Here is a 72,089-nt window from a genome sequence, read left to right as displayed (position 1 = left end):
TACGATGCCAGCTTAACCTAGCAGAGCTTCCGGATACGCTTGCAGGGTATTTTCTTTCTGAAGATAATTTTCTCTATGTATATGTTCTCTAGCAAACTCTAAAAACGTTACTCATGCTCACAAACTATCAATCCATTGTTCTGAGAATAGACCCAGCTCAATAACCCAACAGAAAAAGGAAAATCCAATAAAGACACTGGTAGAAAAATGAAAAGGGTTGATGTTACTTGGTGTGAGAAAAAAAAAAAAAGGTCTGACAATGATTTGTAGCACCAGGAAAACATATTTCATCAATTGCTCTGCTGACGTCAACAGACTCTGAATTTTCTCTTGGACCTAGAGCAGTCCCAACTGCCTCCTAGCTTACCTGTCCTGTTAAGTTGCCATGGAAAGCTATTCTTTTTTTTTTTTTTTTTCACTATGTTGCTTCTGTCTCTTCTTCTTCCCGTTTACCTGGTAAATTCTCCCTTTATTCCTATTTTAATGATAAACAACTTCCATTTTTCTGGGAAAAGAATATTTGCTTGGGAAATATTAACATTTTGTAATTCAATATGCTAACCTCCTTAAGCTGGAAAGGAGCAGAAATTCTGTGTGTTTTCTTCCTGGCGAGGGGGAATTTTCTCCTTATCGTTATCCAAATAAAACATTAATTTGAAGGGTTTGATTTGCTTAATGAGAAAATGAGTCCTGGTTTATTCCATCACCCAACATTCTGACAAACACAATAAAGACCATTTATGCTGACGCACGCTTCGTTTCCAAGTCATTTTGTCTTTTCTGAGGCTTGTTTCCATAATGCTGAAACAAGATATTGCATTGAAAAGAGCCGAGGCATTGCTAATAAAAATACAGTTCATAGACCAACCACACCTACTGACATAAGGTGTGGGCATGGTGGAAGACACCCAGAGGCCCAGGCACTACTAAGATGAGCAAATAAATGGTGGAGAAATTTGAGAAAGAGAATCAGAACAGCGTATGCACAATTGAAGACAGGGTAGTGAGGAACAGCCTTTTGTGAGTAGCTTGTGATGCCATCCGAGGCTATGGTGAGGTCCTGGCCCAATGTGCCACTGAGGGACAGGGACACGCCTGACATGTCTGGGTCCATGGCCCTGTATCAGCAGGTGCCTGCACTGATGTCTATGGCCCATATTACCACCAAAGGCCAAGCATACATCCCTGGTCTGGGCTGTTGCCTGGGGCCATGTTAATGTCCAAGATCCATGCAGAACTGGCCCTACCCCTCACTAGCTGTAGCACTCATGAGAATTAGCCCTGTGCAGTGAGGGAGAGCTGGTCCTGGTGGTGGGGACACCAGTGAGCCAGCCCTGAAGGTGGGGGTGGGTAGGAGAGCTGTCCCTGCCTCTTACCTGTGTAGCATGGGAGAGAAGGCTCAAGGTGTGGGCGTGGGAGGTATGGCCTCAGCTCCCATCTGGGCAGGGTGAGAGCTGGCCCAGCCCCTCACTGAGGTAGTATGGAAGAACTTGTGGGCTTACTAACCCAGTTACCACCCAGACCCAGATCTAGGACTTTGAGTTCCCTCCCACCCACAACATCTACCCTATCTATGAACTGCTGGAGCATGTGAAGATCCTGGTCTGACAGATCCAAAGCTGCAGGATCTCCATAACACAGGGCAACAACCAGATATTCAAGAGGAGTCCCCATGAGGAACCAGGATTGCTAGAGTAGCCAAAGCCAGAGGCTTCAATCCAGACCAATGGCTCATTGCAATGAACGTTTGCAAATAAAGACGTGTGAACAAGAAAGTATACTGTGACACAACACTAATTCCATGACGCTGTTATCAGGGGTGGGGGTCGAGGTTGCAAGGGTGGAGGGTGGATTAGAGGGGACAGGGAGATGAGTTGGACTGGTGTGTGTGATGTGAAACTCACAAAGAATCAATAAAAAGTTTAAAACTACTGTTCATATTTAGGTAGGGTTTTTTTTTACCCTAAAGTTAGCAAATCAGATGGTATTATTTTATCATTTCTAAAGTAACATGCATTTATGTGAGGGCGTGGGATGTACCACAGGATACCTGTGGAGGTCAGGTCCTCAGTCGGTTCTCACCTGCTATTTAAGATCCCGGACTCGGACTCAGGTCATCTCTCTTGGCAACAAGCACTGTTGCTGTTCGCTGGCCCAATCAATTTATTTTCAAGAGAAAATAAGTTTAGAGATTAATATATTTGCTTGCTTAGGTAATATAATGCTAGTCTACAACAGTGAGTTTAGGTGTTTGTGAGCCATTGGTTTGTACTTAAGTTTTCCATTGACTTTTTGTTGTTGTTGTTTTAGTATTTCATCCTTTATTCTAACTCCATATTACTTTTACTAATTTCTAGATAGAATGATAAAGAGGTCAAGACAGCTAGAAGGAAATTCCAGTCATGGTGATATTTGCCATCTATATTTAAGAGAAAAGACTGTATAAGACCATAGAGAAGTATGGTCAAGTGACAAGTGTTTTTTTTTGTTGTTGTTGTTGTTTGTTTTGTTTTGTTTATTTTTATAAATGGGAATGAGTCAAAAGTTAATGCCATCAGCATGAAAGGCATTCATATAGAACAGAAAGTAATATGTTACAGAGAGTTCCATATAGTGTCACTGATCCTGGTGGAGTCAACAGAACTTATGTCAGCTTGAGCCCCAGCTGAAACAGAGAAATCAGTAAGAACCAATGGCCCTGCTTTCCTTCCCCCTCAGGCTTGCTGCCGCTCACAGCCCAGCCTGGGCATCTACCACACATTCCCAGAGCCTCATCCTCGACAGTGAGAGAGGAGACTTTCACTTCTTTCCACTGACATGATTCATAAGTGAGGAGATTCTTGCGCAGAATGAACCTGCTATCTGAGCCACGAGCCATGAAGGCTGGCAAGAAATCAGCAGAGAAGTGATGTTCAAATCCACGGCATCGGGCTCATCGTTTTTCTATTTCCTCCGTCAGTAATTCTGGTGAGGACAAAAATACTACCCTAAAGTTAGGAGGAATTTGTTGGGACTGAAGTCATCAGCAACTGTTAAGATGATCTGGGATTTCCTCAAGAAATTGCTGCTTTGTTGGAAAAGTGTTAAATGCTTGAAAAATAGGATCTTGGGTAATTATTGTCCCCTTGATGTTATTGCCATTACCTCCCCGTTATAGAAGTTAAAACTGAGGTCCAGAAAAACAAACAAACAAATAAACCCTTCCTGAGTGAGTTCAGAGGCCAAAGGATAGGTGTAGTCAGGGTCAGATGGTGATCTCTTGGAAAAGAGAGCAGTACATATCCTCAAGGGAAAATTCAGTGTGTTTCAATGATGCAGAGAGTTTTAAACTGGGCATGACTCAAAAGAGAGAGTAAACAAAAAGACATAGGGAAGGGGATGGGGCCTATCAATGGGCATTAGGAGGTGAGGGTCAGCGTCCAGTTCTCAGTGAAAGAGTGACCGAGCAGACATCTGTGGGCCCTAGGAGATGAGCCCTGGCTTTGTGAGTTCAAAGAAGACTTGGCCAAAGACCTGAGTCAGTTCCATTCAAAGCATTGACTCACATTGATAGAATTCACATAAGGCTTGTGTTGATAAAGAAATGGCAGTGGGTATCTGCATTGGACTGATTAAAGCACTCTTCTCCTGTGAAAATTAAAGATAAAAAACTGTCCTGAAACCCAGATAGCAATTTAAGTCTATTACCTGCACACAGTTCTTGTGGATTTTAATGGGTTACCGCTCATAGCCAGTTCTGTCTAGTGCTTTGTAACAGCTTACATGCTTTTGCAGTTCTTTTTTCTCCTTCCACAAACCAGCCAGAATTGACCCTTTGTTCTTAAATTACATACTCTCTCTCTCTCTCTCACAACCACACACACACACACACACAGGTGGAGGAAAGAAAAGGATAGAGAAAGGAGGTGGAGGAAGGAGAGAGGGAGGAGGAAGAGGAGAGAGAAGTGGGGGGAAGGAGAAAGAGAGAGTCAGAGAGACAGAGAGGAGGGAGAGAAAGAACGTAAAAGCAACACACTATAAAACTGAGAATTCCACATTAAATGTCCTCATTCTTAAAACAACTTTAGTCCCTCTACCAAAGTACCAAATAACACCCTCTATTTTTCTTTCTTCCATTATTTCTCTGGTATCCACAATTTACTTCTCTCTGTGTTTTTGTTAGTACTGATTTTTTTAAATTATATATGAGATTCACTAATATACTGAAAAATGTAATGTCATAGAACATGGGCAATAAAGGCCACTTTTGATCCAAAATACTTTGTTCTTTATTTCTCCAGCAAAAAACTTACATCATTTTCCTTGTTTGTGTTGACTCATATTTGGAAAGTTTCGTCTCCAAACTTGACTTTGTCAAGGTATTTTTCTAACAATCACAGATCCTTTCCAACCAGGCGGTCATGGGCTAGAATTCAGGAGAAGTTTTAAACCATGTGATGAAGTTTGATGGTGATCACAGAGCTCTTGATATTCTCAAGAGCCAGTTAGGCTTTGCGTTGGAGGCCCTGATGTGACGCAGCTCTGCCTACCCGGCTGTTGCTGAGAGCACTGTTTGCATCAGTCTCTAGCCCTGTAACTCTATGTAGACTTCTACCAGGCTGATGTGATTATCCCAAATGAGTTTAAGTTTCCATATTCAAGAAAATTGTATCCTGATAATAACAAACCAGAATTATAGTCGATGATATCAAAACTTCAAATCGAATGAATATTCTCTAATCTTTACATTATTTAAATGATGGGGAAATCCATGCAGGAGTCTAACAAGCTCCGGAAAATTAAAGATGTTCATGAAAAAAAAAAATTGTTTTGAAGGCCAGGCGACTAAGAGTGCCTTGCTGTTGCTGGAGGAAAGCAAGGAAGCATCATGAACAAGTTACACAACAGGTCCTGTTCTTTATTGGAAGATGCAACAGAGAATGTCAAAGACTTATATTTGTGTTTAAGCAGAATGGCCACTATTATACTTTAAAATGTCTTTGGATGTCAAATGCAAAAAAAAACCAGTGAGATGAGCAATATGATAACATGATAACACATACGTTATTAATAACAGTATCAGAAAACGGAATAGTTGAACAAAAAGCAGAACTGAGGGGGGGCGAGCCAGGTGAACAACTGGCAGGAAGACAAAAGTAAGTGAAAGGACAGCAGGTGCCGAAGCTTAGAGGAAAAGGATGTGTGGGCCACTTCCCTGAAAGACGGTGTGAAAGGACCGGCATGCGGGAGCCGAGCTTCACCTGCGGATCGTGGCAGGTGCTTCGAGTATAATTCTAAGTATCATGAGAAGGAATCAGGAAGGTCTAAGCTAATTTATGTCTTGAAAGTTTTTAATTAAGATTTTTAATTTAGTGTGTGTGTGTGTATCTGTGTGCTTGTGAGGTGGTATGTGGTTGTGTATGTCTATATGTATGGTGTACATATGTATGTGATATATGTGTATGTATGTATGTATGTATGTATGCATGTGCACATGTGGGAAATATGCATGTGTGTACGTTTGTGGGTGTGTATGTATGTAGTATGTGGTGTGTGTATGGATGTGCTGTGTGTGTGCATGTGTGTGTGTCTGTCTATGTATGCTGCGTGTGTGTAATGTATGTGAGTACATAGTGGTATGTGTGTATGTGTTTGTGATTAAGATCACTTAGGCCACAGTCTAATGGCTGGATGGGAGAAATGGAGTACAGGAATCAGGGAAGAAGCTGTTTCAGAAGCTCGGAGGAACATCTTTTTTAAACAGATAACGTCAATGTTTTCTGCTGGAAATAGTTTTTTTCAGGCAACATAGTCTGATCATGTTTTCCCCTCCCCCACTGCCTCCCAGATTTTCCTTACTCCCTTCCCACACAAACATCTTTCCCTGTCTCAAAGCAACACTTTGATGGCTTGAGCAGAGGTATCTGAGGAGGAGTTAAAACGTGGACAGATAGAATGTGATTTTGAAAGTGACACAACAATATTTCTATAGGGAAGGGGTGCAGTGTGCAGAGAAAAAAAGAGTGGAGATGGGTAGAGACTCTGGTCAAGTTACTTTAAGGGGAGATAGTGCCGTGGAAAGAGCTGATAGAGAACCAGAGGAGCACTGAATCTGAGGACAAAATGTTTGGCCAATAGGAGTTATATCCATTTTAAGACACCAATTTTGCTTTTAACAAAATACAGCATCTCAAATCAGCCAGAAAAGGCTGATTATTAAGTAAATAGTTTGGAGAGAAATGGAGAGCCATATGGTAAAAAAAAAAAAAAAAAAAAAGTCTAGCATGGACCTTATATGAGGCACATGCCAAGTGAGTCAGTGGTAATAGCAAAGGAAGCGAAGCCATAAAAAAAAAAAAATCACTGGAAAATTAAATCATTGCCTTAATTTAGAAGACAGTCTAATTATGACATAATTTTCCTTTATAAACACTTCAGCTTTAGCAGATTCAAGGTACATTGCTGTGGGTTTTTTAACACCCATTCTCAGAACCTACCAACAACCTCTGGAAAATTATATTCATATTTTGGGGTTTATTTCTCTACTTCTTTCTTCCCTTTCAGTGCTGCTGGCTTAGCTAATTCTGCCTGGCTCCAGTCCCTTCTCTCAGTTTAGTGATCAGGCTGTGAAACTCTAGGATGCCTTCTCCCCTTTTCGGAATGGAAGCTATAAAAGAAATCCAAATGTTCTCTAAGGGAAAAATGCAAAGGAGGGATGTGGACTTCTACACCCCCAGCCCCATACACACACACACTCTGGTGACTTGTTTTTCTCCCTGCGATGCTGTTTGATTCTTTCCTCCCTATTTTTCATTTTGCTCACATCACGTAGTCACTCTCTGTGGGTGGCCTGTCATACAAGTTTCTCAGCGGGTGACTGTCCCTTCTCTTGGTAATTCTTTGGTCCCACAATGATCTGAAGAAGATTTATGTGACTTAGGAGCCCACACTCGCCCCTCTATAACCTTAAAACCAAAGCCATGCTGGGCAATAGCTTTTCTTTTTAAGCTGTCTTATAAAATCTACAATGAATTGCCGTATGCCAGAGCCGTGGTTCTCAGCCTAGGGGTGGGTGTCACAGGGGTCCCATATCAGCTACCCTACATATCAGATATTTGCATTATGATTCATAACAGCAAAATCATAGTCATGAAGTGGCAACAGAAACAATTTTATCGTTGGAGTCACCACAATATGAGGAACTGTATTAAAGGGTCACAGCGTTAGGAAGCTTGAGAACCATTGTGCTAGAATATAAAAGCGAACCTCAATAAATCTCCATGACTAATTTTTGTAAAGGTGGCCCACAATTAAACAATATATCCAAGATAAAAGTAGACAGAAATAAAGAGCAAGAAAAAAAAAAAGAGAGAAAAAAAAAACAAAAAACACATGGTAACTAGGACACACACTGCCAAACAACCTAGCAAAGGAAAACTGTAATGGAAAGTAAATCTACTTAGATTAAATAGCAATAAAATCATTATTACCAAAATTTACATAATGGCATTAAAGAGTACTTTGCAGAGTTATCATTAAAAAAGCTACAGTAAAAAAAAAAATAGAAAAAAATTAGTGAGATAAACGTCCAACTTCAGATGTTACAAAAGAGAGAACCAAACAGAGCATAACAAGAAAGTAGTCATTTAGCTATCGCAGAGACAAATGGAAGAGAATAATTAAGTTATAAAGACAATTAGCCAAGCCAATAAACTGTTTTTTTTTAAGGCTAATAAAAAGAAACCCAATTCACGCATGATTGAAGACCAGAAGAAAGCATAAGTCGGTGATTTCAGGAAAAAGTGTTTTTGTGTTTGTAACAACCACAGTCAGTAATTACTAAGATGTGACAAGAAACATTTAAAATCACGATGTAATATTCCAGAACAGATGTTATGCCTAACAGAAAACACAGAAGACTAGCTCATGAGAAATTAAGACCCTAAGGAGTCTAAGCCACTAACCAAACTGAAGCATTCTTGGGTGGTTTCCTATGCTAAATTCTGTTAAAGGAATTGACAATTCCTATTATACATGATTTCACCTCAAATACATAAGAATTAAGAACATTTATAAGCACAGTTTACAGTTACCATAATTTTGACATCAAAATTATTACAGGAACATACAACAGTGAAAACTTGATGGTAAATATACATGCTAACAGAGGAAAAATGCTTAAAAAAATAAACCTCACAAGAAAAAAGATCAGCATCTCATTCCAGATACATTATTCTAAGATTTGAGGTGATTTAGTAGCATAAAATCTATATGCTTTATTACTAAATTAATGAGGAAATGTGTCAATATACCAGAAACATTTGAAATAAATTCACCCCTCAGCCATCATGATATCTTTAAACAAGCTAAAATTTAATACTATTTTCTTTACCTTACAAACAACAAGGAGTATGGTGACACATGTTTATAATCCTAGCACTTGGGAGGAAGCAGAGGGAGGAGAAGTGTGAGTCTGAGGCTAGTCTGGGCTACAGAGTTCATTCTAGGTGAGGCAAGGCAATCTAGTGAGATCTTGCCTCAAACAACCAATAAGAAATAAAGAAGAAAAAGGCATTGACAAAAATCTACAAAAATCAATTCTACTATGTCTATCTCATGGTGTTTGGTTCCATTTTATATTTTAATATAAATATAAATATTGAGATTGGACACCTTTGAATATTCCTTCATATATCTGTGCACTATTATTAGGTAAGTAAACGATAGTATTTTTATAGTAATACATTACAGGCCAGTAAAATTAACAAACCAGTACAGCATGCATCATCTTGGTTTCCAAAGCGTCATTTAAGTGGCAGAAAATCAGATCGTAATAACAAAACACATTCGTTTCTCTTCGTGTAGTGGCCAACCACAGAAAAAGCTGAAGTATTTTATTTACAGACACATAAATGATCATCTGAAAAGAAAACAAAACATTAACAAAACCTGATCAATAGGAAAGCGGAATATGCCATGGCAGGTTGGTGAAGACAAGGATTCTGGGTGTTCGTTGTCTCACTCTTTAGCTATATATATAGTTTGCATATCTATCTCTAAGCCATTTTCTAACCAATCCCAGGGAAAATCAGACAGAAGACAGGTGAAAGAAAAATGGACCATATTAGATATTAGTGGATCAACTCTAAAAACTGTCACTAAACTTAATAAGAAAAGCAACTTTTAAGTAGAATGGATATGAATGTATCACACCACTTGTAGAATTGTGGAGTTGGGAGGGGGGTTCACCTGCTGCTCTCTTTTAAGGATGAGAAGAAAGCCTACAAAGCCCTGTAAAAAGGTAAAGCAGAAAATAGAATATGGAAGTTTAAAAATGTATGGAGAAGAGTTGAGCCTGGAGGAATGACAATGGGAGGAAAGAAGAAAGTGGCCACGGGATAGGGGTTCTGTGGAATACTGAGCACACTGACTTTCTGAACATGCCACTGAGAGGGAAGTGCTAAGAACACCAAGGGGGGCAATCAGCAAGAAAAAATACTCAGAAGCACAAGTAGACAGATTTGGGCTAATTTAAAAATGTGATGTGGGATGGAGAGATAGCTCAGCAGGTAAGAGAACTGTTCTTGCAGAGGACCAGAGTTGGTTCCCTGCACACATGTCAGGGGTGCCTGTAACTCCAGCTCCATGGGAGTACAATGCCTCTGGCTTCCGAGGGTAGCTGCACCCATGTGCACGTATCCCACGCAGGAACACACACACACACACACACACACACACACACACACACACTAAATAGATAAGTGAATTCAGTAGCAGCAGCGATCTGCTAAATCACAATCAAAACCACAACACATAGACTCAAATGACCAAAATATAAAAGTCATAGCGATCCTCAGTAAGTAAGAATTTGGAGCAACTCATTCCTGCATATCCTACTGATGATAAAATAGAAGTATTCTTGAAAGCCATTTAGGAGTCTCTTACGGAGTCACCGTGTACTAAAGCGGCTTTTAATATGTCAGCTTAACCAAGGTGACCTTCACTTCTCCAAAGTCTTCTCATGGTGGGTGGGTCACCAGTTAGAGCAGAACACCAGAAAAGACACTTGTGAGAGATAAGAGGTGAAAATGAAGCTCCAGCCATTCCTTAAAACCCTCACATCATTTATCTGCTGATTTCATCCCTTTAGCTTGAGGTGGCGTCTGGGCCTGCAGTTGCTCTGCCCTCCTCTGTCTCCTCCTGCTCTCCTATCACAGAGAGAGACTGAGAGACCAGAAGAACCTACATTAGCTTCAGCCCTTCTCCTACCTCCAGCTTGGATACTTGTTCTTTATTATTATTATTATTACTATTATTATTATTAATTACAGTTTATTTACTTTGTTTCTCAGCTGTAGCCCCCTCCCTTATTCCCTCCCAATCCCACTTTCCCTCCCTCATCTCCTCTCATACCCCTCTTCCTCTGCGGCCTGGTAAGGCTGCTCTTTTTTTTCTCTCTCTTATTTTACATCTGCCTTTCTTCCTCTATGGATGTCAAGCTCCTGCATCAGACACGCTGATTAGCGACTTACAGAGATTGTGTAGTCTGTTTCCATAATTGCATATTGGACAATTCTTCTCTTGCATTTGGTTCTAAAAAATAATTAAATTTATATAATGCATTTTGACCACAGTTATTGTTTTCTCTTTCTCCTCCAGCTTCCACTGAATGCCTTCTTGTTCATGTCTTTCTCTGTGTTTTTACTTAGGGTTACTTGGGTGAGCATGGGTGCAGACTTTTTTTTATTGAGTGTTATCTTCTTCTAGTTGAGTTGACTATCCTTCTCTAATAACTGTCCTTTGCAAAATAGACATCACATCTTTGTGATCACACGCTTAATCACAAATGTGTTGAATATCACTTTGCCTTTCACTGATGAGTATAATCCCTTTATAATTAAATTCATGCTATCACAGAAGCTCGAGCTCACTGAACATGTGGAGATGCTAAAAGAGTGCTGAACTTGAGGATGTGGCAGCTCCCTGTCCCACCCCTGTGTCTTTACCTTCCCCCCTCCCTTTCCTGAATGACCGTGGGATTCCTTGTAGAACCCATAAGTCAGTAAATGCGCTATCCTGTGTTCTCTGAGCCAAACAAACAACTGAGCCAAATCCAAGGAGGGTGTGAGGAAAACACGACTTACAGCAAGCTTTTAATGCTGTGCATGATGACTGCGCATCAAGCTTACTAACGCTGTGCATGATGACTGCGCGTAAAAGAACTGAACTTGGGATGACAGTGGGACAGAACCTTCAGCCTGTGGGATTTGATGCCGCCAGCTTGCTATAATTGATTTAAAGGACACAACCTGGTGTCTGCTGGAGAACTGATGGAGATATGCAGAAAAATCCCCACGTCAAGCCACAGATGCGCTCTGTTTTTAATTTTGAAAGCAGAGAGAGAAAAGGTTTGGTTTTTTTCCTTCACATGTGTGTTTGTTTGGTGACATGCCTTGTCTGCTGCAGGACACTCATGACGCCAAGAACAGAAGTGAGGCCATCAGGCTGCCTCGTGGTCTTCAGTACATGCCGAGGAACACACTGAGGGACTGTTTGCTATTGCTGTCCTCCACTTGGCATTTATTTCCTACCAATCACAGCAAGAAATCCCCATGCCCCTCCACATATCCTTCCTCATTATAATTAAAAATAACAACTTAACAGAATCTGCTAACCTCTGAGAATGACTGGCACACTTTACTCCTGAACAGTAAAATACTTTTTTTTTTCTCCAGGTACTTTTTTTTTTATGATGAAATTAAATTGTCTAGTTGATTAACATTGCTTTGCATTTCAAGAATAACTTTTAAGAAATGCAAGATAAATTTAGTAAACAAAGCAAATTGTTCCAGTACCAATTGACAATTATTAATACCTTTTTACCCCTGTTGGTACAATGTTCTTTTGGAATGTATACAATTTACCCTTGTTCATTTAAATGCTGATTTCTCTCCCTCATTATCTGGTTTCAATCTGGACATTCCATTGTGATGCTTATTCTAAGTTTGAAAGCAGTTTGTGTAAACATGCCACCATTTGTTCTCTATATTGTCAGTTAAAACAACCAGCCACAATGCTGAGCAATGGAGAGGATAGGGCTGGACATCCTGGTCTGGAGTAGGAGGAAGAAGAAGGAAGCAGGAGGAGAGGAGAGGAGGAGAATCTGTAGGAGAGATCTTGGAACCACATGGAGAAATGAACCAGACCTAAGATATGACTAAAAGCAAGTATAATGGGTGAATCTGAATGATAGGAAACTATGTGGGCTTGGAGGTTTAGGATGGAGTAACTATTGCCAAGCACTGTGCTCTAGGTTAATTAAATTAATCCTAGTCTCTGTGTGGTAATTTGGTTATACAGCTGTTTAGGAATAAGGGCTGCTTACCTAAAAGATTAAAAAAAAGAGTAAATATTAATAACCACAACAAACCCTCATGTCCTACCTCATTATAATTAAAAATAACAGTTTAACAGACTCTGCTTAACAATATGCTAATCTTTTTCAAGGGAACCTAACTTGGTGGTGACTTAGTGCCAACGAACTCAGGACAAACCCAAAGGTGTTTTGATCAGATGCCTGAACCAGAGAAACACTTCACGTCTAGAGTTGTTTTAAGATAGCCTGGGATTGAGGATAAGGCGCGACTATAGATTATTGATGGTTAATGAATACAGCGTTCAGTGTTCTGTGTGTAGAAGACTACGGCTAGAGCAGTCACAGAACTCAGTTTGACATTCGGCATTGATGACTAAAACCATCACTGTAGACCCGGATGTGAGAGGCCAAGGGACAGGCATCAGAGACCTGCTACTTTAACAGAGTGGGACATGGGAATGAACAAGCCTTAGGCTAGGAATCGTGACATACACAGATACCAACTCTTTTCTGCTAATGCAATCGACATAGAGAGATTATTTACTGTACTCAAGTTCTTCAAGTTGAGTGGGGAAAATCATATCTGCTTTAGCTACCTTACAAGTTCAGTGGAGTGGCACTTGTGCCTGGCTCTCTATCGTTGACTCACTAAACAAATACACTTTAAACATGCAATTTACCCCAGGCTCAGTCCTTACCCATTTCTTTGGAGTATACTATCAAATTAGACATGAGGTCACAGTCTAGACAGTTAGAGAAACACTGTGGCCTTGGTAAGTTACTAAACCTCTTTTTTCACTTTCAAAAAGGAATACAAATAGCACCTCATATTTGTTCCTTGAAGCTATGGTGACGATAGGCTGAAATACCTAGCATATAAACAATGATTTCGTTCTTATTCATTTTGCCATTTTTGAGAGACAGCACTGAATAAAGGGAGTCGATCTTTGGAGGAGGTGTGGTCAGAATTTCTACATATATGTGTGACCCTGTGGTTGTGTCTTTAAAAAGTGGATGAGGAAGGAAAGAGAGAGGTCCTGCACCCAATGGGAAGGAAAACCCTGGGAGTGAGGAGAGCAAGTGTGGTTGTCTGCACTGCTGCTCCTCTCTGATACCTATAAATGAGAAGTAAACAGTAGCGACAATGTGATATTGGAAACACATTGGCATTTACTCCCTGGGCTGATGACACAGAGTGGGTCAACCTGAGGCTTCCTTCTCTAGGATCCCCACACTGTGAGCATCACCATATCCTCATTTTCCCACTCCATCTGTACCTAGTCCCTAGAGAGATGAGACTGAGATTTCCTCATGTCTGTATCCCCAGCTAGCAGAGAGCCTGCTCTACAGTCAGGACTCAGTTCATGTATCCATGGGGAGGGGGAGGGGGGTGGAAATAGCTGAGTTTAGAGAAAAGCTTGGAGCTCTGGGATTTTCTCCTCCAACACTCAGACTCAACTTGGGATCATAGTATTTCTTCTTCTAGACTGCCCTGCCCTGAGAGAGGTTTTGATTCCCTTCTTTATTTCTCCATGTGACTTGTTCCAGTAATCATTCATGATCCAGAAAATCAAGCTGTTTGTCTTTCGGAGCTTAGGAATGTGTTCTTCTACAGCTGCTGATAGATTGCCACTGATTCCGTTATACAAACACGGTGCCGGGTGAAGTCAGAAGGCAGCTGCGAGAAAGATTTCCTAAACTCACGGCAGGAACACGGAGTCTGACCAGTGCACTGAGGAGGAAAAGGAGAGCATTTTGACATGGCAGCTCTCATGGAAAATCTCTGTCACTCCTTGGAGCGCTGAGCATAGCTCGTACTTCCTCATGCTTGGGGAATGCATGAGTTCCTCGGAGTCTTGTAGGTGACATTCCGTGAGGCGGATGATGATCTTCCTCAGAGGAGTGAGGTACCGACCAAGTGTAGTTGTTCTGGTGGAGAAAGCAGGAGAAGCATTCTGAACACAGAGCACTGGGCCGCTGGATGTCTAAAAATCCTAAGCCTCCTTCATAATAAAATTGTCTGGTTTGAAGTTTAACTTGGTTCTTCTCCAGCTGTGGGTGTGGGGTCATTGCTGACTTTCCTTGAGTCTCAGTTCCTCATGAGAACAAGGGAGTAAAGATCCTTCAGGTTGTGGCGTCTGGAGAGACGACTAGCAGTTAAGAGCATTTGCTGCTCTTGCAAGGGACCTGAGTTCGATTCTACAGCCCCAGGGCATCTGACACCTCCAGCATCTGCAATCACCTGCACTCATGTACATACACTCACATCTAGGCACACACCTAGACATTATTAAAAAAACATAAACACAAATCTTTAAAAAATCTTGTTGTGAAGCACCTGACATAGTATCCACCAAGAATATAGACTATTAAATTCTGAGTAAGAAAGGGGCTCTCTCATAGAAGTTAAGGCTAAGCAATGGAAAAAAAGTCAAAGGTGACAAACGATGAGGAAGTGCAGAGACAGAAAGAAAAAAAAAATTAGTCCTGAGACCAAATAATGTAAGCGTAACTCTGAGCAGGAGTATGGGACTTCAAAGCCAGAGGAGCCACGAAAGTCTTCTTAAACCAAAGTAATCACATATAGAGAAATAACCTGGCAATTTAAGATGTCAAGAGCTCCAGAAAGTAGAGTGACAGCTGATCTCTTGTTAGCTGCAATCAGGAATGAAACACCTTCTAAAACAAGAAACCAATCATGGGCTTTGTGTGTGAGCCTGAGAGCAGAGCTAAGGCAAGCTCCTCCATGGGCCTCTGTAGGCTTTCTCTCTCCTTAACCATTTAGATGAAACATGCGTCTTCTAGTTAATGATACTCTCTAGGGAGAACTACTGCTTACTTATTTATGTATTTGGTGTGTGTGTGATGTGTATGTGTGTGTGCATGAGTGTGTGAATCTTTGTGTCTGTGTGTATGAGTGGGCGGTTCAAACTTAGAACCTCATACTTGAGCTGTCTCCTTGCTGCAGTAAGAAAAGTTTTATTCTTACACACACACACACACACACACACACACACACATTTATCTGATGATGGTGGGGATGTGCCAAGGTGATCTGTGAAGGTCAGAGGACCGTTTTTGGTGTTGGGTCTCTCCTTCCATCATGTGGATTCCAGGAATAAGACTCAGGTTGTCAAGTTTAGTATCAAAGGCCTTTCTCCACTGAGCCATCTCTGTGGTCGCCTAAATAAGAAATACATTTAAATAAATTAAAAAAAAATAACAATTGTATCATTATACCTGCATTTACCATGGATCTTCAATACATACATATCACCCAGTCATCATTCAGGAGCTGCCACTCGGTATAACCAGCCTGAAAAGCTGTAAATAATAAATTTGTTGATAGCTCTCCATGGGATCTGACATAAGAAATGAGCTCCACAGCCGAGAAAGAAGTGAATAATCCCAGCACTTGTGAAGTAGAAGCAGGAGACTGCGAGTTTGAGGACAGCTTGAGCTGCGTAGCAAGGACCTGCCTAAAAAACGTAAAGAAAAACAAGAGAGAGGTAGGAAAGGAAGGAAGGTGAGAGGGAGAGAGAGAGAGAGAGAGAGAGCCTCCAGCCACAGGGCCCATCCTCCATTCCTCTGTGCCCTCCTTTGTTAATTCTGCTACTATTAACAGTGTGACTTTACAAAATCTTTAATTTTCCAAGCTTCAGATTTATTACGTGTAAACTAATCATCTTGAGTCTTACCTACCCGCATCACCAAGTTACAGTGGCAACCAAGTGAAATACAGTAAGAGAAAACTGCATGGATAGTAGTTACAATGACATTATAGGATAGCTGTACCTGAAGAGGCAAGGCATCTCCAGCCAGCAGACATCTGGTAGACCAGTTAACTGCTCACAGTTCTGTGTAACCTGTTGAGATTCTGTTCTTAGGACACAATGAATGAAAGATAGCTCTAGGCTTATTGTAGCCCTCAGTTAGGAACTAGCACTAGGATGGAAATGGTGACCTGTTATATTTGCTCTCTCTCTCTCTTCTAATCATAACTAATAATGTACCTTTTTCTCTGAATATGCCTTAATAATTTGAACCAGTAGGATAGTGCACTGTGAGAGTCACCTGAGAAGGGAGTCTAAACTAAGGAACTGCCCAAATTGTGTTGGCCCATAGGCATGTTGTGGGAGGTTGTCTTGATTGGTGATTGATATAGGAGGCCTCAGAATATTGCAGGTAACAGCATTTTCTGTGTGGGTGATTTTTGGCTATAGAAGAAAGTTAGCTAAACTGGGGCCTATGGATGAGGCAACAAGCAATGTTGCTACATGGTTTCTGCCTCAAGAACTGCCTGAGCTGCTGCCCTGATTTCCCTTAAAAATGGACTTTGACCTGTGACCATAAAGCAAATAATCCCTTCCCTCCCCTTGGTTGCTTTTGGTCTCAGTGTTTTATCCCAGCAACCAAAAGGAAACTAGCACAATCAGTGAGAGAAGCAAACTGGCCTACTTAGGGAGCACAGAAGCAGCTTTATTTCACAAGTTACAAACCTTTCATATATTTAATTAATTCCATTTACTCTGGATCAGTTTTCTGTGCTACAAAATACCCTTTTGGCTGCAGAGTGAAATGATTCAGCCCATGAATTGTTTGTGCTGTTAAAGGTCCTGGAGAAGAAAACTATAGCCTACAACTCAAATTATGGGAGTCTAAGCCACAGGAGACTGTCAAACCAGACGGAGATGATGGACACTGGTCACAAGAAAGACAATCTTCCAGTCCTAAGGTCATCTTCTGATGCCTGCACTTACAGTTCAAAGAGCCACGGATTCAATGTTTATCAATTCATGCCTTTTGGATCTCTGAGGTCTCCTCTTAGTCTGTTGTGTGGTTTGAGGCGTTAAGATGTAAATAAATGCTTTCATTTGTTTTCAACTGTCTTCATCCTCATATGCAGACACTTTATTGAGTGCTGATTAATAAGATGGAAGACCCCTCACACAAGCTTTATTTTTAAATATAGTCTGTTTCACTGCCTTCACTTCCAGCTAGTCATTCTAAGAGAGTAGACCAGGAAGCCACAAATCCCCAACACTGTTAAACCTTTTTGGAGGAAGCAAGAACGGTTTCAAATGAGTGATATTAACCTTCTCTCCATGCTTACCCCCCGCTGTGAGGCAGACCTGATATCAGAATGAAAAGTCACGCAGTAGTTACCTGCCAGGGAAAATAAGCCAGACAATTCATTTACTTTTCTCCCATTCCAGTTTCTGCTTTAGGAAATTGGCTGGAGACGCGTGGAAACAAAGAACGTGATAGATGCCTGACCTACTTATTTAGAAAAGGTTCCTGTGTCAGGGCCCAGGGAATGTAGTGCAGACATCTGGAAGGAGACAAAGTAGGGGGGCTGGACCCAGAGGAGTCTGTGCCTTTTGATGCTCCCACAGTCGCCCATCTGCTTTAATCCTAGCCTTCACTGCCCCTCTTCAAATTGGTATTTATTGCTGTAGATGCCAATGTATGTGTTTCCTGAGTGTAGAGCTAGAAGCTATACTAATTTTAATTTCCTCCATTTGTCTGTCTTCCTGGGAAATTAGGAGGAAGTGGTATCTGCACATTTTCATGCATGACTTTTTCATAAGTTAAAACCTTTGTTTTGCTGACATTCTTTCCAAGACAATTTCCTGACTGTTTTGGAGGGACGTTATCCATTGTTGTTAGATGTGGTCTGGAGGGTGATTTAAGACAGTATCACCGGAGAAGGTGACATTTGTTTGCAAAATTTTCTGAAACTGTCCACGGGTTAATTGGGTGAAGGCAGTGGAGCAGAATGAAAGGCAGGAGAGACTGGCATGGCGGGAGCTTTGAGAAGTAGCATGTGACCTGCCAGCTTAGAAAACCATGTGAAACAGCTGACCACTGGATTGACAGTGGTCAAAATTTTAGTCAGAATAACCCTTTCAAAGAACAAGGAGTTTTTTTAGGGAATCCACATAGACACCTGTAACATCGTTGCATAATGATTTAAATTATTCAAAATGGCAGGCAACCAATACTTAGGAATCTTTTAAGTGAATTTGTATTTTGCTGCTAACAGCAATGCCTGGGATGATTTCACTGGGCAGGTGAGTCCATGTCAGACTCTCTTTATGCTCTCAGCTGCTCAACTGAAGTGAACCTTAGCAGGGAGACAAGAAGTGAGTCTCCATCCTGTCTGGGCACATGAAAGGGACAAGATTTTCTGAACCTTGATTTTAAAAATTTTTATTATGCCCCTTACTCATTCTCAGTTGATTTCTAGAGAAACTTGAGTAGGTTGGGGTTTAGTAGGTAAATTAAGAAGTCCAAGTAAATGTTCAGTTAAGGAAAATAAAGATGCATCAATATTTACTCATCACTATTCATTAAAAACCCTGCTTGTGTGCTAATATTTTAAGTGTCCTTTATGTTTTCCAAGAATTCTCCTTGGGCATTTAGCATAATTCAAGACAGACATCCTTTTCTTACATATCATAGTTATTTCAATTGCATGAGGCAGCGTTTCTCTGAGCATGGTTGCAGTCATGCCAACCCATTTGATATGCATATGGTGAAGACAACTTGGAGACATGGTCTCAGTGACAGATACCTGGCTACTGGACTAGGAAACCTGTCTTCCAAACAAGGAGCAAGGATGCATAGCTTGTCTTTTAGTAAAATTATCATCCATGTCTTATTGTTTCAACATGTCAAATCATTAAAAGGATAGGATTTGACCAAAACAAGAACTGGCCTAATCAGACTCATTCAGATGGCACCAGAGGTCATGAAGAGAAGCCATAAGGGAAACTGCTGTATTTGGGAAACTGAAAGGCACTGATTGTGGTGGTTTGAATAAGAAACATGATAAATGGTGAGAACTGGAAAAGATCATCCTGAGTGAGGTATCCTAGAAGCAGAAAGACACACAGAGTATATACTCATTCATAAGTGAATAGTAGACATATAATATAGGATAAACATACTAAAATCTGTACACCTAAGGAAACTAATCAAGAAGGAGGACTCTTGTTAAGATGCTCAATCCCCATTCAGAAAGGCAAAGAGGATAGACATCAGAGGAGGGAGAAAACAGGGAACAGGACAGGAGCCTACCACAGAGGGCCTCTGAAAGGCTCTATTCTGCAGGGTAGCGAGGCAGATGTTGAGACTCATAGCCAACCTTTGGGGAGAGTGCAGAGAATCTTATGAAAGAAATGGGAGATAGTAAGACCTAAAGAGGACAGGAGCACCATAAGGAGAGCAACAGATCCAAAAATTCTGGGCACAGGGGTCTTTTCTGAGACTGATACTCCAGCCAAGGACCCATGCATGGAGATAACCTAGAACCCCTGCACAGAGGTAGCCTATGGTAGTTCAGTATCCAAGTGGCCTCCATAGTAATGGGGACAAGGACTGTCTGACAGGAACTGATTGGCCTGCTCCTTGATCAACTCCTCCTGAGGGGGGAGCAGCCTTACCAGGCCACAGAGGAAGACAATGCAGCCACTCCTGATGAGATCTGATAGACTAGGATCAGAGGGAAGGGGAGGAGGACCTCCCTTATCAGTGGACTGGGGGAGGGGTACGGACGGGGAAGAGGGAGGGAAGGTGGGATTGGGAGGGGCAGAGGGAGGGAGGCACGGGGGGATACAAAGTGAATAAACTGTAATTAATAAAAATAAAAATAATTAAGACTAAAATAAAAAAAGAAACGTGACCCCATAGTCTCAGTAATTTGAATACTTAGTCCCCAGTTGGTGATGCTGTGTGAGAAGTTTTAGGAGGTCCTTTGCTCAAGGAAGTATGGGGTGAACCTTGAGAGTTTATAGCATTGCCCTTCGGGTGGTTTGCTCTCACTGTTGTACTGTGGTTCTAGACATGAGCTTTCAACTTCCTGATCCAGCCGCCATGCCTCTGCTTGGTCATCAAAGTCTCTCATCTCTCTGAAACCATAAGCTAAAATAAATTCTCTCTGTCCATTAACTTTCTTCTACTCATGGTGATCTATCTCACTAAAGTAACATATACACTAGCAATTCAGAAAATGTAAGTGTAGCAAAAAAATTAAACAAACAAACCTAGATCTAAACTTAGAGATTTTCTCTTACCTGGGTTTACCTAGTTTTGACACACAATAGGACTGGGTTTCATTTGGACATTGGTATGTTTGGCTTGCTTTTCTCAAGTTAAAGCCAATAATCCCCAGGTCTCAAGGGGTTCTATATAGTTTCTATTATTCAGGTGACCAAGCAGGAATCTGAGAGATGACCAGATGTCTAAACTGCTCTGCCTTCTGGGAACTGGAAATGACAGCTCACTTTAGCTGCTTTTTTAGGTCTTTCACCCTCTTTCTCTTTTCCAAATTCTTACGTTTGCTTCTCCTTAGTAAATCTGATATTATTTATTCCCTCTTTCTTCCTAGTTCATTTTTCACACAAGCTCTTCCCTTCTATCCAGTCCCAATTCCACTAGCTGTGACCTTCACACTTCCCCTAAATGATCTTAGTATCAAATTCAGAATCATAGGATATGAACTGTTGGCAGTAGCACTGGAATTTATGCCTCTCCAATATGTGGAAAGAAGAGAATGTGAATGGAATAGCATAGGCTCCCAATGATACTACACTACCACATGCTCAACCTGTTTCTAACAGTGATAAAGCTGGGCCAATAGGTGATTGCCACCATTACCCAAGAAGAGGTGGTCACTAGAGGATTCACTACTTCGCATTTTCTGTTTTCTAAGTTTTGTTTAGCAGCCTCCGTTGGGACTGAATCTTGGTGAGGAGCCCTTCCACCAACCAAGAATTCACATGTTATAAGCACTGTAGGGGCAAAATGCTCCTTTCCTGTGGCGGGGAGGGGATGCTTCCTGAAAGAAGCTTGAAAGTCAAGAAGAACTCAAGAGATTGTTACGTAGGTATATATTTAATATAAACTGTGGTTTCTGTTATAGGCTAATATTTATTTTATTAGCAGTAAGAGTGAATTACATGCTACACAAAGTATTGGATACAATAAGCAGGAAACAAACACAACTGGTTCAGAATTTAAAACTTAGGAGAAAAGTGCTGGCACAGGACTTAATAAACCTCTCATTTCCATTCCATTCTACCCTAAAAAAAAAAAACAAAAACAAAAACAAAAAAATGACTTCCCAAGTTGCAGAATTAAAAAACAAAAAACAAAGCTGTAAATCCCTTGAATCAACAATGACTTCATGACGTAGGATGTTTGGCAAACATTATTCGCCTCCTGTGCCATGTTTCTCGGCATTTCCCTTTATCTTGTCTATGCTTTTTGCCTGTACCTCTTCTTGGGTAGGAACTTAAGTGCTCTTAAACATATTTGTTATTAGCTAAGTATGGTGAGACATTGTGTTTCAGAGAGAGAGGAGAGCAGGGGAAGTGAGGGAAGATGAAAAAAGCATATCTAAAGAGGGAACAGGTAACTTGCAGGAAGCATGTTAAACTGGATTATGAGGAAGATGGTTACATAGCTTCTCTGTTTGATGCACGTGGTTATTGAACAGTGAACGGAGGATAAAACTCCAAAGCTTTTGCCTGTGTGCCGTATTCATCATTCTCTGCTGTAATCATTCATTTAGAGCCCAGGTATCTCCTCAGTGGGGAGAGCCAAACTTTTCAGTTCCAGCATGGCTTACTGAAGCTACAGAAAGCTTTATTACTATTATTATTGTAGATTGCTTTCATTAGCCACAGGACTTATTTCACAGGAAACGTGTTAAACACTAGAAGTAGCTCTTAAGTTGTTGACCACAGGGCTTTGGGCTGAGAATGTTAAACGGATGCTAGAATGCACATAGAATGGAGACTCGACGCTGGAGAGCCTGTACACCAAGACCTTATATCCCAAACCTGTCCAGAGTTCGCTAGCCCTGGGGTTTGGCTGCTTGGATGCTCCAAACTGAACCCTCCACTCCCTGCTTTCTGGCACCCACAGTCTAATGGGAAAGAAGCCCTCCATAGTTGCCCTTTTCTGTAGTCCATTTCCTGTAGGATCTTAAGATGAACTTCCTTGTCCTGCCTCACTGTGAGTCATGAAAAGCCTCTCTGCAACCTCACAGGAGGACAGCAAGATGCAGTTTGATTGTCTTTCATGCTGGACGTTCCTCCATGTTTTACAGCCAGTGAGCTAATCCTAGGACTGAGGACTTACTTCTTTGCTATTTCCCCTTTCTGCTTTATTCCCTTTTTCCTGTGTCCCATTATCTTCTAAATCTGCTAAATTCCCAGGAAGCAAAGGAAATTCCTGCTAGAAGATACAATTTCAGGAGTGAAAGTCATTCCTCCAAATTGAATGGCCTCTTAAAAAATTCTCAAACCATCACTTGTATGATGGCATAGTTTGGCAAATCCCTGGAAGGGGGTGCTTATTACTTGATCAATTGATTTGTTAATGGATACCTATTGCATTTCAGGAAATAATCAAATTCTTCTCGTTGAAATGGATTTTATGCAATGAAAACATATCAGTTAAGCAAAGTCCATGTCTTTAAATGAGATAAAAGAAAAAAAAAACATTTTCATTAAATTTGCCTCTCTTAAAGTTCAGTGTATACAGTAAAGTATGGTGGTGGATAGAATATGAGAAAAGAATATAAAATATTTCCATACATTTGGTTCTGCCTTTTGAAATGTGCCTTCTATATAGGCCATAGTGTGTGTTTGTGTGTGTATACATGTGTATGTATGTACCTGTTTCTATGAACAATCCTGCTCTAACAGACACACATGAGACACAGCCTCCTGAGGTACTCTGGGTTTGATGGTCTTTCTTTTTGCTGATTTGATTTAAAGATTAATTTGACCCCCAACCCAGAACTATATCAAACTCAGACAGAAGCCCGGATTATGGGTCATTTCCTAGGTGAATCATAGGCTTCCTTCAAGAACAAGAAGCAAATACTCCTGTCCATTGACCACAATTTTTTCCCAACACTTTCCTACATCCCAGATCCACTTTCAGGCATTGCTATGTTCTCCTAGAAGAGGGAGACACAAGAACCCCTGGGCTCACACTTCATACTTTCTCAGGCAATTTACTCCAGGGAAACTGGAGAGCGGTGGGGGAGGAGGTGGAAGGAATGCCAAACAAACACTACATATTCTTTTCCTGGAAAGGTCATCCCACTTTTTCTAATTCCTCAGATCTAAAAGAATGTATTTTCTTCTTGTTGCCATAGAAACTACTACTAACATAGATTGTGTGTGTGTGTGTGTGTGTGTGTGTGTGTATGTATGTGTTTTTCTCTCCAAAATGTTTTTTTTGGCCAATTTTTTGGCTTCTCCTTTGGAGACAGAATACTTACCTCCCATTTACTGTCTTATATGTTAGAAGAATATATATGTTTATATATGCTTTAAACTTAAAGTAATATAGATAAGGATGATATGTGGATATCTAATGCAGACAGAATACTTACCTCCCATTTACTGTCTTATATGTTAGAAGAATATATATGTTTATATATGCTTTAAACTTAAAGTAATATAGATAAGGATGATATGTGGATATCTAATGCAGCCAGCAGACTGCAGAAGCACGACTTCCTGCAATCTTTTGTTGCCTCACAGCCCTGCCCTTGAGGCACCCTTCCCACCCTCCTCACCCTCCAGAACAGACTCCATCTGGGTGTGTAACAGCTAGTTCATTCTTTGGGCATTTCCAAACATTTAGATGTTTCAAGTGATGTGAGTAAAGTATTTAAATTATAAATTATTATTTTTTTCATTGTTCAAGAAACAGCTCAACACAATTTTGGGGTATTTCTCATTTCTAATTGTTTGAGAGAGGGTCAAGGCTGATTTCTCTCCGTCGTGATTGGGAGGCGTCGTAAGGGCTGGACTTAAATGAATTCTGTTCAGACTGATTTTGTAAAGCACAAAGTATGCATTGTATCTCTTACTGAGAATGCCCGACTAACACAATGGTACTGTAGAAAGAAGTCAGTGATGTTAAATGATGTATTTGCTTAAAAACTCAAAGGTGGCTGCCTTATAAACAGCTTACTGCTTTTTAACTAACAAAATCCTGAAATCATTAGAGGATGAGAATTAAAACAATAAACAAGACCAGCGAAATCCCTGTGAAAGGAGACCCTTGCCTCTGTCTTTCTTTTCAGCGCAGTTAAAAGAACAAATCTATCACCCATTCTTTTTGCAGATAGCTTTATGTTAAACAGGATTTTTTTTTTCTGTGACTTAGACTGACCCAAATCTGGTATACCTGCAATACAAAGCAGTCAGAAAGAAGAAATGGAAGTGAAGGGCCTTAGAGGACAGATTCGCACACCCAAACCACCATGAGCAAAAGAGTCAGCAACACAGCTTGGGGTTTGCCTTTGTTTGGGTATCTTAGAGCAAAGCTGCTATGGAGAAAGCTAAGGAGAAAGCCCGGGGGATGCTGTGTTGCTGCAGAAGATGTAACTCCACTCAAGGGGTGACTTCTGGAGCCTGACCAGATTACTACTTGATTAACTCCGCGTAAAACCCAGAGCGCACAAAGCGGGGCAGCGAATCCTTCTCCATCAGGGCATGGATTCTTTTCTGGGCCAGGTCAAAGCTTCTCGGGGAAGGTTTCACCAGGTTGTTCACGGTGATGGTCTTAGTGAAGTGGTCGATGTTCACCTGTGGGCCAAGAAACAGGGTCACTGAGTCAGCTCAGACTTCAGGGTACCAGAAGTGCAGATGAGGTGCAGAATTGTCACCAGCAAGAGGAAAGATAGGAGGGATGCCGTGCAGAGAAATACCATTGCTCTTTCTGAAGCAGGGGGAGGGGGCGAGTCAGGCAACCGATGCTGCAGCAAACGTGTGGCTCAGATTCAGATCCAACTGGCACTAGACACCTATGGGGTGTCCTTCACTAGTAGCCAATCTAGGCATATGCTATTTCATCCTTCAACAACTTAAGAATGTATATGTGACGTTAAGTGGCTCAAGGTCATCTCTTTGATGAGTGTTTTGAAATCTGGAGAAAGAGACTTGAGTGCAGGCGAGCTGATGCTTGGTTTCATGTTCCTATCCTATGAAGTTTCCTGCTCTCTGATGACAGTGGCAAAAAACAAACAGTTCTTGGCCAGGGACCCATGAACTTTTGCAGAGCTTTAGAATCATTGTTTCCTGACAACAATGAAGAAGCAACCGTTTTGATGAGGTCACAACTATAGCCATGAACCATCCGTTTTTCTGCTGAGTGGTTAGTCTGTGACAGGGATTGAACCCAGGACCTTCTGCATGCTAGAAAGTGCTCTGCCACTGAGCTATATCTTCATACCCACTCTTAAGAGAGCCAGATAAGGATACTACACAGCCGAAGAAATAAACATCTCATGGTGTAGCTATAAGATGTATCACATATGTAAAAGATGAAAGATTATAGGAATATTTTCCCTTACAAATATCATCTATAACAGATCACTGACTACAAAAAAGTCTCACTCAATCACCTATGTGCTTGACTCCAAACCTTGATGACAATTTAATGCATGCATTGGATGCACGAGAACCATGTGGGATTATAGAACTAGACAGACAGTTCTGGCTGTGGCCATTCTGGATTTTTCAATGAGCTTTCCAGTTTGGTTTCATTGATAGCAAAGATGACAGCAGACAAGCTTCCCAAAAGCCTTCTTGAAACGTCAACATAGCTGGTCTACAGCAGTGAATTAGAGGTATACTGGCTTTAAATACCTTTTGCATTATTATCTTGCATTATTTTGGTTTTCATGAATGGAAGTCCTGTTGCCTCAGCCAAGGACAAATGTCAAAGGCTAGAAACAGGACTCACTGGCATCAATTCGTTCGAGCACTCATGTGTGTTTTCACATCTACCACTTGTTCAATTTAATTCTCATAACTTTACAAAACAGTTGCAGTCATTCTTACTTTTCACAGGGAAGAAACTATACCCTACATTTTACCCCAAATCTTACATTGGCTTCCATCTTGCTTAAGTTAGTTACATGGCACTGAAGTGAGATTTCAACAGCCACTGGTTGCACAGTTGTCTGTGCACCATTTAAGTCTAGCACTTGACACTATCACACTGCCTTTGTATTCAGTAGGTGCTTACTAAGCACTCTAATCACAAGTACAAGTAGGCTTTGGCTCCAAATGTCATGCCTGAAGCTCATGAAGCCATGCCCGATAATGCGTTCACCTGGCTCTAAAATGCCTGCACTCAGCCACCTGCTCACCAGGACCCACCTCTTTAGGGGCCTCTGTCTGGATGAATTCTTCATAAATTTGCTTTGCCTTCTCGGCCCTTTTGACTGGGGACTTGATCTTCTTGTAATTCTCACAGGCAATCCAGAACTCAAGGTTTTCCTCGCTGAACTCAGACTTCAGGAAGCTTTTGAAGGTGGCAAGTCCATCTAGCAAGTAAAAAGTCAGCAGGAGAAATTCACTAATTGATTTCACAAGCTCTATATCTGGATAGACAGCCCAAACTTCCTTCCAGCACATTCCCCCACTGAGGTAAATATTTTACAAATGGAAACATCTAATTCTCATTATATACCCAAAGAGCAGGTATTTTAAGAGACCTAGTTCGTAAATAAGGTCACAGAAGTCTTGGGAACTGCCCTGAAATATTCAGCAAGTAAGTACAGGCCCAGGACTTAAAACCAGGCTATTTGATTCTGCAGTCTCACACATTTGTCTATTATCCTGAGCCACTTTTCAAGAGATGTGTGATTCTTTTTCTCAGAACTGGAAAATGTCCTTAGGAGCTGTCTACTCTCTCCTGAACTTAAACTGGGAGAAAAACATAAGACTGGAGAAAAGATGCTAGAGATGACATGGAAAGGCTCAATGATGCTGTCCCATGCATTGACTTTTAATTCATCATCATCTGCCCTTATCCCTTTGTTCAGATGGAGGCAGGCTGAGACGGAATCAGACAGGCTGAGACAACAGAAAAGTGCTTGTCATACCCTCTGACCCTGGACAGAGGGCTTTGCCTCACTGTCTTTTACGCAGTGTGCATTCAGGTGACACCGAGGATGCTCATCAATATTGTTGACACTCAGGACACATATCAATTCCAAAGAACGTTTTCTTTTTCAGCAGTGAAAATTGAATCAAGACCCTCATGTATACTACACAAGAACTCTATCACAAAGAGCTATGCTTCTGGCCCCCCAAAGACTATATTTAAAGCTTGACTGATCAAAATAAATAAAATTTATAATGATCGCCAGAAACTTTTATCTTGTTTCTTCTTTCTACAGGTGAATCTTTGAGTAAGTACCACATGCCACGATGGTAAATGAAATAAGCTTGGCTCCCCAGCAAAGTAGAGAGATTCCAAGGAAAGTTAAAAAAGGATGAAGAGGCATGCTGCACATCTATGCAGTGAAAGAAAACCGTTAAAGAGCAGCAATGGGGTCACAGCGGGAAACTAACTCCAGTTCATATTGAAGAAAAGTGAAATAGCAATGTTGAAATTGATATCTTGACAAAGAGGCCAGGAGAAGTTGTCACATAGAGGTAGTTATTATGTCCATGGGTTAACTTTACGTCAGTGCTTAGAATAGAGAGAACATAATTTAGTGACTGTGAGGCTGTATATAGGTGGAGAAGCTTATCTGTGTACAAATGATAGTTCCTGGACCTTATCCTTTCCTGTCTCCTGACCTTCTAATACTAACCTTCCAAATGATAGATGGGGGGAGTTCATGAAGAGGATATAACAACGTATTGGAGATGAGAAAAGGGGGAAAATCTAAATTTATACTGTTTCCCTTCTCTTAGTAGAGAATGCGCATGTGAATACCTAAATACCTAAATACCGTTCAAACCTAAATCCCAACAACTAGACCTGTCAGAAGACAATCATGACATTCCAAAGGAAAATGGAGGTTTCTAAAGAAGGAGGAAAAAACCTAGCTTCCACAGGCTATGTCAAAGCCACAGTCTTGGTGCTTGTCCTGGTATGCTGTTTGCCTCCGGAGACAGAAGATAGAAAGGTAGACTGCCATCAACTTCAGGAAACATCCTTCCCTTACTTGTCCCAACAAGGACATGTCTACAAATCATTATTTCTGTTTAGGTCACATAGTCACATTCTAGATTCTATTTGTTGTTGTTTTTTGTTTTTTGTTTTTTTTTTTATCCAATTTCAATCCATTTCTCTTTTTCTCAAACACTTGTTGCTTTCTCGTTTGCAGACTAAATTTTCATTTATTGATCATTGACTATTATATGAATTGCACGAAATATATGTGATGATAAAAGCAGAGATACAGGGCCGGTTTTTAAAGTGTGTGAGTTGGGGGGGTGGTATGCATGTGACATGTATTTGTATGTGTGTGTTATCATGTGTGTGGGTACACATGTTGTTCTTGGATCCTGATGCACACGTGTGTGCGTACATGTGGAGGCTCAGGCTTGATGTCTGGAATCTTCATTGCTCTTCCACCTTCATCTCTGAGATAGGAACTCTCAGTCATACCTGTAGCTTGCTGATATGGCTGGTCTCACTGAGCGGCTTGCCCAGCCATCCCCTGACCCTGCCTTCTGAGGTTGGAATTACAGATGGCTCATCACTCCCACTGGGTAGGTACATGAGTTCTGGACTTTCAAACTCCTGTCCTTTTACTTCCATTACAAGGCAACTCTTAACCACTGACCCATCTTCCCAGCACATTTTCATTCCTCCTGCGCTGCCCACGTTGTTCCCTGCAGCCAAACTCAATTCTGAAGAAAAATAATGGCCAGGTTGGAAATTAACTGGGATTAGGTTCAGTATTGATTCCAGGGACCCAAGCAAGGCGCTTAGCAATTTAATCCTTCCTCTGCACTTCTAGGACACCATCATTGATCGATACCAGAGGCATCTGGGAATGTAAGGAGGCCTGAACAACAGTTTTCTCTAGGAACCTGCCTGGCTAGTTGTATTACTTTCAACCATTTTGATAAAGTCAGGCATGTTGCTTCTTCCTATCTGCACTGCAGTTTCTGCTGCACTCTTAGTCAGAATTTAGTGATAACTGCTCGGCATACATCGTGAAATAACTAAGACCCAGGTTTATCCATGTCGTGACTAATTTTTTTTTTTTATAGCAAAAGCGTTGGATGCTCTTTATGGAAATGGAAAAACTCTCAAGTCACTTTTTAGCTACCAGGAAATAAGCTCTCATGAGCATCCATGTAAACAGATCTCAGATTTCGGAGACAAAGTAATTCCATAATTCCATAGAATACAGCTGTGGCAAACTCTTAGTCCCCCCCCCATAGCCCCAAAGCCCCACATATTATCAGACTCTCTGAGTCACCTATTCCACTTCTTTGTAAAAACTTGAGGATAGAGATCAGTCCTCCTAACCACTGATGTCTCAGAACTGAGAACTCACATCAGGACCTTAGCATTCACTTCACAGCAGGAAATGAACTAGCGGAGCAGCTTTCCAGTGCAGAGATACACATTCTGAGTGCTGGTTCTCTCTCTCTCTCTCTCTCTCTCTCTCTCTCTCTCTCTCTCTCTCTGATGAATTTCATAATACTATTTCAAGGCTTTTTTTTTTCAATGTATGCACTTTAAACTAAGAAACATAGAATAGTCTTATGCCCTACTGGTCTGGGAGCCTCTTAAAGCTACTCCTTTTCTCACGTGCCTTCTGAGCACTCTCCAGAGATTCCCTTAGCAGACTCAGTTCCCATCTTCCTACTTCTTAGACTGGTTTTCTATTGGTCCTTTCCTCAGAGACTTTTTCTATTGAATTCCCATCACCCCTGAATGTATGTTTTTTTTTTTAAATCAAAGTTGAAAAGAATCCAGCCCAAATATCTCTATTCTACAAGGTATGCATATTTTTTTATTACTCCACTACTTTTACCTGAGGAACCACAAAACTCTAAGAAAGCATTAGCACACAACCCTAAGAAAGCATTACGGGGCCTGCATGAGCCAGCACAGGGCCTCAGAATGCCTCTTAGCACACCCGGGCATCACCCACCAGCCAGAACTCTGAAGAAGTCCATAGATGACTGGCCATAAGCATTTTGTGAGTAGGGTGCCCATACGTCATATGGCACCCATACACTGTAATCTCAGAGCTGGCCCTAATAAGTGATAGAAATCTTTGCCATTACGCAAATCAGAGTACTGGCCATATATGGGGTGAGGGTTAGCCTGTAAAACCACTCTGAGGATAAAAGGAGCATTAAACAAATCCAAGAATCCAAGTCAGATTGTCATAAAATATTGAAAACGAGATTAACTCAAATACTTCAGTGGCGGTGGCATTGGTAACTTATAAGAACCATGACATGGCTTACTGGATCAAAGCTTGGGCTTCAGAATCAAGATTGCCAAGTGGTGAATCCTGGCACACCTTATTATGAAATAACACAGACAGTTAGTTAGCCTTTTGGAGCCTCTACCAGTTTGTATGCTAAATGAACATAATAATGAAACCTACATGGCAGGGCTATGGTAAGGACTAAATAATTCACATGTCGCTTTTATATGGGGCCAAGCATAATTTTCATGCAGTTCAGTTCACACTCTTTCTTTATCATTATTGGTAACAAATTAAAAATTACTGTTTGTCATCATTACAAGCCCCACACAAATGTTACCTCATCTGTGACATCATCTTACCCCCACTGCCACCTGCTCCCTCTTGAGGGTTTTTGTCAATGGAGGGAAGACATTATCTTTTCTTCCGCATTGGGACTGTCTGCTTGTTCAGCCATCTTTTCCATGAGGTTTTTAACTGTTTGCATTTTTCTTATCTTCACTTCCCCTTTCGTTCCTCCCTCCTTGGATATATGCACCTAATACTTAATAGTGGATCTTAATGAACGATGAAATTAGTATATCTCTCCAACACACAGGACCAAAGAACAAGAACTTTTTTTTTCCTTGAGACGGGGCTTCTCTGTGTAGTTTTAGATGTCCTGGAACGCTCTCTGTAGACCTGGCTGGCCTCAGACTCAGAGACCTGCCTGCTTTTGCCTCCTAAGAGCTGAGATTAAAGGTGTGTACCATTCATGCCTGTCAGACCATGAACTTTCAAGAAATGTAAATACCCAATTTTGTTACTGTTGTATTTTACGTCGTAGGCAAGCTACCTAGCTCTCCGGATAAATGGATTTTTTTTTTCTGAAAAATACAGATGGTTGTTGTACGTACATCTCAAGATCATCTCGCCCACTGAATAGAATAATATATGAAAATTGTTTAGAATAATGTATAGCATGTGTGAATAAAGAATATCTCTTTTGTATCACTCATTTTATTATCATTCTCATAAATGAAATTTGCGGCTGTCAATCAATGAGCTGATAAGAATGGGGACCATGACATAGAAAGGAGAAAACCAGAAAGCAAAGAAAGAAAAGCCAAAGGAGACTGTGAAGACAGAAACCAAAGGATGAGCCTGAAGCCAGCTGCTCTGTGCCTCGAGGGACTGTCTGAGGAAATTCTCTGACCTTTTACAACTCTTGGGAAAAGAGAACCCAAATAAAAACTGTCCTGCCACAGACTGGGCTTTGTCCCTCTTTGCTCTTTAAAATGCTGGTGTGGGAGAATCAGTGTCCCTAAGGATGCTAGGATGCAGTTATGTAAGCTCCCGTGTGGGATCTATTTTTGTTCTTAAGGGTCAACATACTTGATATGCGCCCTGTAGACCTAACCGATGAAAACAGATGGCTCCTGTTTGACAACCGAAGGGAAAGCTTGTAAGAATTTGATGTATTTTTAAAAACAAAGTCAAGGACACCCCCCTTAAATGATTATAAATCATTTTTAGGGGCAGCGAGATGGCTCAGCTGGTAAAGGCATTTGGTGTGCAAACCTGATGCCCTGAATTCTGTTCCAGAACACCCAGTGAAAAGGGGAACCTTTGCTTTGCAGAAGCTTTTCAGTTTCATGAGGTTCCATTTATTGATTGTTGCTCTTAGAGCCTGTGCTGTTGGTGTTCTGTTTAGGAAGTTGTCTCCTGTGCCAATGAGTTCTAGGCTCTTCCCCACTTTTTCTTCTAAGAGGTTTAGTGTGTCTGGTTTTATATTCAGGTCTTTGATCCACTTGGACTTTAGTTTTGTGCAGGGTGATAAGTATGGATCTATTTGCATTTTTCTACATGTAGACATCCAGTTAGACCAGCACCACTTGTTGAAGACTGTCTACAGATTGGGAAAGGATCTTCACCAAACCTATATCTGACAGAGGACTAATATCCAGTATATATAAAAAACTCAAGAAGTTAAACAGCAACAAATCAAGTAATCCAATTAAAAAAATGGGGTACAGAGATAAACAGAATTCTCAATAGAGGAATATCGAATGGCAGAGAAACACTTAAAGAAATGCTTAATGTCCTTAGTCATCAGGGAAATGCAAATCAAAACAACCCTGAGATTTCACCTTACACCCATCAGAACCACTAAGATCAAAAGCTCAAGTGACAACACATGCTGGAGAGCTTGTGGAGAAAGGGGAACCCTCCTCCACTGCTGGTGGGACTATAAACTTGTACAACCACTCTGGAAATCAATCTGGCGCTTTCTCAGACAACTAGGAATAGCGCTTCCTCAAGATCCAGCTATACCACTCCTAGGCATATACCCAAAAGAGGCTCAAGTACACAATAAGGACATCTGCTCAACCATGTTTGTAGCAGCTTCATTTGTAATAGCCAGAAGCTGGAAACAACCCAGATGTCCCTCAGTTGAGGAATGGATACAAAATTATGGCACATTTACACAATGGAATATTACTCAGCAATAAAAAGCAAGGAAATCATGAAATTTGCAGGTAAGTGGTGGGAACTGGAAAAGATCATACTGAGTGAGGTATCCCAGAAGCAAAAAGACACAAAGGGTATATACTCACTCATAAGTGGATAGTAGACATATAATATAGGATAAACCTACTAAAATCTGTACACCTAAAGAAACTAATCAAGACAGAGGATGCCAGCTAAAATGCTCAATCCCCATTCAGAAAGGCAAAGAGGATGGACATCAGAAGAAGGAGAAAACAGGGAACAGGACAACAGCCTGCCACAGAGGGCCTCTGAAAGGCTCTACCCTGCAGGGTATCAAAGCAGATGCCGAGACTTATGGCCAACATTTGGGCAGAGTGCAGGGAATCTTATGAAGGAAGTGGGAAATAGTAAGACCTGGAGAGGACAGGAGCTCCACAAGGAGAGCAACAAAACCAAAAGGTCTGGGAACAGAGGTCTTTTCTGAGACTGATACTCCAACCAAGGGCCATTGATGGAGATAACCTAGAACCCCTGCACAGAGGTAGCCCATGGCATTTCAGTGTCCAAGTGGGTTCCATAGTAATGGGAACAGGGACTGTCTCTGACAGAAACTGATTGGCCTGCTCTTTGATCATCACTCCCTGAGGGGGGAGCAGCCTTACTAGGCCACAGAGGAAGACAATGCAGCCATTACTGATGAGGCCTGATAGACTAGGATCAGAAGAAAGGAGAGGAAGACCTCCATTATCAGAGGACTTGGGGAGGAGCATGCATGGAGAAGAGGGAGGGAGGGTGGGAGTGGAAGGGGAAGAGGGAGGGGTTTATGGGGGGAAACAAAGTGAATAAAGTGTAATTAATAAAAAATTAAAATTAAAAAAATCATTCCTGGATATATAAGGTGAAAGCTAGCCTGGGCTGCATGAAGCTCTGTCACAATAACTACAGAAATAGTCAAACAATGTAATACATCAAATAAAAGGTTTTGTGAACTAATGCTAAAAAAAAAAAACAAAAAAAAAAAAAAGAGAGAGAAGAAAAGGAAAGAGGGAACCAATTCCTAAATGTTTCCCTTTGATCTCCCCACACATGGACATGTACACACACACACACACATGAGCACACAAGCACATATACATACAAGCACGTATAGACATATTACTAATACATAACATAATTTAAAAATGAATTTGAGTAAGTAGATCCCTGATAGTAAACAGCAGTTTGTATAGGGTCTTTTTCTACTAAAGAAACTTTTGATTTAGTGACTGCTGCAGTAACTGTATCAACTCTGAGAGGCAATGGCCTATCTCAATACAAAGAGTTCAAAACTTCTTCTGAATCATCAAAAATGTTACCCCTACCGTCCAAGTTTTGTTTTGTTTTGTTTTGTTTTTTAAGAGAACATGTTATTCTATATTTCATATGGATTCAGAGCTCACCGTAGGACCCAAGCTAGTCTTAAACTAACAGCAATCCTCTTGTACCAGCCTCTCAAGCTCTTGAATTACAAGGACAAGCCACCAAGCTCATTTTTAAATGGCTTACATTTCTCAAGTCAAGCATGCAGAAAGGGATCATTATGCTTGGAGTGGTATGCTTTTTAAAATGTATCTGCCTTTCCTACTTGTTTTGCATCAGTCACAGCTAGTATCGGTTATTTCCAATTACAGATTACTAGTTTCATCAGATTCTAAATAGAATATCCCATAAGAGGTATCGAATAGCCAGAGCTTGATTAACATTTATCCATGATGCATCATGGCAGACATGCAGGTAACCAGTCACATATTGCTTCTCCAGGCTGATGGTGCTGTTGTGTCTGGATGCTGGCATAGAATTGTCTGGGCCTACCTGTCCTCCCTATGTTTCTACCTTAGAATGCCTGGAGATATAATGAGCAGAGACAGAATGGTTGAGAGAGACATAAAGAAAGAAGACTCAAAGAGACTATCAGAGAGGAGAGACAGCGATGGAAATATAATGGAGAATAGACAGACAGACAGACAGTCTTAACAGACAATCTTACTCATAGCTTCATCCCCCTTATAAGCCATAGTTCCTTTGTTTCTGTTGGATCTTTCATACTCATACCTTAAACCCTTTGTTGATGGAGCTAGTTTGAGTGAAAAGGTATCATGTTTAAGGAAAAGTTTGGCTAAAATAGCTATTTGAATGGTTTTCCATGTATTGCTTTGAGAAAATTATATATACATATATATATATATGAGAAAATGCATAGATACAAGCATAATTTCTCCTCTGAGAAGTAGAAAATATTCCTGTGAAATCCTCAGACCTCAAGCTCACACTAGAACAATATCTGTTTGCAATTGGAAAGACTTTGACCCCTGAACAATGTTATTCTGCTGGCTTAGCCTCCACCCATTGCTTTCTTATTCTAATAGTCCTTTGTCCCCTTAAAATCAAAATATATGAGTGTGTGGGCCTAAGAATCAGTGTGAGTGAAAAGAATTGATATTTATCTTCCCCCTTAAGGATTCAGTAAACATAGTTTTGCTAACTCTTATTTCTTATAACAACAGCAAATATCCTTACCTAGTCTCCTTAACACTCATAACTTATCAACATGCTATGTCAAAATGCTATTGGCCCCCAAATTACTGGAATAAAACAATAAATCAATAGATAACACAAGCACTTTTTGTTCAACATGGCTGTTCTACATTCATGGAATTTCTAGGTCCCAAGAAGCAAACTCAATTAAGGTACTTATTCATTCAAAAATATTCACTGAACACCTTGCCTATGTCAGGGCATGGTACTATCATTAGATTAGGGCTTTTAAAAAGCTAATAAGAGAATAAGAAGTGAATGTGATTCAAAACGTTTCAAGTTAGAGGCTGTAGGTCTCAGCTTTAAAACTTAGAAGCTGGGGTTAATGCTTGTAAGCAGAAGTTACTCCATTATAAACAAACTGCGAAAATGTTCACGTAAGGTCTAGAGAGATGGCACAGCAGTTAAGAACACCAGTTACTCTTGCAGAAGACCTGAGTTTGTTTCCCAGCACATACAAGGCAGCTCACATCCTTCTGTAACTCCAGCTGCAGGGGATCTGAGGCCCTATTCTGGCCTCCACCAGCACCTGGCGTAAATGTTGTGCGCATAAGTATATTAAAGCAACACACACATAAAATAAGCATAAAATTCTGTTTTAAAATATTTATATACCTTTCTACCCTGCAGCCATTTTCATCCATTCTGTCCTCATTACTCCTAATGGCTCTACTAAGCACTCATTTTAAATCCTTATTTTTTTCTAAGCATCTAACAATGTTTCATATTCCATTCTTGTGGTGCCGATGAAGAGATAAATAGGACATTGTAAGTTGGTCACAAATTTAGAGTGAATCTGCCAACAGATATTAATTTCTCTCAGACCATGCACTTTTTTCTTTTGAAATTTCCCTGAAGAAAAAGACTAAACCTGACCACCAATGAACATATAACATGTCCCAGAAGGAAAACAATAAAACACCGATAGCAGGTCTAAGCAGCATGAAGTAGGGGAAAGGTAAGTAATACTTGTATTAGTTTCAGCTTGGAAAGAGTGTGTGTCTTTGTTGTGTCTCAAATGGATCTCTACAAAGTAAAGCTAACAGAAGAGGAAGCAGGGTGTGGGGAGGGTCAGTCAAGTGTTGGAGATAGAAATCTCTTCATTTCCCAAGAGCAGCTGATAGCAGTCTGAGCTAGCATGTCTGTGGCTTGCTCAGAGACGTTTCAACGCTACCTCTAGCTTTTCTCAATCTAAGTAAGAGGCAAAGCGGGAAAGATCATGAAGATGCATACAGAATCAGGGAGGGTGATGCCCGCTTGCAATCCCAGCCCTTCAGAGATGGAGGCAGGAAGATCAGGAGTTCAAGTTCATGCTCAGAGCTTGAGGGCCAGTCTGGACTGCAGAAGATCCTGTCTCAACCAGCAAGGTATGTGATGTGGCTTAAAACAAGGAAACAAGGACAGGCATGAACAGAGCCTCAAACATCTGGCCTCATGTTCTCCCACAGTGACTTTCCCATCTAGCCAAGGGCACAACTCCAGGCTGCTCTTCCTTTTTGTTCGGACCACAAATTGGAGAAGGACATGAGCAGAACAAAGGTGCTTCGTATGTCCCAAGCCTGACCCTCATGAGAAGCACATGAACTTACAGTTGCTCTGGAGAAGCTTGTCCAGGGAATGGCGCCACTGCAGGGCCTCTTCCAGCGAGGGCCTAAACCAACAGGGGGACAGAGAAGGGTGACAGTGTAAGAAGGAAGTTAACAACAGGCACAAAAAGTACTTGACTCTGGTTTTCTTAGGTGGAAATGACACAACTGGTGATTGGCCCTTGGGTAGGGATGGATGGTCTATGTTCTCATGGTTGGTTCTGATTAGATGTTTTGGTGATATGTGCGGTGCATTCTTAATTGCTTTCTGAACAATCTGATGAGACAAGGTTTTGGGGGAAGTAGAGTCTATTTGCCCCGAGGCTCTGTCTAATAGTCTTGTGTATTCCATAAGAGTGAATCCAAAGATTATCTTTATTTCAAATATAGGTTAATGAAATCCTACTGTCCCTCCACAGAGGGTAAATGAATTCTCTGTGTTTCCCAATGCCACCCATTGGTCACCAACTTAATCAGCAAATGTTTGTATTTGGTTCTATACCCCAATGTCAAAGTCATCTCACTAAGGCTAATAGAAGACAGTCAGCTTGACTTTGTCCCATAGTGGAAGTATGATAGAAAAAAAAGATCTACATTTATTTGTTTATTTATTTATTTATTTATTTATTTATTTTTCCTTCCTAGTTAAAGTAGAGTGAAGGTTTATTATTTTTTTTTTCTAAGAAGAAAAGCAGTCAGTGTCTCCTGAGTCAGAGTATTGAACATAAATGCTGGAGACATTGACTCCAAAGAAAGTTAACAGACAAGATATAATGGTAATAATAACAATAATGATAGTAATACAATTAACTACTTTTACTTTAATATTTGCAGCCACTGAAACTCCACAGCTGTACTTTGTTGTAACCACCAATTCTCCTCTTTCATCAGAATGCAAAAAGGTGAGCTGCTGTAGTCTTGAGGGAAAACAGCTGATTTGATCTTCCCGGGTTCATAGTGCTTCAGCCCTTAGATTACCACATTTGGTCTTTATCGTCTAATTAAAACAGGCTGACAAGATACTTATGAGATGAAGATGATGAAGTGTTTTTTCCAAGGTCTCAGGTTGTTTAGTAATTGTTCCAGACAACTTGGGAATATTCTTGTCTCTGGTTTTTATAAAATAATGTCTCTGTCTCTGGGCATTTAAATCGTTGACATTAGCAACTGATGTTATTGCAACAATTTTTAATCTATATTTTATGTTTCAGGCATATGCATCCTTTTTATCTCTGCAAGGAATCCAAGACAGTTTTTTTAGCTCAAGTGTTGTGACCACCCCCTGACTTCACTTTGTAGGGCATGGGTCAATTAAGTCCTGATTTTATTTTTTAATTTATGAATTCTCTCTTTGAAAGCCAAACTTAACAACAACAACAACAAACCAAACAGGGAAATAAATCTTGTGAAACAAACTTAGGTGGATTATCTTTTCCTAGCTGGACATGTAAATACCAGATCAAAAACATACTAATTTCTTACAAATGTATTTCTAACAAGCGGACTACCTTCTCTCTTCACTTTTCACCTGCTACTATAAGGAAACAGAGAGGAGAAATGGCGTAGAAGTATGAGCCTGTATCTTCTTCACTCATTTCACTGATAATGACTAAAGGACATGTTTTCATATGGCGAATAGCTCCCACTGGCTACTTCATACCAAGCACTGTTCCTATGCATGTATTATTTTGCATGTACTCATTCACAGTGAGTTTGATACTTTACACGTAGCAGACTGTCATCAAGCCCAGGTATTCAATCCAAGAGCATGTTATACAGCGGAACAATAGAAATTAACTCAGAGCAAAGGGCAGACCGGGTCACTCCCTGAGCCTTTTGATCGTATAAATATTCTCATAAAACAAAATAGCTTTTTTTCTGCCCTTGTTTTTTTTTTTTTTTCTTTTCTTTTTGGTTAGCATAAAGGTACACAGGAAGAAACAATGCCATGAGCAGGTGCCCCTGACTTAAACATGTTACCAGATGTAATTTGTCCCAAAAGGTCTCATTATAAAGGCAAGTAATGGTCAACAGCAGCAGCACATCACGGCCAAGATTAAACTCCTCAAAAGGACATGTGCCAAGCTTGCTTGGGGGTGGAATTAGTCCAGATTGATTTAAGGATGTAGTTGAGCAGGACACAGCCCCCCCCCCCCCGGCATGTAGCTCGGTGTTCTGATTACTAGTCTAGGAGGTAACAGGTTCATCCTGTCCCGATTCTGAGAATTTGCTAGCCCTCATTAAGTGAGACTTCTTTGGAAACAAGATAGATCTAAATGGCCAATGAGTATCCTGGTCTGCAAGGTCACTGTTGACCACAGACGGTGAGCACAGAGCCTCCCCTCCCTGTGTGGGTGTGAGGGACGGGAAGGAAGGTACCTCAGATGAAAGACAAGATAAACATTTGCAGGAGTGATTAACTATGTGTTTTCTAATGCCCAGTGCAAATGCCACCTGGTTCAGGAAGTGACCACATCGGTTTGGAAAACAAGAGTTTTTTCCGCTGTTAACTGCCCTTTGCTTAAAGGGCCTTTCAAATGGCAATAGTGCACACAACACTTGCGCAGACTGTGTGCTATCCCTAGGCAACTTTCCATTCTTTCCTTTGCCCTCAGCATCAGTCTGAAGTAATAAGTGAGGTTGGCTGCCAAGACCAAAGATGTGTGTCCACTTTTTGACCTGCGCATGGACATCAAAACATGGCAAGATTTTCCTTCACATCTGTAACCCATCTACAGTTTCTATTTCACTGTTAGCAGTTGGATAAGAATCCTGTCCACATTTATGGACTTGAGGGGTGATGAGCAGAATACATAGGACACCTTTTAGCAAACAGCTGCCAAATAAAAAGGCAAACAAAGTCTGGCTCAGTTTACCCAGATAGCCTTGTTGAAAGCCACAGATGACTTAATACTTAGATTTGAATGAACAGACCAATGAGCCATTTCTACACCTGATGGCAATACTGGCCAATAGTATCTGCAGCATTGGGAAAAAAAAATTTAACTTGGCTTAGCACCAATGGCTGGATTTTGTAGGTTTGGTTTCCTTTTGGTTTTGGTTTGGTTGGTAATCTAGTCAGTGTTTGGTACATACTTAATTGTCCTTGATCATGCTTTCCCATGTTTCTGCTTTTGACAAGGAAAACAAACCTTGGGTTTGTTTGTGACCTTTACTGTTGGTGTCATTTATGAGGGCCTGTGTTATTCTTCCTTCTTGTCCCAGAGATCACAAACAGGCTCTAGTCAATGCCCATTTATGGAGTCCTTACCCCATGGCCAATTGGACCCTTGGTACAGGAATAGGCTGTAGACTTTTGAAATGCCACTTCTTTGTGTCAATAAAATTGTGCATATTTCCTATCAAGGCTCACTCTGTCGTTAACCAGATGTACAAGCACACAGGAAAAATTGCTGTGACTGTTCGTCATCAGCCAGGGTTTAGGCTAGTTATTTGTGGAGGCCATTCTGGGGTTTTAGAGTAGTAAACACAGTAATATCAACACATTCAGTGAAAAATTGATAACAGATGTCAAGGAGGAACATTTAGAATGAAAAAAGAAAAACTCAACTGAAAGAGTACCTGCCCAGGACATTTTGTAATTCAGTGTATTACAAACCATAATGTTACTACAAACTCAATGTATGTGGCTTACAAATTTTGATTATTATTCATTCTGATGACCTGAAACAGAGCCTTTGGAAATGCAGAGGGTGGAGAGAGTAGGAAAGGAAAGGGGGAACACAGGACCATGAGTTAAGGAAGAGAGTTATGCTGAAGAGGAAGCTATGGCAAAACAGGTCAACTCTGCAGATAAGTTAGACACGCAGCCTTCGAAACAAAACCTTCACCAAGGAAGCATGATTTATAAAGGAAACGAAAGTCTGCAAGCAAGCCAAGGAAAGCAAAAAGAAAGGTGTAAGAGCCAAAATGATGAAGGACAGAACTTTTTTTTCCAACATAAAATAAAAATACTTGGTTTTTTCCTAATGGAAGAAGATACTGGACTAATTTTTGAAAACCAAAATGATAAAAGAAGTTGGGATTTGGTATAAAAATACAGACAGCTTACTTTCTATTTTTTTCCAGGGACTCATTTTTTTTAATCAGATGAGAGGTTAAGATATATTAAAAAATAGAAAGTACTTCTTCAAAGCAATTGCCCAAAGAAGATTAGAGAAGCTAAAAATATATACCTTCAATCAAGAGGTCTATTTTCTCCTCAAAAGAGTATGGGTTTAAAAAAAATACAGAAAATGTGTAAGTGAAGAAATGAGTTTGGCTGAGCTCATGAAGAGCAAGGCCATTCCCTGAAGGCTAAAAGCAGAGAAATCCACCCGAAGTGAAGAGGTGGAAAAGAACATGCATGTTTGCAAGGAGCCCTCCTTCAGTTTCACTGTTGAAAACAGAAGTCTCACACAAGCATCCCCTAGGGATGGGGAGAGTTGTGGTCTTTCCCAGAATCAAGTAATGTTTGGTGGAGAAGAAACAGAGGGAATGAAAGGCCAAGAAGAGTAAGTAAACCAACATATTTCAGCCCCAGGTTTCCTCCAACCCTTTCTCTCCTAAATCCCTAAGAGCTGACTAGTTCAAGTGTCTGTGTGGCACTCTAGAGCAGACAATCAAGGCAGGAAATAGAGCTCTGCATTTTAAATGTTAATCCCAACAGATCAATAATGACCACATTGTTTGCTGCAAAACAAACCTTTTGACCTGCTGGCTATGCAATATGGTTCTTGCTCTCTACTAGGATGGGCAGCCTGCTGCTTCACAGTGAATTAGCTTCTCCTTTTTAAAAGTTGAAAATCCAATTACGTCTCACTTCCGGTTTGTGAACACTTTGAAGTAATAAAAGGAGGGAAATGGAAATATCCACTTAGGATGATGGAAAATGACTTTAAAACAGAATAGCCCAGTTCTGTATCTCCTAGCCAATCAACTATATTAAGTTGAAGGTCATTTGGACAAAGGATAGGTTGGCCAATTTATACAAATATTAAATTAGAAAAGAGAAATGGAAGTTAAAAGGGACTCCTGTACTTTTCCCACACGTCTGTGATCTTGAAGCTTTTAGGAACGATCGTGGGAGTCTGTCTGGACAGTAAAGGTCTAGGGAGCTAATGATAGATAATGGGCAGTGATGATAGTATGGATGACGGTACTGAGTTAAAGTAGCTGGATTCACGGGCACAGACTCTTGATTCTTAGGAGTCATATTTTCCTGCCATGCTTATGCTCCGGTTGGGGGTTAGTGTACACAGCTGAAGCTGAGAGATGGAGGACTGTAAAACCACTACCAGGAATATGTTTTTCTTAGGAGTTGGAAAAACAGTGCTTGGTGTGAATTAAGTGGTAACAGCCAGGCAAGCCTTCATTCTTCCCGGAGGTAACAGTTCTTCTCTTCTGTGGACTTTGAAGGGAACCCAGTACATTCAAGAAGAACTTATTGAGTCCTAAATTGTCTGCCACTTCATCAGCATGAACTTGCTCACATTTTCCTCCCAAGGATGAGACCTTGCCTATTACTTTACAGTGAGTGTGCAGGGCTCATAATTAATTGGATCAGGATTACTTGACCCAAGCCAATAAATTATCAGATGTCTTGACCTTACAGGCATTAATTGAGTGGCTAGTGCCACTCAATTAATAAAGATAAAGTATACTTCATCTTTCCAAAGATGAGGCAAGGCTCTATTTCTTTTAATTCTGTAACTATTTAATGTTATGATCTAGACATGGAAGTATTAAAAAGTATAGAATTTATGAACCAGCTCTCTGAGGAGTCAAATAATCTTCAGTGAATAATTGAAAGGGGTGATTCTATGGATGAATGACAGCATTACACACTTAAAATGCAGCCTTCATCTGGAGGAAAACGACGGAATCCATATTCATGACTCACTTGTGGGTCTTGGCAGGCTTCTCCGGCTTCTCATTATATGGAATGACAAGGTCAACGGCAGAGTCTGGCTTCTGAAGAAGTGTCCCCAACTTAAACTTGATCTCCTTGGCCCTGAAAGGATAGATGTCAGGGAGCAAGAACGACACGTGAACACACAAATCTAAAATAGTGATTTCTCTCTGCGTCAGAGAAAAAGACAAAGGCAAAGAACCTCATTTGCTTCTTTCATTCCCGTTGCAACATAAAGAACATAAAGCTGGTTTAAAGACCTGTTTAAAGACACCAATTAAGTCCTATTATCTCATTCTAACCTTAATAGTTAAATTCTTATTTTCTATTTCTATATGGCAGGTCATATAGCTTTATTCCCATTTTACAGAGGAGGAAACTGAATGGCAGGAGTTTAAATGTCTTAATACATCCCCGTCAGTTTGCCATCAAACCCAAGCAGTCTGTCTCCAGAACCCCCAAGTGTAATCACTGACCGAGCTTTCTATCAGTCTCCCGAGGGCTCTGGCTCTGGCCGTCAACTAGATGCATTACATTGAACAATTTTGCTTTTATTTTTACTGCCGGATCTCTGTCCCCTTTCTAGAAAATAATAGAGTGAAGCTAGATGTCTTTGAGAGACATTTCCAATCATAAAATTAGACTACGTTTGCTTGCTTGTTCTGAAAGTCTTCGCTCACTGACCTACTGTAGCTGGTTTAGTGTCCTATTTGTAGCGACCTTCATCAAGGAGATTGATTTCCAACAGCTGGACTAGAGACGTAATAGTCCTTAACTTCGGCATCTTAGTGAGCAGATATGGTCAGAATTCTGAACAGTCTACCATCATAGAACGTGATGTGACGGTTTTCACTCCCTTTTTAAAACCAGTCTTTGAAGCAGATTTTCATCATGATTCCATACTTTAAACAGACCACAAAATTATATAAACTATCTATCTATCTATCTATCTATCCATTTAGATTCTAACTATCTAATTGTGTATATATGCATCTGTGTGATGTGTGGGTGTCTGAGTGTACGTGTGTGTTCAAATGTGCCAAGATGCATCTGTCTAGGTTAGAGAATACCTTTTGGGCGTTGGCTCTCTCTACCACTTTGATTAGGCAAGGCCCTCCATTTCTGCTACTCTGAGTGCTCTAATCTAAATTCTCTGAGAGATTACAGGTGCCCCTCCTGTTGCTACCACCCATCTCATCGTAGGAGTGCCAGTATTACAGATGTGAGCCATAGGCATCAGGCTTGCTGTGCTTTCTAGGTGTGGAACTCTGGTTTGGGCTTATGTTGAAAGTGTGTTTAACTGATGAGCCATCTTGCCAGCCCTAAAATCCTAATCTTAAATGCTAATTCATGGGACCAGCGGTGTGCTGGGAAACCCCAGACCGCCCTTCCCTTTTCACCGTGGCACTCCACATGCACATTTAAGATAGAGTTTATCATATTGCATTATGGTTATTGATTTGTGCCTGTTTTCTAAGCTGTATAGAAGAACCCTTTCAAGGTAGAAGTCAAGTCTTAAATGCCTTTTAATCTTTGTGCCTGGCACAGTTGCTTGGCAACCTAGCAAATCCTCAATAGTATTTGTCTACATGAACTAAAATTATCTCTATTTTGTTTCTTACCAATCTGTTAACATTTGTCTCTAAGTCAGTGCCAATCATAAGCAAAGCCTTAAAGAGCTATTATGGGTTCACATTGTCACCAGACAGGATTTTGATATTGCAAACATACCTTTTTAACTTATGCATAGATAGCACAGCAGTGACGTACAAGGATAAGATGAACAATTGTGCAAATGAGAGTCAAGAAAGGCCAGTCTTGTAACTTAAAAAAACCCACCAATATCCAAATACTAATACTATTAGCCCAAAACATGGTATTGAAACTGACTCAGAAACAATTAATTCTGTGCCATCTTCTTATTGTGTTTCTTTTTGCTTTTGCTCTTTCTCTAGAAACTTCCTGGTAAGTGAACACCGCTCCAGAGCCCTGTTTACCAAGCAGAGCTCAGGCTGAAGAAAGCGTTGTGATAGAAATGGGGAATGTTCTACTGGGGAGGAGTGACTTATATAACGCAGTGAGTAAGACACATCTCCCTTTGATGCCAGGCTCTTCCAGTTCCTTAAATTATCCGATGGCAAGTTCTCCTGGCTTGGAAGTTGGGGCTGATGAAATGGTTAAGTCCTCATACTTTCATGATGATTAAATGTGCTGACACGTGTGAATCACTGAGCACAGCATTTGGAATATAATTCTGCTTCCGAAAAGTTAGCTTTATCACTCACTGCATAGTCATTGTTTTCAACCAGGTTTAGGCCATGTTTCATTCCAATAAGCACCAAATGAAAGGGTCAAAATTATATAGGTTATTGTTCAAATCATGAATTATTCCCCAAATATTCTAACTCTGGAAGTAAGACTATCCATATCATATTATTTGGAATAAAAAATATATATTATTAGGAGTTGATTGGGAAATGAATGCAGCACTTGTGACTGCCCTCTGCTGGCGAATATGTAGCACTACCGTCAGAGATACAAGGTCAAGCACTCCATCCAATATGAAGAGAGTGTTCTGCCTCTTGGCCTCCACATGCCTCTCCATTTGTGGCCATAAGGAGAACCATTCTCAGTGTTGGCCTTGACACAACACTACATCCCCCCAACACTTACATAGAAACTAGTGTAAGCTCTCGTGTTTGGGGTTTTTATTGTTTTGTTGGTCCTTTAGAATTTGGGCTTCCTCCTTTTCACCCTTTTCCTCCATTTCTCCTTCTTTGTCTTTTTCTCTTTTGCTTCATCTGTCTTTTTTTTTTAAGAGCAGAAAGATACTGGTTTGTAATTTTCCATGCAAAAGCAATAGTCACCTATTAAAGGGTAACTAGAACAAAGGAGATGGACATTTTAAAGTAGTCATTCATTCATTCATTTCTTGCTAATTTAGAAATTGATTATGTTTGCTATATCAGGTAGCACATAATAAACATGCAAACACCATAGCCTTAGTGCTTGCTTTTAAGATGCTTCTAGCCTATTGAAGTCTTCCATTGGGGTTTCCAGAAAGGAGCACACACTGCAAAGAAAGTCCCAGTTCCCACTAGTGTGATCGCAAGAGATTCCCCAGGGGAAGCAGAGGTAGATTTGGAAGACCTTTTTCATTTCTCACAAATCGTTAACATTCGTCTGATTGGCCTTTTAGGGCAGAAAGAACTCCATGTGATGGAAGGAGGATGACATGGGACCACCATGCTGCCCCTAGATTGTGACATATTTGGCATGGGTGCAAGAGTTAATGCTAGAGAAAGGGCTCTTCAAAAACATTTCTATGTAAAGAGGGGGCCAGCAATTTTATTAACTTAGGTTGGTCCAAATTATCCTTGGCTATCCATTTCTGAGTGCATTTTTCCATAAGGAATGCTTATTAAAAAAAAAAAGAGTGAAACAAAACCCTAAAAATATTTTACCTGTATCATTTGTTCAGTGGGATCCTTTTTTTTGTGTGTGGTGTGATCTTTTAAAAATGCTATTTATAACACCACCTATTTAAAAAGTTCATGTTCTCAGGCTGGGAATGAATCTCAGCCCTGGGTTTGACCCTCAGAATCATATAAAATGGGTATGGTGGCAAAAGCCTACACTCCTACCATTTATAGGCAGAGGCAGGTAGATGAGAAGTTTAAGGTTGCCCCGGATTACATGGGCATCTTGACATATACGATACTCACTGTGTGTGTGCTCATGCATGCATGCACATTCCCTCTCTCAGAGCTGATAGCTAATATCAGAATATCAGGTACAATTTTCCTCGTTTGCCTCGTGAAGGCAAGAGAGGAGAAACAGTGTGCTTCATTCCTGGTTTAGCATATAGGCTCAAGAAGGGGACACTGGAAAGTCCAACTGACCAGATTATCCATTTATGATCATGCAGGAAAAGGATGAGTATTATTGCATTCATGCTCATCAGCAGTGATTGTTTAAAGTTGGTAAATGATCAGGTTCCAGCCACACTGAGTACCTTGGCATCTTCACAAAACAAAACAAACAAGCAAAAAAAAAAAAAAAAACAAAAAAAAAACCCAAAACAAACACACACACACACACACACACACACACAAACAAAACCTCAGAGTTGCTACACTGCTCTCTTGAGAGTTCCTGGAAAACATCTTTAACCATGATTGCATTCCTTCCCGGCAGAACCTCATAGCGTGAATCAATGGGAAAACCAAGCAAGCTCAAACTTGCAGAATTTGTTTCCTGTCTCATGATGAACTTGAACGTATCTGACATTAATTTAATTTCAAAATCATCTTTATCTGGAGAGAAAAACCTTCTAATTTGTTTCCCACATCAGCCATAGTCCCCAGGGTTTTGTTTTGTTTTCTTGCTTGTTTGCTTTTTGTTTTCTTTTGACTGCACACAGGCATCTTCCCCCGGCTAGGTTACATTAATGCTGATTAACGATTTATAACTCCTCTGGTCTTCCTCCCCCCTTTCCTCCTGTTTTTCTTTTGTGTTGCAGGGAGGGGGAAAAAAAAAAGCTTGCTCTGAAATAAAATCAATTGGAAATGCCTGGCTGAGAGTTTAATTAAAGGCTCAGAGGAAGGTAATTCTGGAGATGAGTCATAGTGGGGATTTCAAGCTGCAGTGGTCTGAAAAGTAGTAGCCTAGTGCAATGCTAAATCTGGTGCTCCCCAAATTGATGTGCTGCCCAGGAGACTGGGAATCCACAGGCCATGGAGCACCTTGATCCTTTCTGTGCGCAGAGATGCCGGATGCAAGTTCTAACCTTCAGGTGCCTGTGTGTGCGAGGCCAGTACCAGGACTTGACTGAGAGCTATGGCGAGGATCTGAGTGTAGGAGTTTCCCGGATTAAGATGATGTTTCTGGCCCTGATGACATTTTGGAACAACTCCAAAGGGCACATCTATACGCCACATAAACTACATAGTAGCTGTTTTACCATCGCTGAAAAATATTGATGGGACGCAAGGCTGAAGAGATGATAGGAGTTCTTGCTTCCTAAAATAGCAATAAATGCCTATGGAAATGCACACACACACACACACACACACACACACACACACCACCCCACTGTGCGTTGGCTAACCCCCAACTCTCTGGGATCTTCTGAATATGACTGCTTAAAATCACAACTGACTGGTATGACTGGAGAGACACAAAGCCGCTAGAGAACCGCAAGAGCCATAAAATGACTGAATTCTGTCTCTACCTTTAAAGTAGAAGCAGACAATACAGAAGTGAGGGGCCTAGGCTGAGGCTGAAGCTCGGTGAATGGTTGTCCGGCATGGGCAAGGGTCTGGGTAGATTTCCAGCACCAAAAATAAAACCAAGAAAAAGAAGAAAATGGAAGGCGGGAAGAAACCTGGCGAGCGGGGCTTAAGTGGAACATAGGTTCAGTTATTCACACCGGTTATATAGGGGATATTCTAAAGATGAGAGAAATTGAGCATAAGGAGACAACTCCATCACACTGTTAGAGACAGAGGGGCCGTTAAGGGTCCTGTGCTGTAACAAACCTGGCAATCATAGGGAGGTTTAATTCTGGACCCCAGACACATTTCAAGAACACCCAAGAACAAAGACACTCGGCAGGAAGCGTGGGCTGTGTAGGGCGGCGGTTTCAAAACTGTTTTCCAAAAGACTCGATCTATCCGTGGACAGGAAACTCAATGCAACCCAAATCTGTGGTGCAGATGCCCCCTGCTGGCCACGAAGAAGCAGGAGCTACACTTGCTGTAGACAGAACCCTGGATCTCGCTAAGGAAACCCCGTAGGGCTTCTTTCACAGAGGTGAAAAGACCGTGTATTTTCTTGTTTCCTAAAAACACAGTAAATACCCATGGAAATGCATGTGCACGAACACACACGCATGCACGCGTACACACACACACACACACACACACACACATCAATGCTTGTTATCTGACATCTTCAGCTACCTCCACTCCCTGTAATCCTCTGAACATGACTGCTTAAAATCAAGATCGACTCTCAAGACTGGGGAGAGGGCAGGGCTGGGCCACTTGGATGGAGAAAGAGTCCATTACTCTAACATCCACTACTTCCCGTCTAGCAAACAAACAAACAAACACAAACCTTACCCATTGTTTCTGTTTCAGCCATTCTAACTCAGTGCGGTATATTAAAATATACACCTAATTTCTTACCTGATTTTCATAATTTATATATGGAACCTTAGGCAAATGATCCCAGAGTTAGTTTGTGCAAAATATCCCTCGGTAGAAGGTGAAGAAAGATGGCAACAAATACAGTGTCTTCGTTGTTCATGTGACTTTGGCGATGACACCTGTCTCCCAGAACTCATGTGACTACTATAGTAAACGACATTCTGAACTATTAGATGGTTGAAAAAAAAATGGAATTGCCAATGCCAGCTGTCAAATAGGGCATATTTATAGAAAACACACTTATGTCCTTTCAAGCCCTTGTTACGTCACACTGTTTCCTGTCAGACTTAATAACAGCAATTGGCATTTTTGTGCTCATGCTCTTCCCTCAGCTGTCCCCAAGCTTTTGTCATTTGGATGCCCTCACAGGCAATTGAGACAAAATACTGGGGAGGAGCTCAGGATGATACCATGCTCACTTTGCAAGCATGAAGAATCCAGAATCTCGGTTTAAAAAAAACAGTTATCAGGTACTGTGATATGTGCTTATAATCCCAGTACAGGACGGCCGGAGAAATGCAGGTCCTCAGGTACCTACTGTCCGGCCAACCTAGCCTACTTTGTGACTTACAGGCTATTTTCAGGCTCTGTTTTGAAAAAAATTAAAATAAAAATAAGCCCCCAGTGCCAATTAAAACACGAGCTGTGTGCAGTTTCCTTTTTTCCTCCCTTCTTTACTTAACAGACTAACAAGCAGTTTCTTTTCTATGTGCCTGCCACACACCACACACCTCTAGGTGGAAGGCAATCCTCTGTGGAATAAAAGGACTAGGAACAATGAGATGCCAGGCTATTACACTTTCATCTGCTTACAATTGCTGCAGTGCAGGTCACTGGGTATTTGCTCTGATCAGATACGACCTTCTCTCAGGGGTGATCAGGAATCTTTTTAGAAAGTTCGGGCTCTGGTTGGGCCATCTGTACCAGTTCCTGCTGCCCTGACCAAGATCATTGTGAGCCTGGTGCACACCTGTAATCCCAGCACTCGGGGAGGCAGAGGCAGGCAGATCTCTGAGTTTGAGGCCAGCCTGGTCTACAAAGTGAGTCCAGGACAGCCAAGGCTACACAGAGAAACCCTGTCTCAAAAAAAAAAAAAAAAAAAAAAAAAAAGAAAAAGAAAAAAAGCATCATGGTTAGCAAAATGTTTGTTAGAAATGACTTTTTCACAAGCGCACTAGATAAAAGTTTCTCTCTAGTCATGGAGTGATGCTCAGATTTGGACTGGTGAGCCTATTTGTGGACCCCTGCCCATGTTAAACCAAGTTTGTAAAGATGCAACTAACCTTTTGTTCCTAGAGATGGTTCCTGTGGCTTGATCCCTGCCTAGCCCCATGTCCAGTCACTGAGGTGGGGTTTCTTGTGGCCTGATATTGGCCACAAGGACATTAGAATCTCGACGCAGATCTCCTGCAGGTTAGTGAACCCTTCATACAGGGGCAAGCAGAACACAGACCCCTGGGACTTTGCTGCTATTGTGGGATGAATTCTATAAACACTTTACATCAGGTTGTTTGCTCAAAAGGGACGCGTTCCCTGAGATTTCACAGTCGGTACAGTGGTCGTGCTTTCACACATTGATGGTGAAGCTGTTGATAAACAACAACCTACAAATAACCCCTAGTATAACAGGTTGCCTAGCCTGGAGTTGGTCTTGGACAGATCCAGTAGCCACGTACTGTCTGAGTGACCTTACACAAGCTGTGTGTCCCTGCACATCAACAACTGAGCTGTGTACTAGGACAAATGAGGAGATGATGTAAGGTATTTCTGGGAGGCGATCAAGAGGTAAAGACAGTAAAGGCTGGTCAGGCCCCTGGTACCTAAGGAGCATGCCATAGGTGCCAGGCACTGCTGTTGTCATCGTTACCACAGTTGTTGTCATCCCCACTTCTACTCACTTAACAGCTGTGCCTCCCGGTGCCAGCTCTGGCTCCTCATAGTCCTTTGACTTGAGGACTTGTAACCCTGAGCTTTTGCAAGGGTGGACAATGATGGAGGGCTGTGTGCCACTTCAGTCTCTCTTCTCTGTAAGCAACTTCTCCATAAGGAGACATTATGGCTTGTTCCCCAAAATAGTGTTGAAGACACAGAACAAAACAAAACAAAATAGAGAATAGAGAGAGAAGGGAAAGGAGAGGGGAACAGGGCAAAGAAGAGGATACAGAGAGAGAGAGAGAGAGAGAGAGAGAGAGAGAGAGAGAGAGAGAGAGAGATATTCTCCCCTGGACAAATGGCCACAATACTACCAGGCTCTAAAACTAGTCAGTCCCGTGCTAACAGAGCTGCACATCTCTCTCTCTCTCTCTCTCTCTCTCTCTCTCTCTCTCTCTCTCTCTCTCTCACACACACACACACACACACCAAGGCAATGGTGGGACTGCAGAGTTGGAAGGATGGATAGATGCTGCCGGTAGTGATTCTGAACCAAAGCAGCAGGGCTTGTAGCTTGACTGAAAATGATACCTGCACCTAACCAGCTGACCCTGGAGTGACTGCCAGAGATGCTGAAGCGTCAAACAAGGGACTTAACATTAACAGTGTCCATTTAACATGATTCAAAAGTATTTTTTTTAAGTAGACAAGTGTTTCTGCAAAAGAGAGAGACTGCTCAAATTCAAACAGGAGGCATTTTGGAGAGTTTATGAGCCATAACTGTGATGAAACCATGGAAATAGTGAACAATAAATGTGGAGAAGTTTCCATGACCAAGAAAAGCCATCAAGGCAAGAGTAGCAGCAAGCTGCTTTGGATAACCGTGTCATGTGACCAGCTGGAACCATCCCAGTGACATCATAAGACACTCTCCAGATCCGAAGTCCATTTCACACTCACAAACAACCCATCGAACACTGTTTAATCTCATCCTTGCACTTGGCAGAAAGAACACATCTGCTCTTAACTGCTGAGAATCTCATCTTAGATCATGGGACTGAAAGCAACAGTGTCCACGCTGAAAGGGCTGTTCCTTGAGGGAAGCCAAGCGGGGCATTGAGCACCTGTCCAGGAAGTTCACAGCAAAACCCCAAACAAGCTTCTTTTCCTCAAAGGAAATGACAGAATAGCATAGTGACTCAGCAGATATGGCAGTCTCAGACTTCTCCAGCCACCTTGCCACACACATGGCTGTGGGTACTTCTTGAACTCTGTTGGCTTGTTCTCTCATCTTTAAAATTCAACAAGAATAATTGTACCTGCTTTTTAAGTATCTTTTATGACAGGGAAATGAGTTACTGAACGTGAGGCATTTCTTTCAGTGCCTGGCACATCCACTGAGGCACACCACAAATTACAGGGTTCGTAATTTCTAGTGTTATTACAGAAAGTCCTGTGCTCAGGAACATGCCTAGAGTGTATAGACAATAAGGGGAAAATACACCGTGACAGCATGCCTTTGATTAAAAAAGGGTTTATCTGTTTTATCAGATATCAGGTTTTATCTGTTTTATCAGAAGGCTGACAGTCCAGTCAGTTTGCTGGATGATCGTAAGTATTTGAGTTCTCTGGTCTAGTCAGGAGAGAGACAGAGACAGAGACACACAGAAAGAAAGAGAGACAGGGGACAGAGTGATGGCAGGCAAAGAAAGAAAGGAAACAGGTGATAAAATTCCTGTTGACCTTTTAACTAGAGTAAGGAACACTTCACATCTTTGACATATAAAAGGAAAAGCAAGGAGGCAAGGTCTTCATGGGCTGTGAGCGGTACCATCTCTTACCTCACCTCTATACCTTCCCAACACCCCATTTCATCTGTAACTACAACCACCTAATTCCCATAACCTGTACCCCCTGATCCTTATGGACTGTCTTCCTCATTCTAGCAGCTGATTGGTCACAGGCATTGCTCTTTCTTTTCAGAAAACTCTTCCAATGTGTCCTTCCGCCTCCCAATTCAACTGACCAGTCCGAAAGAACTGAATTCCTGTAACAGCTTACCCCGATGTCCCTATCCTTCCCTTCCCATGCCAACTCCCCCACACACCCTGCTCACAGTTGTATGGGCTGCTGGTCTATCCCAAACTCAATCACTCTCTGGCTTGCCATGTCCCTTGTCACCATTCTGTTCCCCACTCTCCACCCCCAATTTCTTCAATGCCAAGTGCCCGCATCCTCTCTTGCAAGCACTCTCTTCATCTCTCCCTGACCACACACCAATTTAAAACCCTCTCATCATCCCCCCCAACATACACACACACACACACACACACACACACACACACACATCTGTTATCTTTTGAGCCTATCAAGTTGCTTTAGTTGTTAGGGTAGAGTGGAAAATGAAAGCAGAGTCATACCTCACGGCTGTATCTTCCCCTTCCCACTACCCAGCAGGATGCCTTTCCAGGTTAATATCACAACTCACTTTGCCTACCAAAATGGCGATGGAGATCCACGGAGAGGGTAATAAACTATCCCACCGAGGTGCCTACAGCAGCTTTTTGTGTACAGTCAATATTTGATACTCATGTGTCTTATTCTTACTACTGCTGTCTGTATCATAGCCTTGGGTACACAGGATCCATATTCATTCTGTCCTAATCTATATGTCAGACTTCCGTGGAACCACTGCTGGCTGCCATGGTCTGTGTGCATTGATAGGAATGTGCCGAACAAGGAGATAGAATACACACAACACGGATGTGCTTGGCTGACATTAAAGTAAGCGTCTTTGAGATAGTCTCTACCTCATCACAACCGGAACAACCCTGAAAGCATGGAGGGTACCCTGGCATTGTCCTCATTGGGGTTGCTTCTTCTAAGACCTCTATGGCCTCTATGGCTGCCCAGTACAATGCAGTCACATTATAATAGCTCTCCCCTTGTACTGTTGATTTACGTTGTATTTTTTGCAATAGCATTGTTTTTCCCAAGCTCTGTCCACTCTCTACTTGAGGATTCCCATGAAAATTGGGACATTTCCCAAGATTTTATGGCCTGTCTCTGACATATTCATCACTCAGGGTAGGTTACTGGGGCTAACGAAGAGACGGTGTAAGGGCAAGATGGACAGGCCAGAAGCAGCTCGTTCCCCTTTGACCTTCAATTCCCCATCTCATTCAAAGCAGTGTTGGCAGCAACTCCGGACTTTTGGTAATTCCATTTGGAAGCTAGATAATGGACAGTGGGAAATGGCCCTCCAGTTGTGGAAGATAGATATTTGTGGAAATTTTGAGTTCCAGAGGTGGAAGGGTCAGTGAAGTTCCCACAAGAGCTTCTGTGGACACTGGTGGTACCCGTAGCCACTAAGCATTCTTTCATGTGCTGTTACAGAGCATTCTTTCATGTGCTGTCCACAGACTAAACACTTATTACTGTGCATGGCTCCTACGTTAGACTCATTTAGCAGATCCCAAAGAAAAAAGACGAAAGAGTAAGCCAAGGGTCAATGAAGGAGAAAGAAAAAAGAGAAGAAAGAGAGAATTCACCAAGATTGAGATCTTACTAAATACCAGGATGATTTCCATCACTCCACAAACTCAGTGTTGTCTCCCATGATGCTTTATTTCTTCAAAAAAATCAGAGGTCTTATTCAATGTTTCTATTTGCCAAATGACTAAAGGTGTTTGTTGAGTAAAATATTGGCACTGCAATGAGGAATCAAAGAACAGTTTCTGTTGCTAGAATTAGATTTAAATGATCATTTCTCTTTCCCTGAAAAAAAAATATTGAAATAGCAGCTTATAATTTCTCATTTTAATAATTACCTATTGATTCATAAATTCATTTTTATAATAATTTACTTGTCCCACTGTAAGGGAACAAATGCTGTTTGTCATAGTCTATAATAGATACTGTGGGGATACTTTATAATTTTAATAAGAAACATTTCTGGCTTCTGGTAGCGTCTCCTTTATATAGAGACAAAGATGGGGTGACTTATTGGCATCTGCTGAGTCCTTGACTTGAAGTTGGCATACCTGGGGCCGAGCCGAAGTTTGGAGAGTTCACTCTCTGACTGTGAGCAGGCATTTATTCTTTAGTAAAACAGTGACATGATGGTGTCTATGTCAAACGAGTATTACCAAAGCTTCAGTACTAACTATTCAACCAAAGGGGAATCTGAGGATGCAGGGTAAGATGTGATGGTCTCTGAACACAGTGTTTCACGTCGGCGAGCTCAGCACAAGAGGTCAGGGCAGTAGAATTACAGGTGTGAGGCCACCCTTGCTCTATCTCTCATCCCCCCCAAAATTGCTAAGAGCTGTGTGGAAGGTAAAGAATTTTGTGTGGGAGTTCAAGGAAGGGAGTACGGCCCCTCCCTGGAGGGGGAGGGCTGTGCAGGGCTTCTAAAGAGCTTCCTGAAGTACCAGTGTTAGGCAGTGCTTGATTTGGTTGAGACTGCATGCCAGGTGAGAAAGGGTGTTTGTTTGAACCTCAAGGATCTCCGTCTCTTCTTGTCCTTGTCCTAACTCTTCAGAGGTTATTCCTAAACTTTATATTTTCCTAAAACACTTCTTAAAAATTTCAGTGGGATCAATGCAATCTCTACTATAGCTTTAATACATTGAAGACTGAAGAATAAATTGTTGTTGTTATTGTTTTTCAAGAGAGGGTTTCTCTGGGTAGCCCTGGCTGTCCCGGACTCCCTTTGTAGTGCAGGATGGCCTCGAACTCACAGAGATCTGCCTGCCTCTGCCTCCTGAGTGCTGGGATTACGGGTGTGTGCCACCATGCCCAGATTTGAAGAATGAAAAATAGAAACACCTGAAGTTGTTACTAAATTATAGATGTACGCTTGTTGTGGAAAAAGGGTCCAGGAACAAGGCAGGCAGTCACTCAGCTGCCACAAGCCAGGGGCCATGATTTGACAAACACGGGAGGATATTACATCAGTGTTTGGGATGAGGGCCTGCCGCTAGCCTGGGTGGGGACTTGAACCAGCTTAGAAAGATGTAAATCGAACACGTGTTGCAAATGAAAGTCAGGATTGATACAAAGCACATCCAAGAAAAAAGGCCTGGGAACCTGGAGCAGCAATGCCAGAGGGGGGCCTGCCAGCATCTCACAGGAGACAGGAGGGATGATCACCGTCTCATGAGTGAAAACATCTGTGCGAACCCTGATGAATGACTCTTTAAGGAACCCCATCTTGGCTTGTAGGCGCTGTGGATATCTTATGGGGAAGAGAGGGTTTTTGCAGATGTGATAAATTTAATGCGGGGCCTTTGTAAATTGGTCATTGTATGAAAAAGGAGGGTGCATGCTTGCAGGAGCACACACACACACCAACACACACACACAGAGAATTTAAAGTGAAATAAATCCTTTTTTTAAAGAAAGGAATTGAATAGATAAAAAGAGACATTGAGAGGGTTAAGAACTGAAGTCCTATTATAACACCGGCAAGGGTTAGGAAGATGGTAAATGAAAGCCCTGCTCGCCACCTACCCAAATGAAAGGTCCCAAATAAATCCCTTCTACTTATCCAAACTTAGAGAAATTTGTTGGACAGTTGCACAATGAAACCATAACTGCAATCACTTAAAGAAAAAAGTTAAAATAAAGATGGACAAAGAGGCAGGGACCCTACGCCCAAGTGCCTGATGAGGACCCAAGTTTTCTTCTTTCTATCCTGGGGTAAAAATGACCATGAAGGTAAGTTTCCAGAACTCCTCATATGAGTGGCCCCTGCACCCTGTTGCCCAACCACCCTGGTGATGACCTGGTTCGTTTCAGCTTGACTAAGAACACAGACAATTAAGGGTTGGTTAGCTTACCAAAGTTGAACTCTGTGAGGCAACTGTGCTTCTTTTCTTTTCTTTCGGCTAAATTATATTCTTTATTTAAAAATTAAAAAATTAAAAAGCGGGGCCGGAGGGATGGCTCAATGGTTAAGAGCACTGACTGCTCTTTCAGAGGACCCAGGAGGACCCAGGTTCGATCCCCAGCACCCACATGGCAGTTCACAACGGTCTGTAACTCCAAGATCTGACACCCTCACACAGACATACATGCAGGCAATGGATCACCAATGTACACAAAAATGAAAATAAATAAAAAAATTAAAAAGCATATCCATATCATAACAATGCATATTTGCATTTGTCTTTAATGCTAAGTTATGTATATACCAACTAATTTTAAAATAAATTTCACTTTTCATTATATGTTACTAGCAAATATTTATTTGTATGCATAAATGCCTGTATGCCTAGGAGCATGCAAAAATTACTTGGGGTAACAATGGGAAAAGTTTAAGATACAATGGTCTGATAGAACAAATCCTAAGAAAGCCAGTTTCCTGGTTTTGGTAATGGACTATAGTTACATCAGATATTATAGGCAGAGGACACTAGTGGAAGGACTGATGGAGCTCTGTATCTGACTATTAGAAAATTCTTTTGAGTCTCTAGTTATTTTGAAAGAAGACTGTGCTTCTTTACTAGTTATGGATGCTGTATCTAACAGGGGAATGTCTCTCCTACCTGGGATTGTAGAGCAGATATTTAAATCTGATTTCTAAGCAACAGTAGGTGAATGGGCTTTATGAAAACCAATATGGTCACCCTCTAAAGGAGCAGTGCAGGGTCAAAACTGTGCATGAGTGGCTTATCTATGGCTTTGTGCCAGTTCCTGGTGAGCTTGAAGCTGGTGGTCTCGAAGGCGACAGACAGGTTTTGATGAGGGAGGGCACTGAGTCTGACCTGGACTTTCTTCAGCAGGAGTTAGACATGAATACTCGTAGTTCACAGAACTGGAATAGAAGACTTTGTACATGCTTACAAGGCCAAAGAGCACATGCTACAGCTACTGGTGCCCAACACAGAACGGGCAGAGTATAAGAGAAGCGGAACTGGCAATGGCAACACTGGTTTTCTAAAGCAGCGGGAAGGGTGAGATGAAGGCACGGACGGCGGATCATGAGCCTTCTCAATAGATGCTCAGCTTCAACAGGAGACAGACTGAACGTCCCTGCGACATGTCCCTGTTTGGGCGGTGAGGCTGGAGCAGGGGTTGGTGAGCATGCTACATCAACTATCCTTCTTGTCCTCTGCTGGATCATCTAACATCCCCTTCCCCCCATGTGACCAGTACTATACCATGATACAGTTGATTTTCAAGGATTTCGTAGTGTCTTCATCCAAGCAAAACGGGGGTCAATAGAGACTGTGCTGGTGACAATTACGCGGCAATTTGGGGCCTGTGAGACAGCTTATTCGGTAAAGGCAACTGCTGCCAAGCTCGACAACTTGAGTTTCTGGGGTCCACAGGGTAGATGAAACAGAGGTACTCTTATGGGATTGAGTACTTGTCCTGTGGAGGTTGACTTTAACTTCAGGTAAACAGTGTCAAAATTGCATTCAATTTTAAGGCACAGCTATGAATTAAATATGGTTCCTCCTTTCCAAACTTTAAAGCGTGATTTATTACCCAGAGTAACAGGGTTGAGAGGTGATGAGAATATGGGGTGGGGGGGTAGGGGAGGTCATCAGTGGGGTGAATGCTGCTCTGCAGGGCTGGGTTAGTTACTCTGAGTGCAGACTGCACACAGCAAGGCTACCGTTCTCTCTACTTCTGGCCCTTCCCCAGGCAATTACTTGACCTTGCTCTACCACTGGGCTATGGTTCAGAACAAGAGTCTAGCACTCTGCTCTTAGACATCCTACAGAGTGGTGAGTCTTTTCTTACAAGCCGCCCAATCTCGGGCATTCTGTGATAGCAACGGCACTTAAGACATCCAACAACTGCCCACAGGGAATCAGAGAATGTCCTTAGTGAGGCTCACACAAGTGGTGCCAGAGAGAGGAGAAGGGTAACATGCAAATGATGAAATAAAGAAACATATATTTGCCTAAGATGGGAAAATAGCTTACCAATTCATAATCATCTTTGGCAAAGATGTTATTCCCTGGGTATGGTTGGATGGCTCAGTGGGTAAAGACACTTGCCACCAAGCCCGAAAACCTGACCTCCATCATCAGAACCCACATGATGGAGAGAACAAACTTTCTCAAGTTGTCCTCTCGCCTTCACGTGAGCACTGAAACACACGCACAAAGCATGCGTGCGAGCATACGTGAACTCACACTCACACACACACTCAAACACACCACACCACAAACACACAAACCACAAACACACATACCTGTACACAAAAATAAAAATGCAGTAACAGAAAGTCATTCACTTCTCCTAAGTGTCTGAGTAAATCCCCGATTTCGACAGAAGATACATCGTTTATCAGAGTCGTTAAGAATGCCACACAAGAATGTATGTGTTAATCTACCCATTCAAGTGGCACACTTTCTTTAGACCTGATGGACTCAGAAGCAGGCGTAAGATTCTAGAAGCCTGTAACACAGAAAGGGGCAGATCACCAAATTATCCAGACAATCCCCAAAAACGCACGTCAGGGCTCCCACTCCCACAGACCCAAGAGTCCCTTATAAGCTCCCACTTAACACAAGCTGCCAGAATACAGGAAGCCACGTTTTTAGATGGAACATCTTGACTCTTTCCAAACTTCTTGAGTCCTGTAGATGAGTGCTTCGTCAAGAAACAGATGTTCTGCGCACATGCAAAATCAACAAAAGTCGCAGCTTGACCGAAATAGCCGTCCGCACTTCACCGCTAATAGCTTGGGAACAGGGCGTAGCATGCTGTCACGGGCACTTTACTTCACGCTCTGTCTTTTCCTCTGACTCTAAAGGGACCGTGATGGGGCTTACAGGATCTAAGTGAGAACCTGTCCAGACGAGCTCGGTGTGGTGTGAGAAGTGTCGTGGACGCAATTGGAGAGCATAGGACATTGGCCTCAGTCTCATTTGCTAGTCAAGACATGCACCTGTCTGAGGTATTCCAAAGCTGTTTGCCACGCTCCTCTAAACCCTGACGTGTTTCCTTTTTAAAGGTAGGTTACCTTACCTGGGTACAGCAGCAGTAGAAAGCCTTGCCAGCAAATGCCCTGGGGTGTTCTAAGAGCTCCATGCCAGGTGAATAGCCCAAGCAGCATGTGCTGACAATGCCTGCTCCTGACCTTTAGGTTAATTAGACCACTGATGTTTCAGAAAAGACACAATTCCAATTCCCCCATCCTGTGTGAGTATGTGTGTGTGTGTGTGTGCAGGTACGTGTGTAGGCAGGTGAGTGTGTGTGTATCTATGTGTGTATGTGTACATGTAAGATGCACCTACAGTAAATAACCCCTATACATGCTCCTACAATCAATCTCAATTAAACTGCATGGATCACACATATACACAAATACACACACACACATAAAGCAAATAAGCAAACAACCACTGGAAAGTAGAAAAGAGACTTGTTTGGGTAGAAGACTGGGTTCAGTGAGAGTGGGAAGAAGATGAGACAGGGTAACAGGGTGAGTATGATCAAAGCCCATTATATACACACATAAAACTACCAACAGACGCATTTTTTAAAAAAATCTAGGTTACGGAAACCTCTATGGACAGGTAAACATCTCATAAAATTTAATGGCTACAGCTTTTAAATATGTGACTGGATTTAGGGGCAGAAAATAATTAAAATAAAATAAAATAGGAATACGTAAAGTCCAAATTCACCATACCAATGTGGTATAGGGCTAGAGAGAGTATAGGGGAACATGCCTGATGCAGTCTCTTTGTAAGTAAGGGAGAGATTCTGAGGGACAGGGCTCAGGACTGGCCCTTAGCTACTAAAGGCCAAGATTATAGTTTAAGATTTCCTCCTGCTTCCCACCTAGACTACAAGCATAGCTTCCTACATTGCATGTGCAAATGTGGTAAATGATGGGAGGTGTGAGGGTGTGGTATTGACGATGAGACCTGACAGACACAACCCCAAGCGTGTCAAGTTTTGGACCCTCATCCAAACAGTCCAACAGCAAAACTCGTCACTAGATGTTTCCTGAATGGCTCCAGGTGCTAAAGAGCTCTACTGTTAATTTCTGAATAACAACCATGTTTTTAAAATGAGTTTTCTAATGTTTTATACCGAACGCACAGTGTATTTTCTAAAAAGGAGAAACAGGAAGAATGCTTTGGGAAGGTGAGCAACTGTGAGTGAAATAAATGTCCATCGAAGACTTCGACACATAACTGATTAGAAACTGTTTTCAGGGCTGCCTGCCACACAGAGAAGAGGAAGGGTGGTGGGGAATTACTTGTTAGCATCCGCCAGTGATGCCTGTCACCTAGTGGGTTTTGTGGCTGCTCTTTTTTGTGGCACTTCTTTCCAACAAGATTAAATAGTCATTTTCAGATGAGGAAATGAAGCTCAGAGAGAGCCAAGTCTTCCTCAGCTTCCCAGGAAGGACACAAGAGGACGACTGTGGTCTCTGTTCCTTCCACAGCCCTGTAAGTGTTCCAGGGCTAAGGCAGAAGGAGGGACAGACTTCAAAGCTAACTTTCTGCACTGCAGTTACATCTTCCTTTATCCTGTCCCTTCTGGGGCAGCCAGAGGGTCAGGCTGCTACTGTCTTTATCCTCTTGCAATTGAACTCTGTCTTTAAAATATGGTCCAGAGCACATTATCTGAGAACTGATTAAAACTTTAAAGGGAAAAAGAGACACAGGAACCCGTTATTGGCTGGCCTTCATTCATATCCTGCTTCCTGTTGCTAATGATTGATCCTGCCTGGATTAATTAAAGTTTCACCCCTTTTCTCTCCAGCCAGCAGGACAAGCCGTTAACACTGGCCCAAGAGACATAAATAAGCTTGATTTTTATTATCATCTATTCTCTGTAATCTGTAGTTCTTCTTAGAAAAGGAGAAAGAGATTAGACGACCTTCCAAGGACCCTTCTCGACCAAGCTTCTGGGATCTGACAGCATAACCCGGGCTAAGTGACAAAGACGCTATGAGGAGGCAATCAGTGGACACAGGGAACAGAAGCTGTGAAAGGAGCTGTGATGGTGGCTCCCAGAGAAACAGTCAGGCCATGAAGATCCTTAAATTCCAAAAGCCAAATGCTTGTCATCCTGGGAAAAAACAAAAAACAAAAAACCACCCTCTGCTTACCAAGCTTTTCTGCTGCATTATAGCAATGTTGGGTTTCCTTTCATCTTCTTTCTACTAAATCCCCCCCCCCCCCATGGAAACTTTCATTACCTCATTATTTAGAAACATGCTCTTTTTTTCCCCATTGTGACCTAACATATCACTGCTAATGTTTGTTCTTTACAAGCCTCCTGGAAAGCAGAGAAAAGTGCCAGGCTGATGATGGGCAGCCCTGTCTCCAGCTACTATCCATTAATCGAGAACTTTTTCAGGAACGTATTTTTCAAGAGACTACTATGTGCCAGATGCTGATTGTCTTTTTAAAATTCATTTAGGCAAAGAAGGAAAAAAAAATCTTTCTTCAAGCAAATTTCCTCAGTTATCAGAGTCAGGAGTTTGGGTTAGGCATTATTCATCTGTTCTCTGACGTGATAGCAAAATACCTGAAGCATCCAATTCTGCAGGATCTGCAGATTTGGGGGCATGGTCCTTGTATCACCTTTGACCTGGTGAGGATCACATTACAGATGGCATAACATGAAAGAAAGACACTTCACAGTGAGGGCAGGGGTCCTGGAAGAACCACCTACTAAAAGCCCTGTATGGTTTGTATCTTGAACGTCTCCCCAAAGATCCAAAGATCCACACAAAATGCTTGGTCTGCAGGAGGTGCAAATGGGAGGTGGTGGAATCTTTTAAGAGGCAGGACCTTGAAAACTAATGGTGGTCCTTTCAGTGGACACACAACAAATTAAGTGTTGCCTGAGACTTGGTACAGAGTGCATTAACACTGGTCAAACATTTTGTACCCCTCTTCCCTTCATGTCTGGATATGCAGCCTGACCCTTTGGCCTTCGAGGCGCTCCTCACATCTACGCAGAGCTGCCTGACTCTTCGCTCTGTAAGGTTGGTTAAACATCATTTTCTTAACCCCTTGTAACGTCCTCCCCAAACATCAGAGGCTCTGAGGCCCAACCAGGATTGCCCTTTGTACTTTAGTACTCTGTATTTATTCCTCTGGACTGCACTCAGTGATGCGCCTTCTCATTTACCTTCCTACCTGCGGGACACCGGCCTGTGTGTGGCAAATGGCTTGACATCTAGAAGCCTAAGGGATGTATACAGGCTTGAAATAACTGAAATTGTTTCATCAGCAAGAATCCATAGTTTCTCAGTGATCTCCCTGTCTATTATTAGCTTACTGTGTTCTGAATATTATTTAGTCTACAATGTGTTCAATTATGTCACTAGCCTATCAGCAACTGGTGGGCTTCGAGTGTATACATTTCCAGCAACAGTAACACTAACCCCCAACGAGGAAGTCCCAGCATTAGTGAATAAGCGACAAATGTAGGTATAAATAAGTTCTACTGTTGATACATGACAGTGATAGAAATAACTGCAAAAATCCCATCAGTGTATCTCTCTAAACACTGTGTGTTATTTACATAAAAACAAAGAGCAAGACATAACAATGGCAAGATGCCCAAACCCCTGCAGACTGTCCCAGTGATGGCGTCAACTGTCCACCAGTGTGATGAGTTCAGATCCGTCCATGGCATTAAGATGTGCAAATACCACGTGGGTTAAAGGCATCCATGCATCCATGCTGTGCCCAGTCAACATGACTCTCACCGCTGGATAGGAGGCCAAAATGTATCAACTGGTCTTTAGAGAAGCTGGGATGCCTCTCAGCACTCTGCTTATTCCTGGAGCTTTCTATAGACGAGGTGTGTGTGTGTGTGTGTGTTACGGGGGGGAGATAGAGGAGGTGATCAACAGTTCCCAGCCCTGGTGCAATGGCTAATAGAGTTGCTAGCTAGCTACTACAGACTTTACTGCTACAAATTTCTTCTACTTTTATCTATTTAAAATACCTGTGTTTTTGACTCCAGGAGATAGGCTACACTGTTTACTCTTTTTTTATTTAAAAAAAAAAATCACTTAAAATTTATTACCATGATAGAAATCATTAAAAAAAAAGTGGCGTTTTAAAAAGGTAAGTTTTTGATGGCCCACTGAACAATATGACCTTCTTAGACAAACATTGGCCTTTAGGGACAGGATTGGACTGTGCAAGAATCAGTTTGACTCTGTTTAATGACTGGGGGTCAAAGTAAATCTAATCAGATCTATTCCTTCCTTAAAAGAGCAGATGACCTTTCTACCTACCCAGATCACGTGGAGTGTTGGGTTAAATTTCTAGTAAGGTGTTTACTTTAGACGTAGGATTCTCTAGAGACCGTACCACAGTCCAGGGAAAACCATGTATTGGGGAACTCCAGGTGACAGACAAACCTTGTTTCCTGGGGTTTTGCTTTTGCTCAGCAATGCAGCTACTCCTAATCTAATGAAGTCGGGGCACTGGGGACTATGGGAAGCTCCCTCTTACCCCAGAGCAAACCTGTCTGCAGAGCCCTCACGCTGCACCTCTAGATCTGAATAAAGGTCACTCTTCGCACAGTTCTACTGTGTCAGACATTCTTCTGCGCCCTTCTCACACATGAGCACACTCACCCAGTCCTCAGAACCAGCCTGTGAGGTAGACAGGCTTCTCACCTCTACTTTACAGATGTGGAAGGTGCGAGGTTAAAAAAACTGCTCAAAGCTACCCAAGTAACAATTAGGGGACCCAGAATTCAAACTCAGATATTTTTATTCTTTGGTGTTAGAAGTTATCCTTCTAAAACACACACACACACACACACACACACACACACACACACACCTACAGAATAAGCATCTTCTGGGAGGAAATAACATTCTGTGTATTAAATGATGCATAGGTAATCTCAGATCTTTCTAAGTCTCTGGGCTACCACAGATGAGGCTGTCCGAGTCTATCAAAAATCATCTGTTTTATCTCAGTGTGACGCCCCCACCACCCCCACCCCACAGTGCCTCTGGTTATAGTCCCTTGAGTACAGGCTCCTGCATGGAAGAAGTTCGGTTCTCACCTTTCCAGGCAGGAGTGTGGCAGAGCTGCCAGTCCCTTACACATCTTGGCAAGCGGTTTGGGTCCTCAGCCTTGAGCACGAACCTCTCAACAGCTGATCGGGTCTCTGAAAACTTCAACACTGTCTGGGGCAGCCTTTTCCTCTGAGGAATATATATACAGGCTCTCTCACAGCCCTGTGGCTCCAAGGACCAATCCGGAGCTCCAGAGAAAATTGTGGGCTGGAGCACTGGAGCAATTTGCCTGAGGTGGGGGCTGGGAGCCTTTCCTGGCTGCAGGCGCTGCTGGGGCCAGGCTTCTGACTGCTTCTGTCACAACAGTCTGTAGTTTAGTCAGGGCTCAGTTGGACCCTAACATTGGGATAAGGCCATTAGTGCTTGAAGGCTGCAATCCCATATCAGCCAAAACAGGGATGTGGGGTTTCTTCGAAAGCAGAGTACCTTGAGCCACTTTAGACCCTCCAAAGGTGCTGGGATACTTCAGGGAAACCACCTCACAGTGGAGGAAAGTGAGCTTTTATGGTGAAGAGAATGTATACCCAAGGATCTCCCGTGTGTTGGGTACTCAGATGGATGCTAGGAATTGAGAGCTAAAAGGAGCAGCCGATGCTCTTACGGAACAGACATGGTATTATTTTGGTGCAGCAGGTGTAAGCAACAGAGGCAGGCCTGCCCAGGCTGCTATGAGCTGCCTGGGCATATCGTTACCAGACTTAGAGGTCACTCACTGTGACCCCAACAAATCCTACTCAGACCTCTACTCTTCAGTGAGTCAATGAAGGGAGCCAAGTTAGGAGTGAAAAGCAGAAAAAGGCGATTTGTGCAGTGTGGCCCTGGAAAGAGGGACAAAGAGACGCAACAATTCCCCCAGTCCCTGTACCAAGGTCCTGACATGAGGTAGGGTGTGAAAAGAGAGCAAGGGACACACCCAACTAAACAGTCAAGCAAAGAGTGGCCCCCTACCCATCAGTGTCCCAAGGCCAAGTGTCTCCAGCAAGTCAGTCTGATGGAATGTCAAGTTCATCGCCCAGGCTGTAAATCTTTCTCCAGTGGACAAATTCCTGTTCTGAATGCCCCCAGGCTCAGCCATTTCCTCTCCCTGAAGGAGACTCGGGGCAGGAGACAGGAAGGGAACAATTGCTTGGAATCCTTTCTTTCAACAGCTGATAGCCAAAGAAGGGAACACAACTGTCTCCTTCGAATGTTCAATCCAGGCTGACAGGTCCGTTACCTACCTCTCTGCTCTTTTAAAAAACACCCCAGTGTTGAGGTGAAATACACCTGTGACTGAGAACAAAATCACAAAAGGAATACAAGTAGGACCCAAGGTTAGAATACACTCAGGCAGTGTCAGGTTCCCACGCTAAGAACCATTTCTGCATAACTCTTGGTTTTAGTTTATTTTAGAAGGCTGAAATAAATGACTCCATTCTGTTGTTTGACTAAGGATCTTTCGACTGGGAAAGCCTGAGGATGGCCTCAGGCTTCTGTTCCTCCTGCTCCAGCCCTCTCAAATTGTGCGATTACAACCAGCCACTCCTCTACCCAGTGTGACTCCATTTCAATCCTGACAACTTTCCCCCTTGTCTCTGCACAATGTTCCCTGAAGACACAATTAAGCTCTGATGGTTTGTTTTCCACTGTCCCTGGTAACCGTATAAACTGACAACATGACCACTCTATGGTATGGGTAAGTAGGAGGGTTTTGTTGTAGATACGCCAGAGAGAACAGCCAGGGACGTCTAGAAGAGTCCAGAGAGGGTAAAGAAAAAAGTAGGCTGAATATGGCCAACAACAGGAACAGAGCAGAGCAGACAGGCAGAGAGGAACAGAGAGGAAAGGAGAGGATAGGAGAGCAGAGAGGTGTAGAGGAGGAAAACTGAGAGGGAGAGAAAGAGAGAGACTGAGAAAGGAAGACAAAGAGAGTGAGCATATTGAAAATAGGGTTAGAAGAAGAATGAGTAGCTGTAGGGAGGGAAGCCTGTGAACCACAGAAGATTAGGGGAGGGAGAAGTGAGAAGGGCTAGGATGTTAGCGTGGACTTCAAAATGTGTAACAGGTACTTGTGATAGCAAGTGGTCCTGGAGGCCAGCATGTGCTAATAGGCACCACAGATAGACATTTATCCCCTCTGCTTTTTAGAATTTGGGAAAGCTGAGTTTCCTTTGGACTGACAGTAACCAGGGTTAGATTTGTCCTGGTTGGTCTGACTTGATCGTCTTTTCAGAGATTTTCCATAAAATACTAGCAGCTATAAGGTTTTATAAAAACATAGCCGGCAAGAGCAAAACTGATTAATTCAAACACGAAGAGCAGAGAGCACAGCCTGTGGGCTAGGAGGCAATTAAGATGTCCACACAAGACTTGACTTTCAGTCATGCCCAGTTTATTCCCACAAACATTCCTTATGATATAGTGATGTAAAAGTTAAGTAGACATCTCACCAAGCAGGAGACTGTTGGTTGGGCAGAAAATGCTCCTACAGGTTCCACTGAAGAATGTTTTAGAAGCTTGCAAGCTCAAGCCATGTCTGCCACGATGTCCTTTAGCTATGATAGGCCAGAAGGACAGCATTGGTGGAACGGTCCAGTAACTTTGTACTATCAGGGCTCACAGCTTGGAGCTGGTTCACTAACCTATCAATGTCCCCCTAGGGTTGGTTACTTAACATATCAAAGCCTGTCTGGGTCTTGGCTCACATCTAAGCTGTCCTATGGCCATTCATGAACACATCGGATCCTGCCTGGGAGCTCTATGTCTTATTAGAGGTGGCTGGTGGTGTGAGACCTGCTCAGGAGTTCAATCGCGCCCTTCCCAGAAACTCCCCCAGACCAAGACTCATTGCAAAAGCAAGAGGTTTATTAACCATTGTACAACGGAGTCACCCCTGCTGGTCAGCAAAGAGTGGCACCGGGAGACAAAGGCCTTTAGGTTTTTAAAAGAAAAATTGCGGGAAATTTGAAGTTGCAGTTTTGGCAATTTAGGATTGAATGAGGAAGTTATAAAGTAAGATAATTGGTTAGTCTTAGGTGCTCAAGCTTGGCCAGTCCTGCCAAGTGTGGATGCAGCTGCAATTGAAGGTGGGGTGGTTAGCTCATCCTTGAAGATTAGGGGCTACAGACTTTTGGCTGGAGGTCAAAAGCTACTCAGAAGAAGTCTAGGTTTGTTACTAAGAAATGCTATCTCAAGGACAAGGGTCTGGTCCTCTTTTTGCTGAGTGAAGGTCATTGCTTGCTTGCCCTTTTTTTCTATCTGTCCTCACAGATAGGATCACATTCCTTCACTCTCTGGAAAGGTACTAAGAGGCTTTAGCTTAAGCTGGACCTAAAACTCAAAACTATAGGCTTTAGAAGACATATAGGTTACAAAGTTAGTCTAACCCTTTCAGTGGCGGGCTCCTATCTTACAGGCATTCCATTAGCCCAAGTCACACAATACGGCTTTTACGTTACACAAAATGTTTTCACGTATGTTTCTGACATGGCCTGGGTACAGTCTTACAAAGATCTAATGCCTACCAATCTTTACAAGGCTTGTACAGTAAAGAGGCATATATACACAGAAAAGAGCCAGTAACAAGTAGCCTCATTTACCCAAAAGAACTAGACGGAAGCCTCTTATGTATTAATTTAACTTTTACTTCTAAAGGGAAATATAGAGTCTTTGGTTTGGTAGAAGAAGTCTACAGCATTGAAGATCAACATGTTGAATCTCTTACCTATTCGGGACCTGTGCTAGTTATAAAACAAAACAAAACAAAACAAAACAAACCATTGTGTACAAGTGAAACTCATACAGTGACAAAATGCCTATTTAGCCAAACAGGATTAGATGGTAGTTTTCCCAGATGTGTTTTTGAGTCTAAAAGTCTTGAAGACACTAGGAAGTTAGCATTACACCACCCACGTAGTGAAACCTTCCTTTGGAGGGTGGCCAGGACCTCTGGAGGCCCAGCATTACCCATTTTAAACAGGTTCAGTTGATTTCTGGAGTCAGTTGCTAAGGAAACTGAAGAAAAATGTTAACAAGTCCCAGTACAGCACGAGAAGATTCCTTCATTTGTAGCAGTTGTTCTTTGAAAAGGTTAAGTATGGCTTTGTAGATGGGAGGAGTTTCCTTACTAGCTCCCCATAAGGCACAAACTCCATGAGTTGTGCCTCTTTATCATCCAGGGTATTGCCCTGTGTTTTGGGTGTTGCCTTGTATCTATCCAGGGTCACCAGGGTTAACTCAAGCTATGCAGCCTGACCCAGGGCAATGTAGAAGCTAGGGCACTGTGCTCTGGCCTTCTGGGACCATTGTTCAGGCTGCCTCTGGCTGCAGCTGCAGTCATTGTCCTTCCTTCAGGCATATACAGCTGCTGAGGAAACCTGATGTTAATGACCAGAGCATTTTGTCATCATTTTCCATGTAGGAGACTTACATGCCTTTACCATGATAAGCTTTTGCACATGTAAAGTTCAAGTTCACAGCTGTGCATACTTCTAGTCACAGATGCATATAGGGCATAAAATGTTGTGAAATAGTTGCTTACAAAGTAGTCATTTAAAAGACTTCAACATGAATACTTAAAAAATTCTTGGCTTTTTTTTTTCTTTCTTTCTTTCTTTCTTTTTTTTTTTTTTTTTTTTTTTTTTGAGATAGGATTTCTCTGTGTATCCTGGCTGTCCTGGAACTCGTTCCAATAGACCACGGTTGCCTTGAACTAAGATATTTGCCTGTCTCTGCCTCTAGAGTGCTCAGATTAAAGGTGTGAGCCACCTCCACCTGGCTTAAGTCTTGACTTTCTAAAATAATTCTCTAAGAAGATAAAGGTCTGAAATATAAACATGAAAAATATTTTTTAAGTTTTTTTTAATTTTCATTTAACTTTTATTAATTATACTTTATTCATTTTGTATCCCCCCATAAGCCCCTCCCTCCTCCCCTCCCGTTCCCACCCTCCCCCCCCTTCTGCATGCATGCCCCTCCCCAAGTCCACTGATAGGAGAGGTCCTCCTCTCCTTCTTTCTGATCTTAGTCTATCAGTTCTCATCAGAAGTGGCTGCATTGTCAGGGTTCTAGGTTATCTCCATGAATAGTCCTTGGTTGGAGTATGAGTCTCTGGGAAGTTCCCTGTGTTCAAATTTTCTTGTTCTGTTGTTCTCCTTGTGGAGTTCCTGTCATCTCCAGTTCTTACTATTTCCCACTTCCTAGATAAAATTCCATTCACTCTGCCCAACAGTTTGCCATCAGGCTCAGCATCTGCTTTGACAGTCTGCACGGTAGAGGCTTTCAGAGGCCCTCTGTGGCAGGTTCTGAGGTTATTTCCTGTTTTCTTCTTCTGGCTTTCAGAGGCCCTCTGTAGCAGGTTCCTAGGTTGTTTCCTGTTTTCTTTTTCTTCTGATGTCCATCCTCTTTGCCTTTCAGGATGGGGATTGAACATTTTAGTTAGGGTCCTCTCTTGCTTAGTTTGTTTAGATGTACAGATTTTAGTGGGTTTACTCTATGTTGTATGTTTATATGAGTGAGTATATACCGTGTGTGTCTTTTTGCTTCTGGGACAACTCACTCAGGATGATCCTTTCCAGGTCCCACCATTTACCTGCAAATTTCATGATTTCCTTATTTTTCATTACTGAGTAATACTCCATTGTATAGATGTACCACAGTTTCTGCATCCATTCTTCAGTTGAGGGGCATCTGGGCTGTTTCCAGCTTCTGGCTATTACAAATAAAGCTGCTACAAACATGGTTGAGCAAATGTCCTTTTTGTGTACTTGAGCCTCTTTTGGATATATACCTAGGAGTGGTATGGCTGGATCTTGAGGAAGCCCTATTACTAGTTGAGTTTTTATAACTGTTGCTCTATAGTACACCTTGAGATCAGGGATGGAGATACCTCCAGAAGTTCTTTTATTGTAGAGGATTGTTTTAGCAATTCTGGGTTTCTTGTTATTCCATACGAATTTGAGAATTTTTCTTTCCAGGTCTGTAAAGAATTGTGTTGGCAATTTGATAGGAATTGCATTAAATCTGTAGATTGCTTTTGGTAATATGGCCATTTTTACTATGTTAATCCTGCCAAGCCATGAGCATGGGAGATCTTTTCATCTTCTCATATCTTCTTCTAATTCTTTCTTCAGAGACTTATGAAAAATATTTTAACAAAACATAAAAATCTTGCCTTTCAAATGAATTACAGAATGTTACTATTAGAAACCCAAAGAATAATGTTAGAATTATGCAGAGGAACATACAAGCAAAGAGAAAGCAGTTTATCAGGGAAGTTCTTTTTGGTCAAAGGGTGCACCCAGAACCAAACTAGGCTAACAAGCACACTTGCCCAAGATGGGTTTTACTCTTATCCCTGACACATGTGGCGACTGTGTCTTGTCTCACTCATTGGAGCTCGGGTTTATATTCTGACATAACTGGATGACGTGTACAAGGGAAAGGAGACAGCTCAGTAAATATGAGTCCTTGCTGACCTAAATGCCTTTGATAGAAACAAATTTTTCTCACAAAAACAGAGAGCATTAACATTTTTAACAAGACAGATGAAGCTTAGATATTTTAGTAATTGGGGTACACTCGTTTTATATTCTTCTTAGCCTTGTTTTAAAGGCAGACCAAATTCCCCAAATGTCCTAGTTAGGGTTAATATTGCTGTGATAAAATACCATAACAAAAAGCAACTTGGGGAGGAAAGTGTTTATTTGGCTTACTCATCCACATCACTGTTCACCATCGAAGGAAGTCAGGGCAGGTGCTCAAACAGGACAGGAACCTGGATCTTGCTCCTCAGAGCTTGCTAAGCATGCTTCTTACAGAACCCAGGACCACCAGCCCCAGGGTGGCTCTACC

The 72,089-nt window shown here is 41.8% G+C and overlaps 1 protein-coding gene across 1 annotated transcript; it reads right to left on the bottom strand.

Annotated features, from left to right (window-relative positions):
* Nucleotides 1–21,234: 21,234 nt before the first annotated feature.
* On the bottom strand, nucleotides 21,235–65,398 carry Rgs5 (regulator of G protein signaling 5). The gene is made up of 5 exons (XM_021640622.2): nucleotides 65,246–65,398; nucleotides 43,125–43,235; nucleotides 37,226–37,287; nucleotides 26,554–26,720; nucleotides 21,235–24,975 (listed from the first exon to the last, which is right to left on the bottom strand). Exons 1-5 carry the CDS (start codon nucleotides 65,287–65,289, stop codon nucleotides 24,814–24,816), a joined length of 546 nt encoding a protein of 181 aa, XP_021496297.1. The 5' UTR covers nucleotides 65,290–65,398; the 3' UTR covers nucleotides 21,235–24,813.
* Between the last annotated feature and the right edge of the window lie 6,691 nt (nucleotides 65,399–72,089).

Source organism: Meriones unguiculatus, chromosome 11 (genome assembly GCF_030254825.1).
Source record: "Meriones unguiculatus strain TT.TT164.6M chromosome 11, Bangor_MerUng_6.1, whole genome shotgun sequence".
NCBI classification, from domain to species: domain Eukaryota; kingdom Metazoa; phylum Chordata; class Mammalia; order Rodentia; family Muridae; genus Meriones; species Meriones unguiculatus.
The sequence above is the reverse complement of the archived record's forward strand: the minus strand, read 5'-3'. Positions and strand labels throughout refer to the sequence as shown.

What these genes read in the sequence shown, in the direction of transcription:
- Rgs5 (XM_021640622.2), bottom strand. Translation starts at nt 65,289, where the DNA reads ATGTGTAAGGGACTGGCAGCTCTGCCACACTCCTGCCTGGAAAG. An exon ending in AAGCCTGCCAAGACCCACAA is followed by an intron (nt 37,288 to 43,124) that starts GTGAGTCATGAA and finishes CTGTTGGTTTAG; the next exon opens with GCCCTCGCTGGAAGAGGCCC. An exon ending in AGACAGAGGCCCCTAAAGAG is followed by an intron (nt 24,976 to 26,553) that starts GTGGGTCCTGGT and finishes CTTGGCCCACAG; the next exon opens with GTGAACATCGACCACTTCAC.